At 36.7% G+C, this 72,089-nt stretch overlaps 1 long non-coding RNA gene across 1 annotated transcript; it reads left to right on the forward strand.

Annotated features, from left to right (window-relative positions):
* Positions 1 to 14,355: 14,355 nt before the first annotated feature.
* On the forward strand, positions 14,356 to 18,712 carry LOC135296024 (uncharacterized). The gene is made up of 2 exons (XR_010358072.1): positions 14,356 to 16,211; positions 17,168 to 18,712. It is a non-coding gene; the product is annotated as an uncharacterized LOC135296024 (long non-coding RNA).
* Positions 18,713 to 72,089: the final 53,377 nt, after the last annotated feature.

A 72,089-nucleotide genomic window follows, 5' to 3' on the forward strand; every position in this document is an offset into this window, starting at 1 on the left:
TTGGAGATTTAGTGACTACAAGGAAATGGTCTGGGAAGAAATGAGATGCAGCGCAAAAGACAAAAGGATGCCAAAACTAACCTGACAGATACTGCAAAAGCAGGGGAAAATATCAAGAACGAAGACATACCACTGAGGGGAAAATAGCAGAGCCATGGTCTGGATTCTGAAAAAATAAAAAAAAAAAAATTCATTGACAACAAGAAAATGGACCAGGATGGTATGCGGTGCAGTGCAAAGGGCCAAAACATGCCGAAACTGACCTGACAGATGTGGTAAAAACAGGAGAAAAAATCAGGAAGCAAGACAAAACATTGAAGGGAAGATATCAGTCCCATGGCATGGATACTGAAAATAAATGAAAAAAATTTCGCCCAAGTCAAAACTATCAAAAGTCATGGGATGCCGTCAAGTGCAGGGACATGGACCAAGGATAGCCCACTTGGTCCCCAGTGAAATCGCAAGATTTCGTTTCCCGTCCCGAAAGGAAATGGAATTTCCTTTCGGGACGGGAAACGAAATCTTGCGACCCAGCAAAGAAAGGCTTACAAAGGCTCTGGAAAGGAGATACGATCAAATGAAATGCGACTGAAAAAAAACCCAAAAAATCAGTAATTTTGGAGATTTAGTGACTACAAGGAAATGGTCTGGGAAGAAATGAGATGCAGCGCAAAAGACAAAAGGATGCCAAAACTAACCTGACAGATACTGCAAAAGCAGGGGAAAATATCAAGAACGAAGACATACCACTGAGGGGAAAATAGCAGAGCCATGGTCTGGATTCTGAAAAAATAAAAAAAAAAAAAATTCATTGACAACAAGAAAATGGACCAGGATGGTATGCGGTGCAGTGCAAAGGGCCAAAACATGCCGAAACTGACCTGACAGATGTGGTAAAAACAGGAGAAAAAATCAGGAAGCAAGACAAAACATTGAAGGGAAGATATCAGTCCCATGGCATGGATACTGAAAATAAATGAAAAAAATTTCGCCCAAGTCAAAACTATCAAAATCATGGGATGCCGTCAAGTGCAGGGACATGGACCAAGGATAGCCCACTTGGTCCCCAGTGAAATCGCAAGATTTCGTTTCCCGTCCCGAAAGGAAATTCCATTTCCTTTCGGGACGGGAAACGAAATCTTGCGACCCAGCAATAAAAGGCTTACAAAGGCTCTGGAAAGGAGATACGATCAAATGAAATGCGACTGAAAAAAAACCCAAAAAATCAGTAATTTTGGAGATTTAGCAACTACAAGGAAATGGTCTGGGAGGAAATGAGATGCAGCACAAAAGACAAAAGGATGCCAAAACTAACCTGACAGATACTGCAAAAGCAGGGGAAAATATCAAGAACGAAGACATATCACTGAGGGGAAAACAGCAGAGCCATGGTCTGGATTCTGAAAAAATAAAAAAATAAAAATTCATTGACAACAAGAAAATGGACCCGGATGATATGAGGTGCAGTGCAAAGGGCCAAAACATGCTGAAACTGACCTGACAGATGTGGTAAAAACAGGAGAAAAAATCAGGAAGCAAGACAAAACATTGAAGGGAAGATATCAGTCCCATGGCATGGATACTGAAAATAAATGAAAAAAATTTCGCCCAAGTCAAAACTATCAAAAGTCATGGGATGCCGTCAAGTGCAGGGACATGGACCAAGGATAGCCCACTTGGTCCCCAGTGAAATCGCAAGATTTCGTTTCCCGTCCCGAAAGGAAATTCCATTTCCTTTCGGGACGGGAAACGAAATCTTGCGACCCAGCAAAGAAAGGCTTACAAAGGCTCTGGAAAGGAGATACGATCAAATGAAATGCGACTGAAAAAAAACCCAAAAAATCAGTAATTTTGGAGATTTAGTGACTACAAGGAAATGGTCTGGGAAGAAATGAGATGCAGCGCAAAAGACAAAAGGATGCCAAAACTAACCTGACAGATACTGCAAAAGCAGGGGAAAATATCAAGAACGAAGACATACCACTGAGGGGAAAATAGCAGAGCCATGGTCTGGATTCTGAAAAAATAAAAAAAAAAAATTCATTGACAACAAGAAAATGGACCAGGATGGTATGCGGTGCAGTGCAAAGGGCCAAAACATGCCGAAACTGACCTGACAGATGTGGTAAAAACAGGAGAAAAAATCAGGAAGCAAGACAAAACATTGAAGGGAAGATATGAGTCCCATGGCATGGATACTGAAAATAAATGAAAAAAATTTCACCCAAGTCAAAACTATCAAAAGTCATGGGATGCCGTCAAGTGCAGGGACATGGACCAAGGATAGCCCACTTGGTCCCCAGTGAAATCGCAAGATTTCGTTTCCAGTCCCGAAAGGAAATGGAATTTCCTTTCAGGACAGGAAACGAAATCTTGCGACCCAGCAAAGAAAGGCTTACAAAGGCTCTGGAAAGGAGATACGATCAAATGAAATGCGACTGAAAAAAACCCCAAAAAATCAGTAATTTTGGAGATTTAGCAACTACAAGGAAATGGTCTGGGAGGAAATGAGATGCAGCGCAAAAGACAAAAGGATGCCAAAACTAACCTGACAGATACTGCAAAAGCAGGGGAAAATATCAAGAACGAAGACATATCACTGAGGGGAAAATAGCAGAGCCATGGTCTGGATTCTGAAAAAATAAAAAAAAAAAAATTCATTGACAACAAGAAAATGTACCCGCATGGTATGTGGTGCAGTGCAAAGGGCCAAAACATGCCGAAACTGACCTGACAGATGTGGTAAAAACAGAAGAAAAAATCAGGAAGCAAGACAGAACGTTGAAGGGAAGATATCAGTCCCATGGCATGGATACTGAAAATAAATGAAAAAAATTTTGCCCAAGTCAAAACTATCAAAAGTCATGGGATGCCGTCAAGTGCAGGGACATGGACCAAGGATAGCCCACTTGGTCCCCAGTGAAATCGCAAGATTTCGTTTCCCGTCCCGAAAGGAAATGGAATTTCCTTTCGGGACGGGAAACGAAATCTTGCGACCCAGCAAAGAAAGGCTTACAAAGGCTCTGGAAAGGAGATACGATCAAATGAAATGCAACTGAAAAAAAACCCAAAAAATCAGAAATTTTGGAGATTTAGTGACTACAAGGAAATGGTCTGGGAGGAAATGAGATGCAGCACAAAAGACAAAAGGATGCCAAAACTAACCTGACAGATACTGCAAAAGCAGGGGAAAATATCAAGAACGAAGACATATCACTGAGGGGAAAATAGCAGAGCCATGGTCTGGATTCTGAAAAAATAAAAAAAAAAAAATTCATTGACAACAAGAAAATGGACCAGGATGATATGAGGTGCAGTGCAAAGGGCCAAAACATGCTGAAACTGACCTGACAGATGTGGTAAAAACAGGAGAAAAAATCAGGAAGCAAGACAGAACGTTGAAGGGAAGATATCAGTCCCATGGCATGGATACTGAAAATAAATGAAAAAAATTTCGCCCAAGTCAAAACTATCAAAAGTCATGGGATGCCGTCAAGTGCCGGGACATGGACCAAGGATAGCCCACTTGGTCCCCAGTGAAATCGCAAGATTTCGTTTCCCGTCCCGAAAGGAAATTCCATTTCCTTTCGGGACGGGAAACGAAATCTTGCGACCCAGCAAAGAAAGGCTTACAAAGGCTCTGGAAAGGAGATACGATCAAATGAAATGCGACTGAAAAAAAACCCAAAAAATCACAAATTTTGGAGATTTAGCAACTACAAGGAAATGGTCTGGGAGGAAATGAGATGCAGCACAAAAGACAAAAGGATGCCAAAACTAACCTGACAGATACTGCAAAAGCAGGGGAAAATATCAAGAACGAAGACATAACACTGAGGGGAAAATAGCAGAGCCATGGTCTGGATTCTGAAAAAATAAAAAAAAAAAAATTCATTGACAACAAGAAAATGGACCAGGGTGGTATGAGGTGCAGTGCAAAGGGCCAAAACATGCCGAAACTGACCTGACAGATGTGGTAAAAACAGGAGAAAAAATCAGGAAGCAAGACAAAACATTGAAGGGAAGATATCAGTCCCATGGCATGGATACTGAAAATAAATGAAAAAAATTTCGCCCAAGTCAAAACTATCAAAAGTCATGGGATGCCGTCAAGGGCAGGGACATGGACCAAGGATAGCCCACTTGGTCCCCAGTGAAATCGCAAGATTTCGTTTCCCGTCCCGAAAGGAAATGGAATTTCCTTTCGGGACGGGAAACGAAATCTTGCGACCCAGCAAAGAAAGGCTTACAAAGGCTCTGGAAAGGAGATACGATCAAATGAAATGCAACTGAAAAAAACCCCAAAAAATCAGAAATTTTGGAGATTTAGCAACTACAAGGAAATGGTCTGGGAGGAAATGAGATGCAGCACAAAAGACAAAAGGATGCCAAAACTAACCTGACAGATACTGCAAAAGCAGGGGAAAATATCAAGAACGAAGACATATCACTGAGGGGAAAATAGCAGAGCCATGGTCTGGGTACTGAAAAAATAAAAAAAAAAAAAATTCATTGACAACAAGAAAATGGACCAGGGTGGTATGAGGTGCAGTGCAAAGGGCCAAAACATGCCGAAACTGACCTGACAGATGTGGTAAAAACAGGAGAAAAAATCAGGAAGCAAGACAGAACGTTGAAGGGAAGATATCAGTCCCATGGCATGGATACTGAAAATAAATGAAAAAAATTTCGCCCAAGTCAAAACTATCAAAAGTCATGGGATGCCGTCAAGTGCAGGGACATGGACCAAGGATAGCCCACTTGGTCCCCAGTGAAATCGCAAGATTTCGTTTCCCGTCCCGAAAGGACATTCCATTTCCTTTCGGGACGGGAAACGAAATCTTGCGACCCAGCAAAGAAAGGCTTACAAAGGCTCTGGAAAGGAGATACGATCAAATGAAATGCGACTGAAAAAAAACCCAAAAAATCAGAAATTTTGGAGATTTAGCAACTACAAGGAAATGGTCTGGGAGGAAATGAGATGCAGCACAAAAGACAAAAGGATGCCAAAACTAACCTGACAGATACTGCAAAAGCAGGGGAAAATATAAAGAACGAAGACATATCACTGAGGGGAAAATAGCAGAGCCATGGTCTGGATTCTGAAAAAATAAAAAAAAAAAAATTCATTGACAACAAGAAAATGGACCCGGATGATATGAGGTGCAGTGCAAAGGGCCAAAACATGCTGAAACTGACCTGACAGATGTGGTAAAAACAGGAGAAAAAATCAGGAAGCAAGACAAAACATTGAAGGGAAGATATCAGTCCCATGGCATGGATACTGAAAATAAATGAAAAAAATTTCGCCCAAGTCAAAACTATCAAAAGTCATGGGATGCCGTCAAGTGCAGGGACATGGACCAAGGATAGCCCACTTGGTCCCCAGTGAAATCGCAAGATTTCGTTTCCCGTCCCGAAAGGAAATGGAATTTCCTTTCGGGACGGGAAACGAAATCTTGCGACCCAGCAAAGAAAGGCTTACAAAGGCTCTGGAAAGGAGATACGATCAAATGAAATGCGACTGAAAAAAAACCCAAAAAATCAGAAATTTTGGAGATTTAGCAACTACAAGGAAATGGTCTGGGAGGAAATGAGATGCAGCACAAAAGACAAAAGGATGCCAAAACTAACCTGACAGATACTGCAAAAGCAGGGGAAAATATAAAGAACGAAGACATATCACTGAGGGGAAAATAGCAGAGCCATGGTCTGGGTACTGAAAAAGAAAAAAATAAAAATTCATTGACAACAAGAAAATGGACCAGGATGGTATGAGGTGCAGTGCAAAGGGCTAAAACATGCCAAAACTAACCTCAGAGATGTTGCCAAAGGAGGGGGAAAAAATAAGGAGCAAAGCAGATCTTTGAGAGCAAGACATGAAGGACCTGGGATGGATACTGAAAATAAAAAAAAAAAAATTCATCTCCAAATTTAAAGCCATCAAAGGGCACAGGTTTGCAGGAACTGAAGCGACATGGACCAAAAATTGGCCACTTGTTTCCCAGTGCAATCCTGTGACCCCAGAAAGAAATACTTACAAACACCCTGGAAAGGAGATACTCTGACGTATGAGTGTTTTGTTGTTATCATCCATAACTCTTTCAATTTATGGATTACCAATACTATGCATCTTATCCTTTTTGTCTGTGAATCTGTTCTTTCACTTGAGGACCTTATATTCTTCACTTGAAATACATAATTTGTTTTCTTGCAGGAAATTAAACATACAACATTCTTTACAGTTCACAGTCACTGTGAGATCACGCACAGATACCCCTTGTTCAATCTTTTATTAGAATATATATTCTTGCAATATTATAGTTCTGCATCTATGCACTTCTGCAGTGCCCATAAGGTGAAAGGCTCTCCTGATTTTATGCCGTCCCTTTAGACTTTGACAGTAGATAAATGTCAGTTCCAACAGCCAAGCACTCTAAAGAGAAGGTGGCTTTAGAGCATCATGTACTCAACGCTGTATCCGCTCATGCGAGATAGTGAGTTATCCATTTTAAACGGAGTCAAATGAAAGACTTATTTGCCACCAGAAAAATAAAAGCAAAGTACAATTCTGAATCCATAGGCTCATAAAAACCTCGTTGCTCTCTTTCTGCTTCTGCAACACCTGTTTAAAAATTCAGGTCATATTTAGGATTAGTTTTATTTTGCTTAAAGTGATAGTAATTTAAGGCTTTTTTAATGTTTTATATACACAAAATATTCACAGTGAGAATTCTAAGAGTTGCACCTTTTGCTGACTACAGAGAACTTGAAACTCAGCAAATATTTGCACTTAAACTGTATATCATTACTCTCTACATTGAAGATTGTGCCAAAGTGTTAACCGTTGTAATGTGACTTTGAAAAAGACATTAAATAGATGATTTTCAAAGCAAGAAATAAGCCCTAAAAATGTCAGACACTAAATCTGAAGAGCATCGACTGAAAAAAGGAATACACAATACAATTCTTTTATCAAAACTGAGAATGTTTTGCACTTTTGCAAAATGTCTTTTGTTAAAGAGTATACTACAGCTCACACAACATACTCCAAAGTATCTATTTTAAGAAGGAGTTTTGTTTCCAAAACTGTGAAGATATTAGGATCAGCAATGAGAAGGAACCAAGAAGTGTTCTGTCACCGTCATAAAAATGCACTATAAAACCAGTTTGTGTTCACTTGCTTCCTTCTGCAAGGAGAAAGAAATCCACTTTTCTAAAGCTTAAAAATGCCTGAAATGTGGTGTTGAGTTCTCCTTTTTTTTTCCCCCTTCTTTTTATTGAAACCACCTGTCTTTCATAAATCCTCGAAAGTCCTAAAAATTGAAAGAAATATACTAAGGATTCAGAAATTTTTCAGGAGGATGTTATTAGTTTTTGTTCAGTTTCTCTCACTATTAAAAAGAGCTGCTTAGTTCTCACATAGTAAAATTAGTTATTTTCTGGAAATCATTTACATTGTTTTAAATTAACCCTTATATAAATTTCTATAACTGTTATATGCCTTACTTATGTCAATGTCAGAGTATTTAAAAATCAAGCCTGAGAATGACTGTATCAATATCACAATATCACTAGAAAAATAACATACATTGGCGTTTTCCTTCATTTATATTTCATCATCCTTACATCATTATGTAATTACATGATCAAACGCAGTAAAACCAAAGTCGTTTTAACAATAGAAAATAACAGAAGAGATTATGTCCCGTTTTTTCAAATTTTAGAACTTTTTAAAATTAAATTTTAAAGAACATTTAAAAAAGAGAACGATCTATTTAGTATAAATAAATGCTTTCATCACCTACCAACTTGCAACTAAGTTTTAATGCTTCGATTTTGGCTAGGAAGAAAGATCTCAGCAATATTGTGTATGAAAGAGAACCAAAAACCTCAGCCTTTTGGTACCAAGTAGTAACTTTTGGTCACTAGAAAAGAGCTACTATTTATTATGATTTCTTACCAATGAATATAATTAGTATTGAAGCATTGAGATATTAGTACAAAGACTAGTTAACCAAGGCAAGAAATTGGTGAAAGTATAATATACTCAATTCATCTAGGCTTGGGAAGGTGTGGGTTTTTTCTTTAGCAAGCAAATAGGATAGAAATAAAACATAAAATTTAATTACTTGACATGCTTTCATTTCATGACTGAAAACAATAAAATAGCAAAGCAATGAACTGAATGAAGCAGCATTGCTTCTCCATCATGAATGGAATAAATCTTGAAGCCTGTGCTGCTAGAGGCTACATCAGAAAAAAAGATAATTTGATACTTCTTTCCAAAGCTGACATACCTGGCCTTTGGTCAGACACAGCTCAGTCATTTCTGTGTTCCAACATAGCAAATAAAAATGTATTAGTCATTCCATGTTATCTTGTACTTCCATATTAAAAATATATGGTAGCTTGAAAAATAACTTCTTCCTTCAAGCAATCGAATAAATGCAAACTCCATACTTGAAGAAGCAAAATATGATAATGCTGATAAATCGAGAAGAAAAACACAATTGAACTTTTATATAAAATGCTTCTCATTAATTTGTCTGTTTCCAAATAGTCTCTCTGACTTCACAGAATAAAATTTTGTGTTACCATAAGGTTTGTTTAAGATTGTTCACTTAGATGATTTTCTGAACTATTGATAAAAGTTTAATTCTCTGTTTCTTGAAATCAAGCCTTTCATCTTCAGTACTAAACACACTTTGAAAAATAATTTCTTATTTACCCTAACGAAAGAGCTTAATATAGAAAATACTGCTATATCTTAACTTTTAATAAATAAGTTACTTGAATATCAGTAGCTGAACAATTACTTTTCCTTAAGAGTTCTATTACTCACAGTTAAAATAGGTGTACTGCAGCGGCAGCTGACCTTGAAGGGCAAAAATTATTGCCCCTTCAGGACGTCCCTGCTAGCTGTGGCCAGCACCACCAGCAGCACTAGGCCACTCTCCCAATCCCTGCTCCGGTCAGGAGAGCGTCTAAGGCTTTCGCCTTAAGGGACGAGGACCTGCAATGAGAGGGCTGCTACCCAACAGGAGGGAAGGAGACAGACTCCAGGGGCAGTACAATACTGACCCATTGGCTCCAATGCAACCGATAGCTGAAAACCCCGAACTGGCGTCTGACACTAACTTATAAAGAGGGGAGGGTACAGAGGTGGAGTCTGGTCTTCAGCCAATTTATGAGAAGGTGGAAGTGAGGAGAGGGTGATGGACACAGTGGGACAATCAATAGGGAAAAGCCTGGGGAGGGGCCCTGGCCTCTGAACCAATCACTCGATGCCCTGACTGGAAGATTCTAGATGGAAGGGATGGGCCACCGAGTGATGGATAGGGCACCAGGGAGGGACTAAGGAACAGATCAATGTTGCCAATGCTAACAGGGAGGGGAAAACTGGATTGACAGGGCAAGCAAGGAGAGGGAGAACCAGGGCAGAACCATTACAAATAAAGGGGTACATAGAACAGACCAATTTACAACTTAACTGAGCTAAAGTATAAGAAACACACCACAACAGGTGTAGAGCTATATGTATAAAGTGAATTTTTCTAGTTCCTTCCACAAATTCCAATGCTGTGTCAGTGTTTTTCTCTGCACTTCAATTTATAAACCAACAAAGGTTAAAATGAAACCTACTAACAATGGTGACATGGGAATTTGAGCTTTCTAAACCTAATTAATTTAAGATAAAAAAACTCCTTCATACCAGGATAGTTTCATGTAGTCTTTTTTGAAGTCTGTATGTACAGACTGCAAGCAAACTATTTCTCAAGAAAACGACCAAAGCTTATTCTCAAGAAGTTGCTCCTCTACAAACACACAGCTTGACTTTCTAACCTTCACAGAGACTATTAAGGATCTAAAATCATAAAATTAGGTCACAAATCAGACATTCTCTTTGTAATAGTCTGAATTCAGCACACAAATCTCTTGTTGCAGATTGTCCAATGTAACACATGTTGAGCAAATGCCCTAACTCTAGCTATCTACAAAATGTTGTGTGAATTCCAGTTTCTTCTTCTCCAGGGCAGCAACTGGAGGCTGCCTCTATAATGTACTGCCAATCACAAGAATAATAGGAAGTTTATAAAAAATACACCAGTGCATAGACAACAATACAAGTCCTTCATTAAAGGCAAACATGGATGCAAGGTAAAAGATGAGTTCAAAATTTTCAAATTTGGCTAAGGACAAGAGAATATTATCTGAATACTTTATAGCTCTTTGATATCCATTCTACTCTCATAGAGCCAATGTTCTTCTTCATTCTGATTTTACTACTGCAAAGGTTACTGATTATTTGCATTAGGACAAATGGGGAATCTTAGTGTTATATTTTAATCAATTGCTTTTTTGCAGTATTGCTTAATTATTGACTTGAAAGGGAAGACAATATTTTATTTCTCTCATTCCCAACCTGCTTTTGTAGATTTTCTTCTTGCACCCTTTGATCTCCTTTAAATTGTTGCATACAAATTTATTTCCTTCACTAATCATATTTCTGACTGTTCGTGCCTTGCTAAGAATTTTTTTTTTACCTGAATAATCACATGAGGACAGAATCATTGCTTGCAGTTTGCCTAAAGCTTCACATCTCAATACAGAGTCTTTTCTGAGCCCTAGTTTCACTGAAGTAGGCATTCTTGCTGCAGAAATGATTACGAATTTGCTCAACCAGATTCCTCCATTCAGTCACTACAGTGTTCAGAAAACCAGAGGGCATTTCCTTTGCTTTCAGTCACTTTCTTTCCAATGTCTATGAGGGGTTTTTTCACACATTCTCTCATTTCAATTTGCTTTTGCAAAATGCCATGACCAAACCATCTAGGAGTTTATTAGATGTAAGTATTCATATTGTTTTAAATAATACTTTTTACTGTAGTTCAGCTCTGTTTAAAATGATGCAGCAAGGGCCTGTGCACTGCCCATTTTTTTTTTTGAGTCACAATAAAATATCTTTCAATGTTATCAGCTCTCTACTTGAAAAAAGAAATTCTTTGAGCTTCAAAATAGAATTTACAATCTGGCTAAATCTGGATTAAAAAATAAATGACCATTTACTGTGCATCTATTTTTTACTTATTTTATCTTTAACCTAAGAATTTACTTATGTGATCACTCCCCTTAACACTGTGAAAGAATAGAAATTAACTGGGACAAAAGCAGAAAACAAAAATACAGTCTTTCTTGCTCTCTGAATAAATTCAAACTTGATAAGTATCAAATTTTTCCTTAGAAATTTTTTCTATTTATTGAATTCCACTTAGATGATCCTTTAATTGTCAGATAGTTACAGAGATTTTTTTCATAAAGTAGTGTCAAATGCATATGAAAGTCAAATAGTAAATGTTTCACTGTGTGACTAGCATGAATAGTCAGAGTTGCACAAAATCTGTTGGTGCTACCAGTAAAATTGATTTTCTGCTGACGGCAGTGATGTTCTTTGTACAGTAGTTTTTTTCTCGTAGAAGCACTGTAAATTTGCCCACAACTTTGCATACAACTTCGCATACAACTTCATGGCTTTTTATCTCTGAAAAATTTCACTAAATTTAACTTTGATAACTTTTAACCTTATATCTCTCTCAAAGCAATTAACAAGATCATGAGTATACTCTGGACTGCAGAAAAAGAAAGTACTGTAATCTATGGAGATAATCTGTTGGTTGAAGTCTCAATCAAAGATGGGTTACATGATTCAAGTACAGTTAAGAGCAGAATACAGAAATGCCCTAGAACATACACTTATTTTAAGACAAGACACCAAAAAAAGAACTTTCTCTAAAATAGAGTCCATGCAATCTGGCAGCCAGCCTCCCTCCCTGGAGAGGAGGAGAGGCAGGAGTGTCATCCAAGGTTCTGTACTACTGCTGATATGAAGTTATTAAGAGAAAATTGTTCAAATGACAAAGAAAACTTAACTGAATCTTTCCATAACCATAAGCAACATAACCATTTGCAGGTAAAGGAAATACATTACTGAGGGACAAAAATAGATGTGTTTCCTGGCATGGCAAACATTCCTTCAAATTTGAAAGAAAAGGAACAAACCTAAGACCTAAATGCGAGGTTTTGATATTTTTAGGAAGTCTATCAGTTAGATTATCAAGAGAAAAAAGTATATTGCACACTTGAAGTAGGGAGGATTTAAATAAGGAGAGAGATGTGGTAGTTACTTTCTATGGCAAAGGGATAGGGGTGGTTATTTTCTATGACATTTTATAGCACAAAGCAAAGAGTAAGATGCAGAGCGTAAGATAGGATGAGAAAGTGTGAGAAAAAGATTACGGTATGTCACAAACCTGTAATTTTATCAAAGCCATGATAAAATTGGTATCCACAGGAGTGATGAGTTTGAGTTCCCAGGCTCACCTTCTCAAGGTTTTTGTAGCTCTCTCTGAGAGTGAGAGATCCAGGGTTGAGCAGTTATTTTTTGAATATGAATTTTCTGCTGAAAAATAACGGATCCTTTGTTTGAGATTGCTTGCATAAACATGTCTGGATAAGTCCAGACTGAAGCCCAAGTCCCAGAACCCTCACATTTTGGCAGTTGGGGCCACCCCCTTGGCTACACAGCTGTGCTTTGTCTTCAGCCCTCATCACCACACCTAGGCACAGCCTTTTCCTAGTAGAGCTTCCAGTAGAAAATATGTCTTTTTTTTTCTCCCCACCACAACAGATGCCTATGCAAATAATACCAGGTCCCTGGGCAGTACTTACCCTGTTTAAATTCCTAGATAATCAGGACCCTAACAGCAGGGGCAGATAACATAATTTCTTTAGATTTTATCTCATAGCTAGATCACATTACCAAGTTAGTGCTGCTGGATTTCTCTATCTTCCTTTTTTTATTAATCTTTAAACACCAGCCTTTCCCAGTCACTGCAGACAATGTTCTCCCACTGGAGAGTTGGAATCTAATCAGGTCCCTGTTCTTCCTTTCCCTGAACTCAGACTCTCAAGTCATTGTTCTCTTTTTGCTCCACTGAGCCAAAGGTGTCAGGAAAGGCCATCAAAGCCTAACCTGAGACATCTCCATGTCATTCCTAAGTCTGTGAAAATTTATCTGAATTTAACAGTCTCTAGACACCTGTTTCATTTTTGCCTGATTACTGATCCAATCACAAACTCCACCATAATGAACACCACCTGGACAAAGAACTTTGTCTTTAAAGAATACTTTTGGCCAATTTAATTCCCAGATCTACTTGCACTGAATTCAATATATGTTCTTGGGCTGAATTTCTTTCCATCACTCAGTGACTAATTAAGAAGACAATTTACAGCTCCCCTGAGATATTGTATGAAAAAAGGTGTCCAAGCATTCTCTTGGATGTAATTTCTACCCTTCAGTAGGAGTGATCGCTTAGACAGTGTATGGACTTGCAATCCAAAGTAATTATTTAACCATGACCTGCAACTACAATTCCGTTAAAACTGACATCCATAAAGCATATTTTACAAGACTAGCCAATTTCTGAAAACGTACTATTGGAAAGAAACCAAACAACTGGAAATAGCATATATCAGGAAAGAGAACAGAGCTCATAGGGAATGGATCATAAAATTGAAGATTTGAGACTTGATGTAAATACCCTGAAAATGTGCAGTGTACTTAAGTACATGAAAAAGTGGTCTGTGTCAGCAAGCATATTGTTTCAGAAATTGACAGAAGGGAGTCATAAAGCTTGCAAAGTACTTCCTGAAAAGGAAAGCAGCCCCTGGTGCCAAGCAGATAACTGGTTCTTAAACAGCCACTAAATGCTTATGTTCTAGACTTCAGCCCTAAGAGAGAATTTTCCAGCTAGAGATTATTAATAATAAAAAAAAATTTAGATGTTTATATATTCTTTCAGCTAAGGATCTCTGTTTTATGGACACTATGCAATGGACCTTAAAAATTCATTGGTAATACAGATGCATAATTGAATAATCATCATATAGACAGAGAAATTTCATAAAGAATACTCAAATTCAAGGTTACAGAGCAAATACTAAAAAAAAAAAAATCAAGATTGATTCTCTATATTTTATTCCAAAGCAACAAGAAAAATATCGCTGCAATATATTGTCCAAACAAGAACACCAGTATGATGGAAAGTGGTCGCAAACTTACCCTTGCAAGTGTGACATTTATCCACCGGGTGTAAGATTTTCAGCTTCAGATGTACTCATAATCCTGACATTTTTATAAAGCATCTTGTTTTCTTGTCTATCATCTCCATCAGGTTATTTTAATGTTGTGGTGTGTTGTTCAGTTCCATTAGAGTTGGTATGTTCTGTTACCCCTACCTGTTAAATGGTTTCATCCTGGGATTCCCCTTCCTCCCCTGGTAACCCCTCCCCATATGTGAGAGTTGTCAGTTTGTTGTCTCCTCCTCTGTTTCCCTGGATACCTTCTGTTAACCCCGCCCCAAGTTCCTATCCATCACCCACTGACCCTCCCCTTTTTCCAGAAAGTTCTCCCCTCAACAGTGGGTGATTGGACCAGGAGCAAGAGTCCCTCCCTACTACCTTACCTATTCGCTGGCCAGTGTGTCTATTATGATTTTGCTCCCTTCTAAGTTCCTCCTCATTGGTTACTGTATTGTCCCCACCCTTTAGTTCCACCCCCTTTATATACTATTGTATCCCCCTTGCTCCTGGTCTTCTCTTGCCTGGCTCCCCCGTGCAGAATAAGCCTTCAGACTTTGCCTGCGAGAGGAGTCCTTCTTTTCTTCATCTGCTTCGCCTGTTTGCTGCTTACTGCTGTCTCCTGCTGAGGTGCTCTCCGGATGCCCCTGGTGCATCTGGGAAGTGCCCCCCCCCCCGTTGTCAGCTGCTGTGCCCCAGCTCAGCCGGTGCAGTCTCCTCCCCTAGCTGGGGGATTAGAGGATTTAGGCAGCAGCGTGGCATTTTAATGGACAGTTCTTCTAGTTGTCTTTGTATATATTTGTTGTATTGTTTTCTTATGGTAGCAATAACAATAACTATAACAGTCGGGATAGATTTAAATAGTTCTTTTTCCCTTACTGAGCACTGTGCTCCATGAATGGCTTCCTAAATATAATTTAGCACCCTTTACTCTGTCTGGGATACTCTGTTAATTGCTTATGAGGGCAAGAAGACTGAGATGTCTTTTATATTACTGGTCCTTGAGTTACAAATTTTCTTTTCCCTTAGATGACATCCATCAGACAAGGTCTCGCCAGAAAATTAGTTAAGCTGGGCAGGTACTCTTCCTTGTCAAGAAAGAGAATAATGCCCTGCAGAAGTCATGCATCTACCTATACTTCCACCTCTTGGGCCCAAGTTTGTCTATGATTGCAGAGAAATTTTAAACAAACCATGTAAATAAATAAAACTTCTGGGTGATTATGGGAAGATGAATCCAGCATTATTTTTCAATTCATCTGTAGAAAATTGAAGGATGTTCTCACTTTTTTTTCTCTAAATGACATTACAAGAGGTGATAATATAAATAATGAGAAAATAATTTTAATGGAACTAAGAGCTGCAGAATTATATCATGGCTTGTAGAATTACTGTATCAGAAAATTTAGTTGGTTAAGATGTCACCTACAAAAATGAATTATTACAAATTCACTTTACAGTGATCACATTCCAAGGCACCACTGCTAAGATCTTGTTCTTTGGTTGTGTACAAGGAGAATTTTAAAATTCATGGAGTTGCCATGTAGATTTGTGCTCTGATTTTAACAGCTGCAGAAGTGATTTTGCTTCTTCCTCTATCATACGAGGGGTCACCTCTGATGACCTTTTCACTGCATCCTCCCATTTGGTAAAGAGATTGGTTTGTAAGGACTTTATTCAAGATCAAGCTCGCTCCTTCCCTTCCTTCAAATTATTCTGTTTTATTGTGGACAAAGAACTATCACCACAGGTGGCAGTGAAAACAAAAACATGCTTCCTTTATCAAAGTTCAAGAAAACCAACTGAACATTTCCCCTTTTTGTTATTAAAATAGATGCTTAACCAATTTTAAGGTCAGGAAATCTCCAGTGTTCTGGAATTTATCTTCTGATTTCTCTAGGCTTGTAGAACATAAAGTGTCTTGTCAAGTCCATGCATGCATAAAACATTATTTTTTGGAAAAAGAAAAACTTATAAATAATATAACATACAGCTACAAATACATGTTTATATTAGTGTATTGAGAGCGATCAATGCTAACAGAAAATCCACCTGAATGGAATATTAAGGTAGGTTCAGTACAGCTTTTTTCTAATTACATATGTTCTATATATTTACAGATAAATTTTGTAAATGGCTTGAACATAAAAAATATTGATGTTTTAATTATAATAAATAAAATTAATATTTTAAATAGTGAACCTTTAATATTAAATTCAATTTAATGGCAAAATGAAATAAATAAGAGACACTGGATCTTTCTTTGTGAAAAGTAAATGGAATATTATGTACTTTAAAAGTGCAAAATTAACAGTAGAATTCTAAAATCTGTCCAGAACATCAGAAGAAAACAAAATTTTTGAAAAAAAACAAAGCACAGTTTAATATGAATATTCACAGATGAAGATGTTATTTTTTAAAATCCTTTGAAGAAAATGTAATTGTTGCACTGAAATAACAATCTTACCCGAACTGGTCCAGAATTATCATTGTCTTAATTTGAAATAAAAATGTATAGAAGTTTTATTCCCTGTATTGCTTCTTGGCTTATTTCGTTCTTTTGCTTTCACTTTTTCTTTCAAATACTTTGCTTTTAGAATTAAATATGCACAGCAAGTTGACCTTTTTCTGACCTGATTATCTCATCACTGCAAATCCTGTGTTCAGGGAATTACAAAAAGTGTGGTTTCTACTGCATGTTTTCAAGCATATAATTTAAATATATATACTAATGTCATAGACCATTTCATATATATAGCAGTAGTGTTGAACTTTGGTTGTATAATCACTTCCACATAAAGGTCTGTTACAATATTAACTTTAAGCTACATATAACTCTGAAAAACTACAATTTTTTCCCGTTTTTAATTTTCCATGTATGATCTCATCTTGTCATGACCCTTTAACATTTTTTCCTTTTTTTTCTGTGTGCCCTGATTACTATTTTTTTTTTTTTTTTTTTTTTTTTTTTTTTTTTTTTTTTTTTTTTTTTTTTTTTTTTTTTTTTGTGGTTTGCTTGACTTAGTTTTTGGTAGCAGGGGGACCGCAGAGGTGGCTTCCAATCTTTCACCACATCTGGCAGAGCCAATCTCTGATGGCTCCATCAATGGATGTGCTGCTGGACCAATTGGCTGGACCAATTTGAAATGGTGGTAATGCCTCCGTGATAACATATTTAAGATAAAATCAAAACAAAACAGTGTGTTGCAGTGTTATTTCCAGTCAGAGAAGAGAGAGAACATGTGAGATGAATAACTCTGCAGACACAAAGGTCAGGGGAGAAGCAGGGGGAGGAGCTGCTCCAGGCACTGGAGCTGAGATTCCTCTGCAGGCCATGGTGAGACCATGGTGAAGCAGCTGTGCCCCTGCAGCCCTTGGGGATCCAGGAGGTTGCAGAAGTCCACCCTCAGCGCATGGGGATCCACAGGGGATGCAGAGATCCACCCTCAGCCTGTGGGGGAGTTTCCCATGCCAGAGCCGGATGCCTGGGGGAGGCTGTTATCCAATGGTGATCCCCTGGTGGAGAGAGGGGTCCCTGCTCCCAGGCTGGAGCAGCCTGTCCTTGGAGGACTGCACTCCATGGAGGAGTGACCCATGTTGCAGCAGTTTTGGGAGGACTGTGTGCCCATGAGAGGCACTCACATGTCAGCAATTTAGAGAGGACTGTTGCTCATGAGATGGACTCAAGTTACAAGTTCATGGAGAATTGTTTCCTGTGGGACTCTACACTATAGCATAGGAACAACGCCTCTCCCTGAGCAGCAGGAGAAGCCTGTGTGTTGAACTGATCATCACTCCCATTTCCTGTCCCCTTGCACTGCTGGGAAGGAGAGAGATGTGGGGGGAATGTGCTTTTAAAGGGCTTATTTTACTTCTCATTGTCATGCTCTGACTTTGTTAGTAAAAAACATCACTTTATATCTCTAAGTTAAGCCTGTTTTGCCTGTAATGGTGATGAGTGATCTTTCTCCTGGTCCTTAACTCAGAAATCCTCTGTTAATTTTTTTTTCTTCTTCTCCGGTTACAGAGGGGAGTGAATGAGCAGATTTCATGGCTGCCTGGCATCCTGCAAGCCATGATAGTTTTGAGCAGATTTTTACAATAGTTGTCTGAAGAGAAAATGAAGAATTAATTAATGCTGAAAGGTTTAAAGTGTTTTCTTCCTTTTTCTTTCTTCTTTTATTTTTTAAATGTTACTTTGGCTGATTAATTTCCCTCAGGAATGCATTTTCTAATCTGGGTAAAAGCTTTTCAACTTTTAAAATAATTTTGCCATGACTTTAGATCACGTAACTGTTGAAGGTGTACCTACAAAACAGAAGATATAATTGAAACTCAGCAAAGTATTTTGTTCAGGATCCTTCACAATTTCTTGGCTATGGTTCATTCCCATTTTGATTTCTTTAACAGTAAACTTCCTTTGTTTAAATAAAAATGGTCTCAAAAGTGGTAATAACCAGTTTTAAATCCAACAAAGATGAGGATTGTGAGGGTATGTAGCAAAATTGTGTCTTTATTTTCTGACAATAAAAGTGAAATTTTGATCCAATATATCCTGACAACTAGAAAAGTTGGTAGCTGCCCAGTGTTGATTGGTTTCTCTAGAAGTGCAGGGACCCATTATGTTAAGCCTCTCCAATGGGCCCTGGAATGATTTTCCAGGCACTAGTATTGGTACACATTTCTTCCATGCAGTGGATTTGTCCTGGGATTCATCCCAACTACATTTATCCCTCCTTGCCCTGCACCCATGGCCTCACATATCTCATATAAACTCAGGCACTCAGATTGAAAGGGAGCTATGACCCATATTCATGAGTGTCTGTCCTAGTCCAGATGACCACAACAGTGGAATAGATGTTGAAAATAAATTGTTCTACATATAGGAACAACAATAGAAATGAAAGAACTGCTGTACTTTTTGTGTATAAAGCTGTTTTCAAAACACAAGAAACCATGCAATGAATGAGATTTTAGATACAAGGCATTTATATAATTCTATAGAACTGCACCATGTGGACACATTGAATTCCAGAGTAGAGTTAAAAATGAGTTTAAATTCTCCAGGTGCATTCCCTCAGAATATATAAACAATCTCCTTTGCAATTCTGAAAATGCAATGTTCCCAAATGCATTGCAAATGTTGCTTGTTTGAGATTTTCTATGGGAGACATCTCACATTTATCTTCCTCCTCATTGTTACACCAGAGTCCACCAAATCCCTCAGAGGGAAAATTGCCAAAGTTTGCAAGCCACAAAGGGACAGGTTTTACTGATTAGAGAGCAAACTGTGTAAAGACCTCATTACCATCCATAATGACTATAGAGGGGCCATTCAATTAGTCATAGTTTTTAATAGTTTTTAATTACTCCAGCACTCAGATGAGCTGCAGCTTAGTGCTCCTCCCCTTATGTTCCGATGATGGGACACAGTAGAGAACCCCCAGCATCATTAGTCTGAGGCCTGGGAATTTGTAAGCAAAGGATGCCCTGTTGTGTGATGATCACTGAGCACAATGCCTGTAATTCTGAAATAGTGTGGGTTATTGGAAACAGTCTTCTGTCAACATGTTATGTAATTAATATTGAAACTATTTGTTTTTCTGTGTTTTAAATCTCCATCTCTTAAATTTAGCACAATTGCTATACAGTTTACGAATTGAAAAAAACCACTGGGAAGTATTTTCATTAACTGTATCACAAATATACAAACAACAAAAACCCTGGAACTTCTTTTTTTTTTTTTATATTAATTAATAGGCTCGGAATACCCAGTATCTGTTGCACTTTCCCATGATAATTTAGCAGAACTGAGGTAACATATCTGCACCCCTGTCCTCTTTGTTTACTAGTACAGGCAGTTTGTCGTTGGTGAGCTACAACTCACATTTCCCCATTAATATAAACGATAGTTTTAAACCAATAATCAAAAACCTTGGTTTTTTAAGAAAAAAGCTACTGCTGATTTCCCAAGAAGCTGAATCATTTTCCTAAGTATTTCTAACAGCACCATCCTGAAGGATTTCTGGCAATATCTAAGATATTTATATGAGGGATTCAATAAAAGTAAAATCAGCTGCTGCTGAATCTGCCCTTGAACTGATGTATAGTGCGGTTAAGTAAATTTATTAAAATGGAGAATGTGGGTTTTTGCCTAACACTGCTGAGCAAAATTTGGTGTTATTTTCTCAAATGTTCACAAAGGACTAAAAATAAAGAATATTAAGAATATTAAGAATAATTATATAATAATAAAGTTAATAAGTGTGTGATGGAGGAACTCTTGAATGACACTAATATAAACAGTTTTTATGATAAATTAAAGCTTAATTATTTTTAATAAGGTTAGTTACTTCTGTGGACTCTTAAAAGTTCAGGATTTCATTTACTAAGTAATAAGCTATCAATTAAATGCAATACAAGCATTACTTCACAGACCTGTGTAAACTGAGCTACAGTTTAGCAGTAGGTTAATAAAGCGGAGTATTATGTATCCTATATAGCAGTAGTATAGGGAAGAGAAAGAAGCACAGATATAATGGAAAAAAGTCCAGGAAATACATAGGGAAGGAAAATATATATATGAGGTAAGTATACAACAATGTAATTCTCAAATGCATATCCTGAACCAAAATCAAATCTTTTACCACCACATACCAGAGTTGTAGGGCACTTTGTATTTGTGCTGTTCTACACCAGGTGAGGCTAATTTGATGTGAAAGAAATGTTTTCCTTTTCCCTTGACTGTTTCCTAGAAACAGAGAATATATTTATTTTAAGCAAAAGAACAGTAATAAACTGCAAGTATGCCATATGGACATTTTAATTATTCTCTAATGTCAGAGCACCCTGTTGTACTACTTGTGTAGTTTTAAGTATGGCAAAGCAGTGAACTACAATGATACAGCACAAAACAATAACAAAACTCACTCAATTTGCAGGGTTTTTTGTTGGCTTCAGGACTCTAGATCCTATATTTTTTTAAGAGGTCTCTTTAAAAAATTTTGCATATTGCATATTGCTCCCAAATGCACCTTCAGAAATGTTCTAGTGAATGCAGTCCAGTGACAATATTATCTTATTGTTTGAAAATTGTAATTCTGAATTTCTTCAGGAGGCTTTACTGTGAATCATCCCAGCTCTTTCAGCAGTAGCTCAGAGGTCCCCCATGAAGAATTTTGTCCACAGACAGACTTGCACCTAAAATGGAAATGAGACAGAATGCTGATTTCTAAAGACAAAACATTCTTCCAGAAAATTATAGTCTAGTATTTATTCAGTGTCTGTGATGACATCCTCAGAAACTTTTAAGTTACTGCAAATTCCTAGTAACACATGTATTACTGCTGTATTCCAAAGATTAAGTAAAATTGTGTGTGAGCATTCAATGCATAGCCCTGGTAAAAGCCTTTTTGTGCTGACAGCTGCTTTTATCTGAGGCAGTGCTGATGCCCCTGTTCACTGCCTTAAAAAGTCCTGGTGGCAGAACTGAAAGCTGGAGGAAGGGGTTTGGTACCTTCCTCCTCACGTGAACTTTGGTCCATGGTGCCCATTGCAAAAAATTATTCTCCACTCATGGGGGAGAGCTTGGTCTGTGCCCATGCTGCCTCCTCCACTGCTCCTGATGACACTGGGCAAAACAGAGTGTAGATGTCTTTGCTATCTCCAGGGTAAAAAAAAAATAAATCTGTATTTTGTTGGTTAAAACTGCAAAAAATAACCAAAAAAATTCATATTTTTCTTGTGTGTAAGTTCTATGAAGTATATAAATTTGTCTTTTGCATTCTCCCTTTTTCAAGGGGAAAGGAGACAAAGAAGATGAAAATTAATTTAAATTCTTGTTTAAGTACAATGCTGTGGGTAGGGGATTGTACAAGACAACATAAAACATAAATATAGATAAGGACAATGCACTGTGATGCCACAACAAATAAGTTAAAAAGTAAATAAACCCCAATTTTTTCCGGTTTCTTTCACAATGACCTTTTTTTTTTTAACAACTTGGATGTGATTAATACCATAATTTGAGATCAAACTTCTGGTGAAAAGTGAGTTGCACCTTGCTTGTACTCCTTCTTGCTGCTGCATAAGGAAGAATCCACAGACCGTCATTCTGGTTACAGAGATCTTCATTCTGTTGCAACAGGAGACCTGTGCAGCAGTGTCGTGAGCAGGAAATACAACTTCTTATCTTTCAATTTATTCTGAAAATAAATCAATCACAGAAATCACTGAATGCTCTAACCAGCAGAGCTGATCAGAGGGTCACATGCCTGTTACCACTGGAATTTCTGGATTCTCTTTTATTGCTGATGGTCCATCTCTTTTATTGCTGATGGTCCATCAAAAATTGTTTTGTAGCTAAGTACCCTTCTATGAGGAAACACACCGGAATATATAGGAGCTTAAATTTACAACTTCTTTTTGTGTTCTTTCTTAGCTTCTTTTGAAGCTAATTGCTTTTGAATGCCCTGTGAAAACTTATTTAGAGATACTCAAGTAATAGGAAAGATAAGGCATTACTCTAAAACAAGCAATATAAACTGGTGTAAGGAAACTCAGTCATGATTTCTTACTTGCCTATAGACTAGGAGATGGCAATATTCTGTATGTGAAATGTCAGAGATGAGTCTCCTTTATTTATCCAGGGACTTAATGAACTGAGGGGTACCTTATTCCTGTAAAATTTATTGGTTAAAATTCTGTTCAAATATTTTAGAGTATATAAACCAATTCCAAGAATACGATGCTACTTATTACTTCCTAGAATAACTTCTTTAAACAGCACATATATCAAAATACATATTTTTAAATTTTGAAGCCAAATATGGAGAGATTCTAAAAGATTTTGAGGTATGCAGACATGTCTGAAATTTTGGAAGGGCTTCACAAGGATCATCAACATCCAACTCCTGGTGCTGCACTGGACAGCCCCAAGAATCAAACCATGTGCCTGAGAGCATTTTCAAAACACTTTACTGAACTCTAACAGAGTTAATGCCCTGGCCACTTCCCTGGGAACCCTGTCTAGTACCTAAATTCAGTTATGGGGTGAATCTTTCATTTCATAACAAACAGAGTTTGTGATCCTGAGTAAATCACCAAATTCAAGGCTGAGAAACTGAAGCAGAACTAGAATCTACTCATCCAATTGCAATTATAGAAATTATAGAAAGGTAGCACTCAATACAATGCATTATTTCAGTAATAGTTCACCACCACAGCTATACGAAAACATAGATAAATAAAAATTGTCCTTACAAGCTACCTCCCAGACTGAGAACTGCTCATTTATTAAAGTTTAGAAAAGCCCATATAAAATGCCTGAATATTTTATTATTTTTTCCACATTGAATTTTAGATGAAAAAAACCCCAACTATTAAAGAAGTAAATATATTCTCAACTTAGTTGCAAGGGTTGAAAAAGAAGAAGAAATGATGGCTTAGATCCTGATAAAATATGTTTCTGGCTCCACTTCACTTGCTAATACAATGGTGCTAATTCATTCTCAATCTCTACAAAATCTAGTGGGTTCTTTCAAGCTATAATGAAAATTACAGTATTTAATTGCTTGACAGTAAACCTGAAGATACACGTGGTATTACTCTGTTCAAGGCAAAATAGAAAATTCTGTAAACCTGGATTAGAATAACTGTGGTTTCAGAAAGAAATATAAAAATACAGTCCATATATTTGCAAGAGCACAGCAATTTAATTGTTGGCTTTCATAACTGATCAAATATGCTATGATAATCTACCATGTGATTATAGATTTTTTTCTATAGTGATAGAATGTATATTATGGAGCATGAAGACAGACCAGAACATGTAGCAAATGTCCTGTGACTTTATCCAAACACATTAAGCAGTGAAACAATAAGGTGTTCTGCAAGAAATCAACCTCACTGTGTCATTCTTCTCCAAAGTTGAGATTAGTGGTTAAATACAGCTCAAATCAGAAAGGTAAGTTTAAGTTTTTTCCTGGAGTAATTTTTTTAAATAACTCTTGGTTTATGCCAAAGAGTGAAAAGGATACGGCCTTTACCCAGTAGGTTTTGATGCGTTTTTTTTTGTTTTTAAACTGCAATGCTTATTCAACAACTGTGTAACAAAGTACTTGCCTCTACAGCTGAGCTTTTCTGATAAGAGTTCTTGGTTTTACTGTACAAAGTAAAAGTGTTGTGACTTTGGTTCAACAAGAATGTGCTTATGAGCATATATTTATGAATTATATTCTTTCCAATTACTTGCAAAGGTGACCTCACCAACAGATTTATCATCCTCTGCTTACGAAAATGGATCACCTGAGCAGTATATGAATCTAGCATTTAAATATTCTGAATTAACTTGCAGAGGTACAGTAATTTCTTCTGAAAGTTAAGTGATAAATGTAACATAAGGACTGCATATTTTTATGTGAAAACCCGTGTTATTTGAATATTCATGATCAAATACAATAGAATTTTATCTCCATCTTTGTTGCTCAATGCTGCCATATTGTGCTGCTTGTTTCTAATGAAATAATTAAAAGAAAAGTTTCAGCAGAAAGAAGCAGAAGCGTTTTTGTGTTCTTTTGGAAAATTAGTAAAAGTCTTTGTGGAGGAAACACCTGTAGCTCAGATATTACAGACTCCCATATGTGCTAAATACAGCTTTATCTTGACTAGAAGAGAAGCACAAAATACCGAAAGCTACATATGGGTAAATAGCTCATGATTTTGAGTACACCCAGTTCTAGTTATGAAAATATTCTGACAATGTCTTACTCATTAAAATGGTCACAGGTACTCACATGAGTTGGAATGTAAATGATGCCGCACTGCATTTGGGAAGTTCAAGATGCAGAACAGACTCTCAAAGCACGCAATGATTCTGTTAAACTGGGATAAATATATTGTCCTTAATATTCTATTTATTAATTTGCTTTTGCCTTCCATATTTCTGACAGAGATAACCTATCTATTAGTACTATTTGGCTTAATAATTTTTAGTAGAAGATGTCTCTCTGTGCTGTGTCCAGAAGCTGAGTAGGAAGAGATTTTAGACAATGATAGTTGCCCATTATAACCTAAACAAAAAATGCAAAAAAAAGTTTTAGTTAAAAACTGTAAACATTCCAAACAGTTTTTCTTTTCCCCGAAGCCTTCATTTTTACTTCCAAGGTGGTACAAAACAAGCCACTTTTACAGGTTTTCAGTAATGCAAAATTCTCTACACTTCCCACTCAATACTTTTTGAAATTGCTTCTGCAATGTGTTTGTTCATCAGCTCTCAAGTCAACACAGTGTTATGTAAATGAGAAAAAATTAAATGAATCAACTACAAAAACCCTTTGGATGCAATTATGGCATGCCATGGAGAAAGCCCTTAGAACGGAAGTTCTTGATATTTACAGACCTCTGCAAAGGGATAGGAGTTGATGCTCAAGTAAATGGTTTATAAGGAAGAAACCTAAAGGAATAAAAGACCCAGCAGCACATGTTTAGAGAGATTTTAAAGTACTATACAACCAATAGAGGAAACAAAAATGTATTTTAAAACAACTAAGAATAATTTTTTTATAAAATTAACTGATTCTTTGATGTTAAAGGAAGATTGAAAATACTACGTGTGCATAATTTCACTTCACTTGTTACAAAAATTTTACAAAAATCCATTCTTTCCCCTGTGCTCTTCCAGTCTGCAAGTAGGACTGAGCCCACTGCTTCCATTAACAGAGAAAATATGAGTTTGTCCCAGTAAAATAATTGTTAACATCAGTGTACAAGAGGTAGAAGTACTCTACATAAACAAAGGTAAGAGCAGAAATGTAGGTTGTTTTAATGGGTTACTTACCACTCCCAGAACACAATTTTATGCTCCTAAAACTCTATTGCCAGTTATGTATATAGTTGAAAGAACCTAAAAAGTAAAATAATTCTATCACTGGGTGTGAAAAATATTTAAATCCTCCATCATGAATAGTGCATAGATGTTTCTCTATTGACTGGTAACATAAATACTGCAATAATGACCCTGGATTTTAATTTATTTTTTTTTACAGTTTTTGTTCTAAATCAGTCTCTAGATATATTTTCTTATAATACAGACAAAAACCCCCAGAAATGCATTCATTTCACTACTATTTATATTCAACTATAACTAATTATAAAAGCGAGGTTAAAAAAACCAAGCCTTAGTTTGTTATGTTTGCATTTAATTTCATAAAATAAATAGCAAAATGTAAATGAAGTGTGTCTAGAAAATTGCAAAGGGACAAATGACATGAAGGATAAAGTAACTCAGAATTAAATGAATAAAGAACTAAGAATTGGATATAAACAGGGAGATATCAACAACCTGTAGAGAAAAAAAAGAATGAAAGAAAATTTGTATTTAAAAAACCCCAACAAATCAGAGTTTCAATAGAATAGTGAAAATCCTTTTAACTTGGCCTGAAGGTAAGACAATCTTTGACTTTTAAGTTGTCTTCTTCTATACTGGTGCACCTTAATAATATTTCATTTACCAAAACTGTTGAGCAACTACTATGCCATAAAAAACACTGATGCGTATAACCTTTAAAAGTGAGTCCATATTTTATTCAGGACCTTTAATAAAACTTATGGATTTTTGCCATTAGGCAATCCAGTTTGAAGGTTTGGGCACATGCAAGGCTTTATTTTCATATAAATCATTACTATTTACAAAGATTTATGGAAATATAAAAACTGAATTTTCAAACACTGAGAACTAACTGCATATATTCACAAAATATGCATGTCATAAATTTACTTTCCTTTCCAAAGAAGAATATATTTTAATTTCTTTAGGCATATTGACTATGTTAATACAGTTGTGATTTCCCACTCTTGCAAGAATTGATGTCTTTCAAACAGATACTGTGCAGTTGTGTTTTGTGAGTGGCTGAGACAGATGTTTCTGCAAATGAACAACTGCAGTTCTCACTGTAATTTTTGGAGAAAACACTATTTCACAAACTGAAAGCTTCAATTTTGTTTTCAATTTACACTGAGTAAAAGGCATCATACTAAAAGTTAATGTTTCCTGAAGTGGCTCTCATTGTTTAGATTGAAATAATGTAATGATTTGGACTATTGCCAAAATGCTTATGGGTCAGAGCTCCTCCACACAGCTGTGATGACACTGTAGTTATGGTAGCACACAAAACTTTACAGAGAGGAGTAGTGACATTCTACTTGACACAAAAAAAAGAGAAACATCCATGCTCAAAGTAAAAAGATAAGTAACTCAGAATTACTTTTGTTCTGTCTATTCTCTGGTGGAACTTGAACAAATCATGATCACCAGAGGTACTCCTCTGGTAAAGAAACACATATACATTTGCTACCACATACTCAAAGGCTAATTTGAAACTTCTGGGATCATTTAGGAGAAGTACTAATAAATCTTAGCTCAAACCTAGCTTAAACTGCCTCTGTACTCAATTTTAATCAATGGAGTCTAATTTAAAGGCTTGGTTTTTTTTTTCTGACTACTTCTTAAATTTATGAAAGATTTAATGGTGCATTTAGTGTAACTGTTTATAGAGAAAAATAGGTGTCTTCACAGGTTTAAGGGACACATCCATTTATCTAAAATGGGTGAGCTGCTTGCCTCAAGGCTGTCATGAATGAGAGAATTGCTGTCCCAGCACACAATAAGCCTGTGGAAGTGCCTGATTTGCCAGAGGCATTGGAGACAGCCAGCATATTCTGGCTGCACAAATTTGCCTGCTTTTAACCATTTTTAACCATTCCAGGTGTGTTTTGTAAGTAGGTGTTTCTTTCTAATGAGCGTAATGGAACACCAGCCTCACTGGACTAAATTTGTAAATACCTGTTTCAGTGTGTCTTTCTACTAGCACCAGTTCCTCTAGAATAAATCACAGTGTAGTATAAGTCTTTAGTGGCCCACTGTCTTCTCGTTCCCTGTCCCTTCTCTTTCTCTCTCTCTTATGCATAAGTTATTATTAAAAAATACAATTTTCAACAATTATCTGGACCCCCATGTGAACAGCTAATAAATGATAACAAAAGTGAAAAACAAAATGAGGAACATGAAATTAGAAGCATTCATTTCAGGAAAGTTCAAATATCTCACAACTTGACCTAATTGATAAAAAGTGCAGTAGACATCAAGGTTACTTTAGAATAGGGCAACAATAAATACCTGTAAAAACATAGAGTAACTAGAAGAAATAACATTATTCCCCTTGATATTTACCTTATGTTTATTAGTAAATATAAATTAATTTTACATTAACATTATGCCTCCTTAATAGAAGTTGAAAGATTATGAATCACGATTAAATGTCTTAGAAACACAAATCAAGGCTGGAGGGAGCACTGCCCTCTAGCGATGTCATCCAATGTTAACCAGATCATACATCAAAAAAATTCCTGGTGGTGTTATAGAGAAATAAACACAATTCTCAAGCAAGAGCTAGTGCATTAAACTTCAACAGACCCTTCCTTGGGAGGCTGATTTTCTGATCCATTAAAAAATAATCCTATCAATGATTTTGTGCTTCAGTAGGAGATAATCTGCTTATACAGAGGCAGACATATATCTCTAAGCAAATGTAATATTCTCTGAGAAAATGGCATTGTTGAACATAAATATAGTTATCTTTTCTACAGCAAAATCAGGCACATGTAAAACAAAATTAATCAGTCTAAACTAATAACAATTATACACAATTGCTTCACTGTTGGTTCTGAACGCTAGCATCTGTGCCACTGTGCTTTGCTGTTATGATATTATTACACACAAACAATGCTGAAACGCTCATTAGGATATACCTGTTAATCTGACTCCACTCCAGGGTAAATCTTCCCCACTACTCTATAAAAAGAAAACATGGATGAGCTGCTAGCCAGAGCGCTGTTTTACTTTTCACAAAAACAAACTATCAGGAATCTCAGGTAATGCCACATGGTGCAGGCAAATATTTCTTAATTAAAGAATGCAACTGGATGCATCAAGTACATTTATAATGAATTCAGTACCTATAAAATAATGACCTTTTTTTTGTTTGGATTGCTTCACTACTGGTGAATACAGTGGATACATACAATTGATACGTATTCACCAGGAGTAAAGCAATTAAAATGCAAAACACAATATATCATCTGATCACTCTCTGATGAAATAAGATAAGAATTTAGTTGGAATGTTGTACTAGATCAACTGAGAATTCATTCTATGAAAGTAATTCCACTACTGAAAGTGTTAACTACTATTTACCTGAGAAAGGGGAGGATTTAAGATTAAATTTAACTAGGGAAAAGCAAGGATGTCTAGAACAAAAACAAATATCCTGCACAATAGGATAGGTTTTAGATATTATTTTATTTCTAATAGAAAAAGAGGAACAAAAATAAAACAAGGCACAAGGAACAAGGGAATAAATATTGATATTGCTGCAGCAATTGACTTGACATCATAATCTCTTGTCAAGCTGCACAGTGTCTCTTGCTCTTTTATTGAAATACAGCAGCTCCAAATGTCATCCTAATTATACTGGTGGAGCAAATGTCCTTAGGGAGATGCAAAATGGAAATAAACAAACAGTTTTCTCATGCTGTGGGAATGGCACTACCACTTCCATATTAGTGTCAAGGAATATCATATTCTGCTTGGATTTAAAATATTAGCTATTGTTTATTTATTTGGCTGCTTTTGTCTTTATTATACTTTATAGATATTTACATCTGTGATGATGATGTTTCTATGAAAAAAAGATTTTCTATTTTTCAAATTCTATATTCTAAGCAAAATATTTGCCTTATTAAGCACCAGATGAATTATTTTAAAAAACCAAAAAACAAAGTACACATCATTGTAATTTTCTTTTTTCCCCCTGTATTGAATATGAAACCCTGTTTTCATAAGACCAGTAATTTTTTTCTAACATGATTCTTGTGAATCAATAACATATGATCAACTCCTTTAAACAGATGAAGAAAAGAGGCCCAGAAAGAAAAAAGCTGGAGTTTCAGAAAAGAGCCATTGATACTCTTAAAACAGGAGATAAACTCAATGCACTTCCTCCTGGAATGAGGATACACATAAACAGCGATAAATTTACTTACAGAGGTCTGGAAGGATGGGGCAGTGCTATAAAACCAAGATTCTTTTCACCTTTAGAGAAAAGAAAATGCATTAGCTATAAAAATAGAAGCAGCAGAAGTAGTAGAACTACTACTAGTAGTAGTAGTAGTAGCAGCAGCAGCTGTTGCAGTAGTAACTGTAGTGATAACAGCAGTAATGGTAAAGATTGTGACTTCAGATGTTCCCTGGAGTGCCACTTCCTTGACTGGAAAGAGTTGCAGTGCTAAAGCCCAGTCCACAGATCAGAAATTTGCTGGAAGGGACAGTGTGATGCTGACAAGCATGCAGAGCAGATTGTCATGTTTTTCTTTGCTAAATTCTTGCAGAGGGAGTTTCTACACCTGTGTGTCACAGATGCTTGTTTTCATACATACAGCCACCACAGAAGCTTTTATCCTTATTCTAGCAGGGCATTTATTTTTGGTTCTAGGGGAAGTTGCCCACAGAAAATTACTCTCCTCTCCATAGTATGCACAACCGATCATGTTTTGTAGAGTAGTTCACATTCACTTTCATAACAAAGATTTCAAATCACACAGGAAAGAAAGTTGTTTGCAGAAGTGGAACAAGAAGGTTATGACAAAAGATGCTATCTACATATTTCAAAATTATTTCTTTAGTGGAAAAGAGTGAGAACAATTTTTGTATTCTTTGTAATAAAAGATCTGAGTACATGATATAAGAAAGATTTTTTGCTTGCTTTGAACACTTCTCCCACTTCCTTCAAGAGTTCCCTAGTGCCTAAACCAGTTCAGGTAGTAAAAGGTCAACATGTTCAATGCCCCCATTAATTTTCTTTCCACTAATGAGTGACTCAGGTCCTTCTAACCCCTTCTAAAATGATGTAAATTTGAGACATTTCTTTCAGCTTCTTTCCTTTCCCAGCTGGCTGACGCGAGTATCCTTACATCATTTTCCCATTTGCTCAGCACTGGTGATGCCACACCAGGACTGTACCCCCCAGCAGAAGAGAGATATGGATGTACTGGAGAGAGTCTATCAGAAGGTGACAAGGAGAAGGCTCAGGGGAATTGCTTACAAACTGCAAAGACAAAGACAGCTTCTTTAAAGAAGTGTCCAGTCACAGAACCAGAGATACTGGGCACAAACTGAAACACAATAGGGCCCATCTGAACCCCAGGAAACAGCTGTGCACTATGAAGGTGACTTATCACAGGTCATCCAGAGAAGTGGTGGGTTTTCAGGCCATGGAGATATTCAAAAGCCATCAGGATACAGTTCTGAACATGTCACCCTGTTGAGGTGGTACAGTTTGACTAGATGACCACCAGAGACTAGATAACTTTTCAACCATAGGCATTCAATGATTCTGTGATTTCTGAATAGAAGTCTTAAAAATAACATTAAAAACTGTATGCCTTATTCCACTGGTAACTCAGTTAGAAATGTTATCTATGGTCTCAAATTCATTGGATTTTCATTTGGATATATCTAGTCTGTAAAGATGTAATATTATTTCCAGATGAAGGATTAAATATGATAAATTATATGCTCAGGAGAAAAAAAATATTTCTTCTGTTCTTTTATTTATAATAGGAAGAATTTCTTCTGCTTGCATTTTTTAAATACCTTATGATATCAATATTTTGAAAAATTAAAAAAAAAAGCATGTGGTATATGTTTGAAGACTTATACAGTATGTGCATTATCCCACAGTGAGCCATCTGATTCAGATAGCACATTCTTTTTTACTTTACTATTATGCACCTATATAATGATAAAAACTGTAATTTAATTATTTTCTATTCTTGTTCAGGAATTAAGTTCATTAGACCCTTTGAAACGAAGAAAGATTATTTTATTTTAGAGGTCATTTAATCTTCTTCTGTATGTTTGTAATGAACAGTACAGATCATTGATATGATGAATCTTGTATGCCCTAGTTTTATAAAGAAACAAAGACAATTTCAACAAGTCCAGCTCATTTTCAATGAAGCCTGTGTCTACAGAACAGTTATACATGAGGCGTTTTGTGTCTGGAAGCCCCACAGAGTTTTTTAAGAAACTGCAATGTCCAAAAGCATGAGAGCCATCATAAAAAAAGTGAAGATTCCATGTCAGGAGCTAGCTAACATATCTACTTCTTCTAGTTCTCCCACTGTGTATCTTTATTTTAAACATTTTCTGCCTTATGAACTAGACTAAAATAGCATGTGCCTGTTGCAGTAATGACTGGAGCCGACACTGTGTCCATCCTCACACTGTGTTCCTCACGACAGTAGCCTGTAATCCCATGATGTGAGTCAGGTTTATACCTTTATGCTCTTATACAGGTACAGCAGAGTAGCCCTTCTAGCTCCAGTAATGGACTTGTGCATTCACTGGGTAATTGAACTTCTGATCATTGGTACTTCACTTCATGCTAACTGGTGTTTGAAGCATGATCGAAAGTTGTGAACAGATACAATAAAGAGAATAACACTGTGATCTCCTCTTCTATTAATTTTTTTTGGGTATATATTTTCAGAGTGTTGTTTACAGTAAAAGTAGAGCAGAAGAGATGAAGTAGACATTTTTTCTTGAAATTGTTCCCTCTCAAACAATAACTTTTAGCCCCCAAAATGCTGTAAAGATTTTACACTCTACCTTTGAAAATCTGCAGGGGAAATACAAATGTTGGATTTGCAGATTTAAACCCTATTTATGGCAAACAAATCCTGCAACTTACTATTGTCAGAATGAGGACGTCATACCCTCATGTTCCATCCATTAGATGCACCCACTCCTTTTGCTAGGGAGCCAATTACACTTACATGACCCAAGAAAAATAAACCAGGAAAAATATAAAAATTTATATATTAAAAAATATATTTCTTATTGGTTACAATGGAACTGAATGGCTGCATGGCTGCATTATTTTAACTTAAAAATTAAGCATTTACTTAATTATATATATATATTACTGTCATGGTTTGATGCTGGTATAATGTCCGTGCCCCCATGCAAATACACTTTCCCTAGTGGCTCTTGTGAGATGTGATCAGAAACAGAGCAAAGAAGGCTACAACGTAGGAATAAAGAAAAAAAACTTTATTAACTACAATATCTAAAAAGGAACCGACACAGAACTAAGAATGAAAACCCTCCAAATACATTCTTCCTCTCCTCCTCCTCCCCCCATTTCCTCCACAGCATGAAATAGAACCTTAGATTTTCACCCAGTCACCATCTCTCAGATAATCAACTTTCAGTCCATCACCACCCCCAAATAATCAACTCTCAGTCCATCAGGGAGAGAGGAGTCCCCCCTTGCACCATAGGCCTCCCCTGGAAACACAGTTGTAACCTCTTGAGTTTCCATGCCACTGCTCGGAGAACATTTGCCCTTGTGACTTCTTCCTTCCTTGTCCAGTGCTCTCACCACTGTACATGGATCAGAACTGCTTTTAGGGTTCCCCTTTTAAGGATGCTTTGCCCAGTTCCAATCAGCTTCAGGACACCAGTCCCCACCATATTTACCCCCTGGGGCTGAGGGGCCTCGTGAACAGAGATCTTCCTCTCCACTGAAGACAGAGGGCATCCCACACCCTCCTCAGCCGTCTCTGTTCTCACATCTGCTTCACTGCACTCTCTTGGCTCCAAGGTATTGCCTCCCCCTAAATGCAGTCTCTGAGTCACAGGAAAAACATGGGTCTGTCCATGGCCATACAAGAAAAGAGTCCAGCCCAAGGCCACTCCATCATCTCCTCCCACCTAGGATTCTTCTCACCTCTCTGACATCTCTCACTTGCACCAGCTTTCATCACACTCGCCCATTTCCTCCTGCTTCATCTCTCGCTCTTTCTCCTCATTCTGATTCAGGAGGATCAGTATTTGTAAGGTTTCCATTATTCAAGAAAAGAGTTAAAATCTTTGCCTCCGTCTGCCCAGAACTCCCATGGAGGCCTCTTCTCAGTGCAGCATTCCCCGCTTCTCCTTCTGACCAGCCATGCTCCCAGTCCATTATATCAAATTCCAAGGTGGCACAGGCACTGGCTCTCTCTCTCTCTCTCTCTCTCTCTCTCTCTCTCTCTCTATCTCTCTATCTCTCTATCTCTATCTCTCTCCTGGGGGGTGGGTGTCCCGATGCCTCTCAGGGCTCCTCCACCCTTCCATCTTGCAAGGCCTTCACCCCCCTCCTCTGTCCAAGGCTCCGGCCTACCTCACCCAGCCACATGGCTTCCCTATGGGCAGGGGAGTCTGACCTCCTTCACTGACCGGGACCAAGAGAGTTCTCCTGGGAGCTCTCTGCTCTTTTAACCCCCTGTGTTCTCAGAGGTGGTCCATACCTTCAGCGGCCAAACCAGGTGCCAATATTCGAATCCAAGCATTGGTTTGACCACAACCTCCCAAAAAACTAATTTCCTTCTCACCATAGGACAATCACATGAATCATATCCATAAAAGTGTAACTGAAAGTGTATCCTTTCATACTCTCACATCTAAATGCCCAGTTTTGAGATGTTGAGACTTGCCTCATCCTATTCACGAGTCACAATCCTGAGTTTTTTCTGCCATTTATACCAAAAAACAAAATGCATCAACCATTTTGACAAAGTGTGTGCTGAAAGAGATATTTCTTTTCTGTAAAGTATCACTTAAAAAGCTGATGTCAAAATTTGTTTCTTTTGCTTCTTTTTGAGTTATCAGCCCAAATCTACTGGTAGCCAAATCTTCCTCCTGGGTTGTGGAGGAGTCCTTCATTCAGCTGAAGTCCTGTTACTTTATATAGCATAACCACATAACCACTTTATGTAGCATAACCACTTTATGTAGCATAACCTTTCTGGGCTGGGTCACACAACAGTCTCTATGCCTGGTTATTAGTATTCATTGTATGTGGATTTTAGTATTTTTTTCTATATGTTGTTGCTTTAAATGTTTCTATTATTTGACAATAGGTAAGTGTAGAGTCAGAGATCCAAAATGTGGCATAAAAATTATAGGCATCTTATATATAAGCATTGTTTATAATATGGAGATGTTTGATAAAATTTAAAAAGTAGAGAGAAATAATTTGGGATAAAAAGAGAAGTTTGAGGGATTTCAGATGGGACTGTTCCTTGTGGGGCTTTGGTAGCAATGACAAAGTGATAGCTGGGAAAAAGGCAGAAGAAAAAAATCACATAATTGTTTTCATATTTAACACAAAAATATTTTAGATATTTCTTCTCTTTGAAGATAATGTTTCCTCAAATTTTTCAAGAATTAAGAAATATGTATTGTTAGCAACATTGGAATAGGATAAATAAAAATTTATCTGCCATCCTTCAAAAAAGTCAAAATTTGTCTGAGCAAGAATTGAGCTAATGTCCGCTTTTTGTTTGGTACTTACAAGGCACTATGTTCCTGAACAGCAGCATTATTTAAAGAGAAAGCCAAGTATAGGATTTTTAGGCCAAATAATAATTGAAGAAACAGGCCAGCTTACAGGGTTTCACAACCTTCTTCAATCTTTTGTATTCTCAATGCGTCCTTGTAAAAGCCCTGCACATATTCACATGCTGCAACCTTAGACACATCAAAGATAGTGAACGGTGTCAGTCTTCGCATCCATAAGCATTTGTCTGACTAACAGATGAATTCAATATGACAAGGGTCAGTGTTTTTTTTCAGATCCTGTCAACAGCAATTTAAAATCAGTGAAGCTGGTTAACATTTTTATTTCCTGAGGTAGCCAAAATTATGTCTGTCATCTAGAGTGCCTTTAACCTTGAAGTCTGACAAGTGAACCCCTGTACTTTTGATGGCCTAATTAGCAACCTGTTCAAAATGCCCAAAGTGACTCTTAGGAGGAAAGGTTAACAGAGGGGTTGCTGTCTTTCAGCCTTTTTGGGAAAACTTAAGGAAATCTTTATCAGATATCTTTGCATAATCAATTAATCACATGATTTGACATTGTGATTTAAAATGTCACCCAAATGGTCTGAAAATTATATTTGGAAATACTAAACAGCAGTTGATTAAGGAATTAGATGAAAGGTCAGGAAGTATTGCCTGAATTTTTTTATTAATGAATTCCTTCACAGTGTTAAAACCATTGACAGGCAGCAGGCAAAGTACTTTGCAGAAACCAAATATAGCTAAACTAGAATCAGATAAATAGAAACTGGGCTGGGCATGCTTAGAAGTTCATCTATTTACTTACTGCTTATATGTCATGAAAAATGATAGAATAATTTGAGGGAAGGGACCTTAAAAATCATTTTAGTTCATCTCCTGTCATGGGCAGGGACACTAGAATAGGTTGCTCAGAGCTTCATCCAACACATGAACACTTTCAGCTGTGGGGCATCCCCAAGTCCTCTGGCCATCTTGTTCCAGTGCATCACCACCCTCCCAGTAAAGAATTTCTTCCTTATATCTAATTTAAAACTTCTTTCCGGTTTGAAGCCACTCCCCACTTTTTTGACCTACAAGGCAAAAAAGTTCCTTGCTACCTTTCTTGTAAGATCCTTTCAGGTACTGGAAGGCTGAAATTACATCACTCTGATATGTTATCTTTTCCAAGCTGAAAAATCCCAATCCTCTCAGCCTTTCCTCACAGGAGAGGTGGTCCATCCCTCAAACCATCTTGGTAATCTCCTCAGGCTTCACTCCAACAGTTCCATGTCTTTCCTGTGCTGGGGACCCAGAGCTGGGTACAGTATTGCAGGTGTGGTCTCACCAGGATAGAGCAGAGGAGCAGAAACCCCTCCCTCACCTGCTGCCCACACTGCTTTGGATGCAGCCCAGGACACATTTGTCTTTCTGGGCTGCAAGGGCACATGGCTGGGTCATGCCCAAGCTGTCACCAACAGCACCCCCAAGTCCTTCCCAGCCAGGCTGCTCTGGATCTGTTCGTCCCCCAGCCTGGATTGGTACTGGGGGTTTCTGTGCCCCAGCTGCAGACAGCACTTGGTCTTCTTGAATCTCATGAGATTCCCATGGGACCAATTCTCAAGCTTGTCCAGGTCCCTCTGGATGGCACCCCATCCTTCAGGTGTGTCAACAGAAACACTCAGCTTGGTGCCATCTTTAAATTTGCTGAGGGGTTACTCAATCCCTTCATCTACATCATCACTGAAGGTATCGAACAACACTGGTCTCAGTATGGATCCCTGAGGGACAGAATTTGTCGCTGATGTTACTGGGACTCTGAACTGTTGACCACTACCTTCTGGATCTGACCTTCCAACCACTTTTTATCCATGTAACCATCCACCCATACTATATCTAGTGGATAAGGTGATCTTCATGGGTTATGACCTAAAGACTGACAGTACAGCTCTAATATCTACTGCATATAATGTAAATAATGTGAATAGTAGGGAAAGAAACATGTAAGTATAAAATGCACAGAAGAGAATATACAAGACAATTAAAAATAAAAAGACAGAAAAGTAATTTCAAACAGCAGGATGGATTAAGGTCCCTTTGTCAACTTCCATTGAATATAACTTGTAAAACTAGACAGCTGCAGAGTTATATCTCTCTTTTAACTTCAGTTCTCCATATTCACTGTGATTTTGTCCATCTAGTGGACAGTTTAGTAGAAAGAGTAAAAATAATATTAAATGTATTTATATTACTAAATATAATTTACTAAAAAGAAAAAAAAATCAGTCAACAGAGTTGCTGTGCTATTTCTGAAGTCATATCAGTATAGAATTATACCCTCCTAATAAATTCCATAAGTATGACATGGAAAATAAGTTTAGGTTTTGAGATTAGTTTGTGATACCACATGTAAGAAATTATCCACATGAATGTAATGTGTCAGGCAGAAATGTCAGATGGAGAAGAGTCATGCTGAGAAAACTGAAGAGCGAGGGCAGCTCTGAAGACATATATAAAGGGGAAAAAAACCACATAAAAGGCATGGAGGAAATAAAACAATGTAACTATAACATAGGCAAATATTGGTCTGGGTTAGAGGCAGAATGGTCATGCTGTGTCTGGTGCTATTTCTCTTCCCTTTCTCTTCAGAAATTATGATTAATTTGCAGCAAAACTGAATAGAACTATTCCAGCAGCAAGCTGGATTAAGCAAGCATAAATTGCACAATTTCACTGAAATTAATGGACCTATCTGAGGCTTTTATCTGGACCAATGAATAGAAACATATGAAGACTTTGACAGCTGACAAGGGTGTTAGAATAAGTCTGGTTTCTTTTATAAAAGGAAAATATTAATGAGCTTGAACTCTGAATACCTATCTGATACAAAGAAGTGTGATATTTTCTAGTTTGTCGGTCTTCAAAAATAGACTGCAAGAACACAGAAAATGATGTGGAAAATTGAACACAGAAAATGATGTGTCTACATTATCAAGTTTCTGCTTTAGTGATTAGTTACTAAAAATCTTTTAAAAATCTGAAAGCAGCACCTGTCAATTCCCGGTCTCCCTCTCCCTATCAGCATTAAAAATTGTGTGTACATTTGACATTTTCAAATGACAAAGGCAACTATAGCATGAACTGCATAAAAGTTATTTTAAATTTAATTTATATGGAATTGTCCAATTACTGCTGTTTATATTAATATAGCTCTTTATTTTTTCCCTGTATGCTAAAGATTGTAATTTCATAAGTTAAGTATTCTCAATGGAATTTCCTTCACATCTTAATGACAGGGACAATCCTAGACACATATGAATGTGATTTAATCAAAAACACATCTAATTTCTGCATAGCTTGATATCTGTTCTTCCACCTATTCTCATGGAACTGGATGACCAACTTCACCAAAGTGCTTTCCTCTTCTTCCCTTCCTAGAATGAATACTTGGACACAGAATTCCAGTTCCTCCATGAAGGTGGGAAAAACCATTTCTTCTTCTAGAGTGGTTTTGAACATCAGACTGCTGCAGCCGTGCTTCCAAATTGCCCAAGTTTTCCTGGATCAACTGCCGTTCAAATGGTAGAACACTGAGAAAAAAAAAAAAGAGTTTTTAATCTCACTTAATAAAGCAATCAAATATAGCCCTTCTTGAATGAAAGAAGAAATGAAAGAAAGAAGAAAAGGTTATGATTTCAAAGTGAAAACAGCTCAAACATTAAACTGCATGAGCCAAACCCACTCCCATAAGAATTTCAATTATGAGAGCTCAGTTCATCTTCATATGTGGAATTTCTAGGCCATAGAAAATGTGATTATATTTAGTAATGTATTTACATGAATACTGCCTATAGTAATACATTTCAAGTGAATTCTGTCTGCAGATTTTTAAGAGATGGATGCTTATAGAAATAATTTTATGGTCACAATTTTCATTATCCATATTTAGTGTAAATTTTCCACTTATTCTGCAAAATGCTTGCTAAAACTGTATATCATAGAAATAGGTCATCCATTTTGTTTCCCCACACTATCTTCACAAATCATGCACACAGGAAAAAAAAGCTGGTTGCTAAATAAACAACTCACAAATAAATGTTAATGCTTCCAGTCCCTTTACTTATAACCCTTGCTTCCAGCATAATTTTTTCCAGCTTTGCAGGGAAAAATATCGAGATACTGTTTGGAATAGATTATATATAGTTTCATGTGACTCAGGTTGGCTTTTCTGTGCTGTACATAGTCCCACACTTTTTAATTCATGTACAACTCAATTTGTCATTAATCTTACATGGTGAGATAAGACGTATGTGCATTAGGAATGCTGGTTGAGTAAGATGCCTTAGAAGGAAACATAGATGTGCTAATGTGCATACAAAACCATCTGCAAGGCAAAAGTTTATAGGATACAGCAGTGATGAAATGTCAAGATAAAGAAAGACAAGTAACATTAGAACAGAATGGTTAGTGAAACACTATTCCATAAGATCATGCAATACCAGCGTCACACGAAAAATCATATAAAACATTTGAGGTAGAAAGGAAGGGCATTTGATGATGTCATTGGTTTGGCAATATAGACACTCAACACAAAAAAAATTATCCGCAGTATAGGTAGGTTAAATAGATATTTAGTAGACATTAACCAAGCTAGAAAGATCTTTGTTCCTTATCAGAGTTAGATTTTCCCTAGTTTCTGTAGAGAGTTTCTGCCTGGATATTAATAATTCTAGAGTGTGATGAACTGATTTTATTGCATGAACTATTTTCTTCTGCAGTGGAATGAAGAAGATAAACTTTTCAAAATGCAATAGGAAGGTCACTTCTCTTTATTCAGGATCAGATAAAACTGCCTTAGCACCCAGCTCTGAATAATAATTTCAAAACCATTCCTTACATCAATTACTGAACTGCTTTCAAGAAAATTCTGGGTTCTAAGTATAAATCCTTGCAAATGTTAAATATATGCCAAATGAATCTGTAGCAAAATGTGTGGCTTTTTAGCAAAATAGTATGCCCTTGGTTATCCAGACCAAAGCAGTTTTGGCCCATCCCCTGAAGGCAAGAGTAACTGACGTTCTTGTTAATAGATCCCTTAGGGCAGAAAAGAGTGAAACAACACTGAGTGACAGGTGGATAGATAGATAGATAGATAGATAGATAGATAGATAGATAGATATGATAGATAGATAAAGTTCATTAAAAACAATTTTCTGGCAATGGAAAGAGGCATGTAGTCTTTTTGGATATCATTATTGATAGCAATATAACAACATAAAAGTAGAAAGATATCACCACCCATGGGCCCAGTGACAAGACTTGATTGTTGAAGTGATGGTGGCCTCTTGATCCCTCAGGGGTGGGGTAAGTCCATGAAGCACAAAGTTCATGTGCTCAGGGTCGGGTTGAATGCCCAGGTGTGGGAGGGATCTTTTATGGTTTATGACACCTTCTGGACATGACAGCTCCTTCTCACACAGAGTAGTTTAGCTGGATATGAACCCATCAGAAGGAATTAATATCTTCAGGCCCATGTGTGAATGTTGAGAGGCCTTCCCTGAAGGGGACTTTTACACCTGAGTCAGTTGTGTAAGAGACAATGTTAGTATGATAAACAGCATTACTGCACCTTGACAGGATCTGCCTCTTCACTTATCTGGCTCAAATCCCAGCAACAAACCTCCAGTGGTGGTTGCAGGTTCCTTTTGCACCTGGGCCTTTACCTTGCACATAGTCAGCAAAACAGCCTCTGGTTTTGCAAATGGCCAATTATTTGAATCATTAACCCTTACTATTTCAGTCTCTCACACTGTCAGTGCATCAAATGAAAAAGCTGTATCTCATCTATCACAATGTCAGATTGTGTCTCTGAGCTAGAACTGTGGTCAGCACAAAAGTTAGCCTGACTAATTCTCCTACCGATGCTCTTATAAATTACTACTTCCTTGTGAGGGGTGGGATACAAAAGGCACCAAGGGATCTTAAGGCATGAAAAATCTATTATGATTCCAAATCATAGTCAAAAATCCATATAATGTCAAAATATTCTTCTAAATTAGAGGCCACTGATGGAGGACCTTGTAATTTATTGTCTGTCAGAGTTGAAATTAAGATACAGTTTAATTACATTCTTATAGCAAATATGAAGACAAGAAATGTTGCAAAAATCTATAATTTTGAAGAAAAGGTTGTGAGTGTCTGTCCGAAACTTCCCTCATTTTTTGCCTCTCGATCGTCATGAAAGCCAAGACCACCAGGGAAAGGAAAAGATCCTGTTCTGAAAATCCAGGTCTGACTGGTCCACCAAGTCAAATTATTGTCTATGGGTATGTTTGCTCAACTCATGGAACACTGCGCCCAAGAAGGGCCAGTGTGCTCTCCTTCGCCTGCATCACCTAGCAATGCTAGTGCTGGAATTTCTCCAACCTTCTGACTTGGCTGGACTTTCTCTCTGGAATGACCTTCTCGGAGGTCACCATTAAAAGACCCTCCATTCACCGTACACCAACCACTGTGACAGATGGACTGAAATGGGAGAAGATTCTCCCTCAAGGACTGAGACATACGACCCCTACATGGAAAAGCCCCCTCTTCTTCCCAAAAGGACTGAGACTGAAATCCCTACCGTAGGGTGAGGGAAGGCGTGCATGGGGACCAAAGCAAGTTTTGCAAGCGACCACTGGACCGAGAAGACCATGGTTCTTACCTACAATGTCTGCTGCTGACGACGCCTGCTGCTGATGGACTACTGATGGACTCTTTGTACCCTTTCTCAATAGACTATTTTGAAATGTGTCCCCTTCCCCCATTTCAAAAGGACTATAAAAGAGGTTAGAGCTGACTGATACCTTGGAGATCTCACCTGACATGAAGACGACAGGCTCTTTGTCAACCGGACTTCGAGGGACTTTGTCATCTGCACGTCTGGTAGCTATACACCTCCTTGCCTTTCTTCTCTTCTTTTCTTTTCCTTATTCTTTCCCTTTTCTTCATTCCCCTTCTCTCTAACGCATCTTTGCTGTGGCTATTCAATAAAAATACATCTATTTTGATTTTACTGAAAAATCCCCTTGTCGTGTCAGTTTTTTGCACCCTGAGATCAGTGAAAAAGAACCTTCATGAATCACGTCCTTAGGATGGATCGTGTCAAAGGTTGCTAGCCAAAAACATATTAATAAAAATTGGAGGTACTTATTGCTCTGTTAGTGATGATCATTTCAGTTATGTAGGTAGACATAAAGACATTTGCCCAGTCTGCAGTGCAATTTTCAGGGGGCAGTTTTGGGGCTTGCTAACAGCTTCTGCCAAAGGGTGCCAACAGAGCTGATAGGCACTAAAAATTGCTAAGATTAAAAAGGACTAGACCTTACAGCAATTTTAAAAAGGAGTCTTATGTGAACAAAAGTGAACAAATAACACTTGGCTTCAAATACACTATTTTTGTCTTAACAAATTTTAATAATTGTAAGTAACTCCTCATTGCTTTAACGTCATTAATGCTGCCTTCATCATGGATAGGTGCCTATATTTCAAGGAAATTAGCTGAACAGCTTGAGATATTAAATTCATGGGTTTTCAGTCTTTAACTCCAAGACAAACAGATAGGTTTTAGCACTGAAAGCAAAGTAAATGCAGTGGCATCCAGGAGATTGCTTCAGTGTTCTCTGTCTTGTTTTGGAAATATTTTCACCCCCTCTTAACAATGGTCCTTTAAGATTTTGAAATTTTGTGTTCAAATAAAAAATCCATTGAAGTCAAAAGAGGAACCCTTGGAAGTTCCTCCATCACCAAAGAGGAGAGGACCTGAAAAGGCAGTAGGGTGGGGCCCAGGACCCTTCTTTTATTGTCTGTCGGCAGCATTGACTGCAGTCCAGATATAACTCTGGCTTTGTGTGTCCTGTGAACACTGGAGCTCAGAATCAAGAAATCAATTATATCTCAGAATTTCTTTGCTAAAACCATATCAGAAAATAACAGAGATTCCAAGTACAGCATGATAAGTGCAAATGCAGCTAAATTCCCCACTCTTCTGTGAAACCATGCTGTCTTGTTAAAGCTGGCTGTTGTTGGTTAACGGCAGTTTTGGAGGCATTTAAAATGATTAACATGTGTTAATGGTGCTGAGGAACATGATTTGGTGGTGGTGGGCTTGGTAGTGCAGGGTTATTGGCTGCACTTGATGATTTTTCAAATCTTTTCCAACCAAAGCGATTCTGTTATTCTGTGATTCTGTGATTCTGTGATCAGGCATAGGGTGAGAGGGAGTTTGTTTATCCAAGCTAAAACCCAGCCATTTTTTGATTAGCAGCTCAGTAAGAAGGAAAATGACATACCACTCTTTATCCCTGCATCTTGCTTTTTTCATAACCAGTGTAGATGAAGTCAAAGGCCCTGAACATACTCTGGAATACAGTCAGAAGAAATGTTTTAATGTGAATTTGGATAATTAGAATGTGGATGTTAGGAAAGTTTTGCTATTGAGAGAAGTCTTGGACTCCAGTTTAACAGATGGTGTATCCCACTGTATTCAGCAGGAGGTTAAACAAACCTGTGGAGAAGTAAAAAATAAATGAATTCACATGAAGTTGAATGTAACTTGCACTGCAAAGGTTTGATCCAGCTCTTTGCAAAAGCCTTTAATGAAATGATTTAAAATTACTGATTTGTGATAAAACAGTAAATGTCTTTTAGTTTCTAGGTCCCACATATATATCTCTGCCTACATAGAGATATATATGTGCGAACTAGAAATTATACACACACACACACACACATATATATATTTAAAATATTTAGTAGGAACAATAGTATCAGAAAAGAGTTAACATGCTGACGTTTATATTTCCAATCATAAAATTTTGTCTAATTACAGAATTTGGCACTTAACCAAGTGAAAAATCTTTTTTTCCAGAGGTACCCTGTCATGGTTTAAAATGTGAGAAACTAACATAGCTGTGAAGTTGAATACTAATCCTGTATCAAATCTCCTGGAATACCTGCTGTTTCTTTCCAGACATGTTATTGTATCACAGTTATTCAAATTTTTAAAACAGTAGTATTTTCAATGTAGAAATCAATTCATGTGTATTTATTTGAAAGAGAAAATCTACAGGCACTTTGAAAGACAGGTGATATTACAAATTGATTTTTTTTGGTTGAGAATACAAAAGCCACAACAACCATTATGTACGTTAAAATCATAAAGCAATTGAAACAACAGCTACTAGGGCTAATTAATCTTGGAAAAGTCTATTTAATAGTTTGGTTTTAGATTCCAAAATACTTGAGATTGGAATTAATTCTAAAAATAAATAATAAAAAAGGTCTTTTACTATTGTAACTTAAGGAATGCAGACTTTCTTGGGGACAAAGAAGTGCAGTTAACTTGTGAGGACAGATCTTTTTCCATTAATGTAACTGCATCCATAGTATAGTTACAGATATTTCTGCATCTTCTCATGTGAAGAATTCATTATGAAATTCTATAGAAACATGTGACAATGTGCAGATAAAAAGTCCAGAAACTGTACACTGGGAATGCATTTACTCAAAGAAATGACAATTTTATAATTACCTGTAATGCAAATTAAAAGCTGATATTATATCAGTAGTTCATAGAAATTATAGCAGTAGTTAATATTTGACAATTTGTCCAACTAGCCAAACAATGGATAAGGCATTTCAATAGATAGATAAATTACAGCTACAGATGGAGTAGCAAGATCAAAATTTTATTTTTCTATTTAAGGTTTGGTGTTTAATTTAAAGGAATGATAATGGATCATTTTGGTACCAAAGATACATTTCCTCTTTTCCATCAGTATCTTTTGAGCTGTTTTATCAGCCTGATGCAAGTGAAAACTTAATATCCTTCTTAAGGTTTTAGCAGCAACACAGTTTGGACATTTGGCTTCTTTAAATGACTCCTGTAAAGTGTCAGTTTTTCCTGCCTCGAGATATGACCATAATAAGGAGGACACAATTTGATCTCTTATCTAGGTTATCAACACTTTGGGGAGGGATGATTTTTTCACTAAAAGAGTTATGAAAAAGCAAACTGCCTGTTTGCTTTTAACAGGCTGTTAAAACTGATAATAAACATTGATCTGTTGCTAAAATGAATTTAGAAAAGATTACAAATGAAGGAGTGGGAAAGGGGTTTAAGAATATAACTAATATTCAAATATATTAAAGATATTCCTACAAAACAGTTAAAATATGTATTTATATCCACCAATGATAGACGTGCATAATAATAGTAATAAAAAAATCTAAAGCAATTAAAAATATTTGATATATATTAGAAAATCGTCATTATACATATTACCTATGGATATTGTGCAATTTTTGTTATTTTGAACAGGCATCTTCAGTCAATAACAGACAAAAGCATTTGGTCTAGACACATTTGGTTATGTCCCTGACCAGGGATACAGACCAAATCATCTCCTGAAGGCACTTTCAAGCCTGTGCTTCTATGCCTTCTTTGTGCAATTCATTGTTTATATTCCAAAAAATTACAGTTTGTGTAAAAATTGTCAAGTGTACTGGAACATCTATTAATATTTTCTGAAGAAATCTTTTGAGAAAGAAATATTATCTTAAGTTCTGTCTACTTTTATATGACAAAAAAAAGGGAAGATGATTCTGAATGCTATTAATTATCTGTGTTGGTGGCTCTCACTTTAGTAATATTCAGTATTGCTTTGAGACTATTTTTTCCCTTGCACAAATAGTTGTTCTTCTGCTGGGTTATGGATTTTTCACTTGTTTTTAAATTCTTTTTTATAATAAGCCTTAAATTACTTTTTCCTTAGTATTTCTGTCCATTATTACTGATTGCATTTGTAGAGGAAATAAAGAATTCTAAGCCTTTTCTTTTCATATTTCTCTATAACATGCTTGTCATATTCCTCTGTAACATGCTGTATTGAGTGTTTTATGGTTTACATACAAAAAATAATGATGGAACTGACTTGGTATTAGCAATACAAAAAGAAAAAAAGTTGTTAATCATTTTAGAAACAAGGTGATTTTCCTTTGGTCTGAGTAACAGTAATTATTTCTGCTTGGAATACATTCAAGGCAGCTGTGTAGGAGTTGAATTGTTTAGACTTCACAGTTTGTTTGGGTTTTTTTGTTTTTTTCTCTTCTACTTTTGGAATTTTTGATTTTTTTGTATTTAAATCAGTTGCAGACAACCAAACCATAAGCTTATGGCTATCCCTTAAAGATACCCAGTTATGATGAAATTAAAATAACACCCTTTAGCAGAATGGAAGACATAGTGTGAGCAGAACTAGCTCACAAATACATTTTATAGCTCTAGAGGGTTCTCTAAAACAAAAAAAAAAAGATTTAAAAAATGTCATCAGTGAGGAAGAGAGAAAAGCCTGGATTCCTCTTGTTAGTAATTAGAAAATGGCTAACAAAACTACTATCTCTGCATAACCATAGCTCAGTTTTTTCAAGAAGTATTCTTAATATCTGAATTAGTAATAGCCTGACTGATCTAAATAAACTTGAGCTTTTTGCAAGATATGCCAGTGTGCTGTACCATTCTAATAATTAGTCCTTCTCTTAGAAAATGAAATGTTAAAATATTTTGCATCATTATGGCTTCGTCTAATATTTCTGTCATCCCACTGCTGTGTTTTAGCAATGCGTTGCTGTGCAGTGAGAACTGCCCATAATTAAGTGAGCTTTGGTACTGAAAACTGTGATGCTGAATTGAGCTGCCTTCTTGCAAGAGCCAGTATGTGCATCAGGAGGAGACATCTGACCCTCAGGCCAACAGCCAAAGCAGGAAAAATGCTCTCTGTTCAAGGGAAGGCCCTCTAGTCCAAAATAAAGCACAGAGAAATGGATGCTCAATTAAGTCAGTTTTTATGGAATGAAGCTGAGGATATCAAAGCTATGGCATATATTGTGAGAGTGTGCAAGGGCAGGTGAAGATTCAGAGCCTCCTAGGGTGGGATAGAGACCAGCAAGTGTAGAGAGGAGCGCTGAGAATGACTGAGAATAAATTCTACTTTACTGCTTCTGTGCAAGTTCAAGAAATTCCACATAGCTCTGAATTCTGTCAAAAAAATCAGCCCCTTTTTTTGTCTGAAGAATTCTACTTTTCCAAAGTAGAGTGTTTTCCAAAGGAGTGTTAGGCCTACAGATGGATGTGTATGGATTTGCAAGGAAAAAAAAAAGTGTTTGAGTTCTGATATCTGTTTTTCCTTATCCTTGGGGAATGAAGATGGATTCTTTTGGGAAGGAAAAGTAAGTGACAAGTGTAACTTTGAACTGATAGCTTTAACAGAAAAATAATAGTAAAACGTCATATAGTCTATTTTTCTACTGAAAATCAATTGTTTATTTCATAAAATTACTAAGTCCTGAAAATTTGTTTCCAGATATATGTTCTCTTGTTTACTATTAGATTATCTTAAAAAAATAAAAGTAGCTTTAGAATCAACATTCTCAATTTGAAAATCTAATTTATGCTACTTTGTTTAAATTAAAGTCTATATATCTTTCTGAACATGCTCATTAGTCTCCCCACATCCCTAGTTCTTTGAACTAATTTAATGTAGTTTTTTCTCAATGTTTTCATTTGGATTCCAGTAAGATAATATTGTCTGTTTTCCTCAACAATCACTGAATTAAAAAAAAACCTTGAGTCTAACCTATCTGTTTTTACATAATTCCCTGGATCATGGTCTAAGCATGGTCTAAGTGTCTCACAAATTTGATGGCAATTACCTCCTTAACATCTTGCCAGAAGGCACTCTTTCACCTTAAACATTTTGTAAAAACTTATGGTCCATGTTTTAGAAATAATTAAGATAAATTTAAAAATAGCAGTATCTACTTAGAAGTGTGTTGATCTCTGGCTTATCTAGTATAGAAACCCAGTGCAGTTACTCAGAATACAGATGGCATTTTCTGTTTCTCTATAAATTTAGTAGATGCAATCACCTCTGTGAAAAACTGCTGTCCACATTTTGCTGATTGGGAAGAGTTATAAAAAACAAATAGGAATAGATCACAGAAGAATCCTGCTATGAAGCCAAACCACTTGTCTTAACCTTAGGCTATGGATTTAATCAGGGGATTTATTTGTTTCTAACAAAGACTTTTACGCTGCAGGCTGTTTTTTCTGGAACTGATGGGCAATCTATGGTCACAGTCACTTATATGCATAAGTTACCTCTGCAGAAATATTTCTTGTTAAAAAAAATTAAAATAAAAGCAAAACCCAAGATAAATGTAATAATATAGGGTTTCATAATCTGTGGAAATAAGAATTTATCTGCTTTTGCAAAATTGTAAAATGATAATGAGAACTTCAAGAGGTTTTCTATTAATATATGATGGTCTTCACTTTCAACATATTGCATATTTTTCATTTACTTAGTTTTTAAACCTTTAATTTTATTCAGTCTTCTAGATTAAATAGTTAACTCACACTTCAGAGAACAATTGAGCCTCTATTTCATATTGATTTTGAGAAATCACTTAGAACGGCATTACTAGTTCCAGATATAACACAGGACCTATATAACACAGATGCACATAAATGTGATTGCAGAAGTGCACACCTGAGTGGTTAGGCAGCATGAATCAGTGGCAAGTTACACAGCTCTAATGACTCCAACAGTATTTGGATGCAAGTCAAAAAGGATTCAAAGGACTATTTTTTCACAAGTACTTTCTACAGATAATTTTGTAATATTTGGCCATCCCAGAGGAATGGTTAGCAGCTGTTCTGCTCTGAAATATATACTGGAGATAGTCACCAGAACTTTAAATTAAAATTTCAGTAGACTTTTTGCTTTCTGTCACCTATGTTTTTAGTTCCATCTCTCAACTACTGACATTTTTGTACTTTGGTCACCCTCAATAATACTCTTATGATATGATTATGTCCATCTTATCTTTCTTAATTGTTATGGAATAGGTGGGGATACACAGAAAACTACCTGCCACTCTATTGATAAAAATCATCTTGGTGCCAGAAATACACTAGAGAAGTTTCAGTAACATTTTTAGAAATTTGGGCACATATTTCATAATTTTAAATAAATGTTGAAATTTTTGATGTATCATGTTAATTGTATTTCCTATTTTAACTCTTTTTTGTTATATTTTATTATATATGTTTTCTATCTCCTCTCTCATTTATTTCTTAATTAAAATGGAGAATAGCAATGATACACTGTTCTTTCATGTGTCAGATGAGAAATAAAAGAAAATACATAACTACATGTCATGGTTTAATCACAGTCAGCAACTAAGCACCACAGAGCTGTTCACTCACTTTCTCCCCTCCCCTGTGAGACTGTGCAGAATCAGAATTGCAAAAGTGAGGAAGCTCATGGGCTGACATAAAAAGAGTTTAATAGCTCGGGGTTGGGTGGGAGTGGTGGCGGGGGGAATTAAAATAATAATACATTGTAAAGAAAAGGGAAATAGCAAAAGGAGAGAAATAAATCTTAAGAAAGACAAGGAATGCAAATGACAATAATTGCTCACCATCAAGAAAATCATGATCAGCCAGTCCCTAAGCAGTGGCCTCCCTGGCAAGCCCCCATCTATCTTTTGTGCTGGGCATGATGCCATACATTACGGAAAGTTCATTTGGTTACTGGGGGTCAGGTGTCCTGACTGTGCCACCTCCCAGCCTTCTGTGCACACCCAGCACGCTCACTTGGTTGAGCAGTGGGATGAGCAGAAAAGGCCTTGGCTCTGCATAAGCACTGTGCTATCAACACAGTTTACAGCACAAAACCAAAACGTAGCTATGAAGCAAATTAATTCTATCCCATCAAAAACCCAAAGAAAGAATAAAAAGAATAAATGAATTGACAGATGACAACACAAAAATATTTAAACATTGAACTTATCAGCACATATATTAGATGTAAGAATCTTTGTCTTCAGTGCAGATCCTGAGTAGTACGTGTTGAAGATTGCAATCTAATCCTGATATTAGGTCTTTAATATTTTTTAAGAACATTTTCTACTGATACTGAATTTCTTCAGACTTTTCATAAGGATCCTCTCTAACAGCTAATAACTCCAGTGAAGGAACCTCCCTGAAGACACTTATCATGAGAATACTAATGCAAAAATTTATCTTAAATAATGTTGCCTATGATATATTTATATATATTTTGTGCTGATTCAAAACTTTTTACAGTAAAATAACTTAATGCTTCCAATGGGACATATTTTTTCACAATATCAAAAATATGATGTGTTATATGCTGTTGAACTTTTCCATTTATGCCCATTAAACTAATTGGAATAACCGTAACAAGTTTTGTGGTTTGTCTAGTAAGGAACCATTTCTAGAATTATAATTAATTCAGTTGCAAGAGGTCTTTTTTATCCAGGACAGCTGACATAACATATTGGAAAGTAATCAAAGTAGAGTTTGATATGAGCATTGCAGCTTGAAAGTATGTTGTACTTTTTGCATCTTATCTTTTTAGATCTTAGGGAAACTGCATAAATATCCTGGAAAGAGAGACAAGATAATAAGCCAAAGACACCTGTCAAAAATATGAACTCCAGACTTTCTTCAGACTGTAATCTGATATTTTGTATTCTATAAATTGTAAATATTTCTTCTGTGCACTTATGTTTACGAGAACATAACAAGCCAAGTTTGCAACTACTGCTCATTACAAAATTACAAAGAGCAATTGATAGAATTCATGCTTTAATTCAAGAATTCAGGCTCTAACTATGGATTTGTGAGCTGTATTAAAATCACCTGGTTAGACTTCCTATTTTAATATCACAGTTCTTTCAAAGGACTTTATAGGAAGTTTTGTCTGGATATAAAGTTTCTCATATTACTCATAAGTTTTTGAGCTCATATGCTTTTGCAGTTGTAGCATTAACTTAGTAGAATTTAGAAAACTCTTTGAAAGCCATCCTCTATTACTACTTAAATGTTGGTGTAATATTTCATAATAGAGCTTTGTAAATCAAGTTTTCAAAATTAAATAATATTATTAATTCATCAAGGTGTTGCAATATAGGAGAGTCCATATTTCACCTGTTCTCCCAGCATGCACCATTTTGGAAGTGTTATAAAAATATTAAAAATTTTTAATTCTCTTGAAGTAAGGTACTAAAAATTTCTTCTGATGTTCAATGTTGACTAAGACAAATGCCAAAAGGGTTGGTATCTCATATTCTAAAATTTGTCAGCAATGTTACTGGCATTTGGATTTTTATATAATCTAATTAAGTAAATTTAATCTGTATTGGCATATATAAATAAATTCATTTATGTGAATGTGCATGTATAAACACAATAGAGAAGAGAATGCATATGGAAATTACATACTTTTCTTCTGTATTATCTGTATCTCAGAGATGGCAGGGATTCATGTTATTTTTCTAATGGAACAAGCATAAAAGCCTGCATGATTTTCCTGGGAATATCATATTTTAAAGAATTATTAAGTGCTAGCATAAGATTAGTGTGGGGTTTTTGTTTTGGTTTGGGGCTTCTTTGTGTGTGTGGGGTTTTTTTTAATGTGCTGGATATGAAGAGATGGGGGGGAAAAAGAAGTAGGAGTAGCTCCCAGAGGGTGTCAGAGAAAATACTCTAGAATTCATTAATGAATGTTATTTTTTATCTTTAAATCATTCTTATGCAAATTTTATGTAAATTTTATGAAATGCTTGTCCATGCATGAAAAGAATTGGTATCTGTAGAAGAACATAATATCTACAAAAAACCTGAAATTAAATCCTTGTTGTTTTCAATTCCTAACAACACAGAGTTACTGAATTTTGCTCCTCTATACCCTGTTTTATATAAATGCAAATTATTTGTAAAATTCACAGTCTTATTATTTTTGGTTACTCAGAAGTTAGTATAATCTCTAACCTGGTTTTCTTTTACTACTTATACAACAACCATCTCATACAACCTCATGAGGTTCCAGTAGGGCTAAATTTGACTTGGTTGTTCATAGTGAGAGTTTGCTGCCAACAATATTTGACATGGTTTGAAAGCATTTTTTAGTGCCCCAATTAAGTTATATATAATATTTTATACTGGAGTTTGGCAATGTACATGAGCTTTAAGCAGGATCAATTTCATTAGTATATGTACCCAGATACTTCATTTTTATGCTCTTTATATGTATCAAGCCACAGGAAAATTATGTTCTTGACATGTTCAAAATTCTCTTTAAACTCATGTGCCTGAAAAAACATTTTAAAAAATCCCTAAACATGTTTTCTTTGGTCATTAAAAATATGCATATTGTTAATGTAAGTTTCACTAGTGGTAAAGTTCTATAAGGAGAATTAAATTCTTCTGTAGGTAACAAAAATGAATATTCATTATTAGAAATTGTATTTTCTATACAAATGATGGAAAAAAAATGTAATAGCTTTAAAGATCAGACATCAAATAAAAAAAATATCATAATAAAATACGTTTTAAAACAGCACAATGTTTGTGAACTAAGGAATGTATACTCAATCCCAGAAATAACCTAGGGAATTTTGTATTCAATATATTTTTCTACAGCTTGTAATTTTTCAGTGCCTGAATCTTCCACACTCCCTTCTTCCAGAGAAGTTTAAGGAAGACATTCTAACTGCTACAGTCCAATAGTGCAAATACTTCAGAATACAGGGAAAAAAACCCACCAAACAAATACTACATCACTACAAAGACAAATGCAGTTATGACTTGACATTTCTTACATACTGTTTACATGTGGCTCAATAGCTAAAGGTAAAAGACATCAGTAATCTCTGCTACCTGAAAGCACATGCAAGCAGTAGATAGATTTTCTCATCAAGGAAGTGCCGCTGTTGCAAAATTGATGCTTGACCTCACTGATGTCATATCAAGCTGTCCAGCCACACTGGCAACTTTCCACATCTTTGCATTGTTTCCTCACTTTCAGGTTTGTAGTTTGGTGTTACCGGATTAACCGTATTGTAGCCTATATATCACAGAATGCATGGTTTCTTTGTCAGTGTCTGCATTTTTACCTTTATTCTTTGGGTTTTCTCCTTGATTTAGTTTTCTTTGGTTTTTGACAGAGTAAAATGGTCTTATTGTGATCACAGTCCTAGGCAGAGAGATAGAATAAGTACTTCAGAATTTGTCAAGCACACATACCATGGTTTATGCATGTTCTGTGAAGCTGTGGCCATCTGCATCAGAAATGGAGCACACGGCATTGCCTACGAATGTCCCACTGCACATACTCCCACAAGAGACTAAACTCTGCTTTAACTGAAAGGGCACCCATACTCTGGCTGTGACATTATGGTCAATAGACCATGGATCAGCAAAAGCCGCTGCTTCCCATTCCTGCAGGCTTGTGAGAATATACAGAAAATATATTTATGAACTGGAATGGGAATGGGAAGGAGAAGTGGCCATCAAGACGATGACAGAGGTTCAGGATTTCTTTGACTAATTTATGTTCCATAACAAATTTAATAGAACTTACAGTGGTGACAGCTAGTGTTAAAGAAAATGTCTGTGTAGAGGAGAAAACAAATACTAGCAAGGTCGTGAGGACTGCACGCAGATCTGTGAAATGGGATCACAAAAGATTGGTTGTTAGGCTTTTGGAAAGGAACCGTAAATTGCTATTAAGAAGCTTGTCCCTTCAATACGCTACTCTTAAGGGAAAGAGATGAGTTTGAAAAACTATTGCAAGTATAGATAACTGGTAAAAATAGGTATGTGGAACATGAATGCATATCTTAGTCATACAGGGGTGCAGCTACACATGAAAAGTCAGATTGTAAAAGTAAGTGTGCCTAGGGAGTTAGGGCACATACAGCAAAATAAGTAGTGGGAAAACACTGCTGTTGGGAAAGGAAAGCAGTTTCTATTTTTTACTGAGAAAAAGGGAAAACTGACTCTTTGAAGAAAGCATGCATAAATTAAAAAAAAATCTTTCTTATGTTTAATTTTACATTTTTCTCTGACATCTAAAAATTTTTGTGTTGACTAGCGTAAGTATTGAGATGACTTTGTGTCTGAGGAGAAAAAAAAAGGACAAAACAGCTGTACCTGCTAACAAATACAGATTTGTGCTTTCTTTCAGTCCTGTTCAAGTGGCTCAGAGAAAAAAGATTGGTGTTGCACAGCAATTGCAGTAGATGAGCAAAGGGAATGAAGCTGAAGGACCTCTCAGCAGATGAGAATAAATAATGTTGGTTATTTATTGTTGGTTATAATGATCTCTGCCAACAAAATAAGTAAAGGTAAAGCCAAGGTTCAGGTACACATTCAAAGAAATGTTTTATAAATTGAATGTGGGCAAAATTGCAAAAGTTTTAATAACCTGATATTAAAAAACATCCTATTCTTCTCTGTGATATTCTTTTGTATTCTTCAGCTACAGGAAGGTACTTGCTTCTAAATAGCTAAAATTAAGCAATTGATTAATCAGTGCCTCATTATTACACATCTAATACAAAAAGTGTAAATATGTTTTCCTTCATTGTACTTTGTTGTGATTATTAAACAGGCAATATCAACACATACCTGAGTAATTTCAAGAAAGGCAATGCTTTTTAAATGGCATTAGGTCATGAAATAGGAAGAAAATAGTATTCAAAATAAAGGTAACATTAAAATGTTCATGTGGATCATTCATCTTGCATGTTTTGTGGATTTTAAGGTTATATTTGTTTCGTTCTGGCCACAAAAATCATCAGTACAAAATGTTCTAACAGGTTAATTGCTTCAAAATGCACTTAAGTCTAGTTTCCATGGCTCTCCCACTCACAGTCCAGAAAATACTAGATGTGACAGTACTTGGAGCATTTTGGGGAAAAAAAAAATAAATCAGATAACTGCATTACAGAGGAGGAGGTGGAAAAAACTCCCTGCCAGCTATTTTTTCTTTCTAAATATACCTTGCTTTTTAATTGCTCTTTCATGGTGGTTTGGACTTCTTTTTAGTATTATAAAATCAGATAATAATTTAGGTTAGAAAATACCTCAGGATGTCTCCAGCTCAAACTCCTGCTTAAAGCAGGGTTATTTATGAGATTAGACAAGGATGTTCAGGGCTTTATCTTGCTGGGTCTTGAAACTTTCAAGGCAGAAGACTGAAAATCATGTCAGGACAAGATCATACTGTGGTAGATCATTGAATCATAGAATGGTTTTTGTTGGGAAAAACAAATTAAATTTCTCCTAGTTCCAAATCCCCTGCCATTGGCAAGGACACTTTTCGCTAGACCAAATTGCTCAAAGCTCCATTGAATCTTGTCTTGAACATTTCCAGGGATTGGGCATTCACAGCTTCTATGGGCAAGCTGATTGAGTGCCTCACTACCCTGACTGTAAATAATTTCTTCCTTATATATAATGAAAACCTGTCCTCTTTTCAGATTGATGCCATAACCCCTCATCCTCTTGCTGCACTACTACTAATGTTTTGTGAAAAGTCCCTCTCCAGCTCTCCTCTAGACTCCCTTAAGCTACTGGAAGGTGCCATAAGGCCTCCTCTGGCCCTTCTCTTCTCCAGGCTGAACAGCCCCAACTCTCTCAGCCTGTCTCCACAGGAGAGATGCTCCAACCCTTTGATCATCTTCAAAGCTCTTCCTGGGACTTGCCCCAATGGATCTGTGTCCTTCTAGTGTTCAGGTGCCCCAGACCTGGATGCAGAACTCCAGGTGGGGTCTCACCAGAGAAGAGGGGTAGAATCACCTACCTCAGCCTGCTGGCCATGCTTCTTTTGATACAGCCAAAGGTTGGACTGTCTTTCTGGGCTGTGAGTACCCGTTGCCAGCTCAGGTAGAATTTCTTTCCCACCAACAGCTCCATATCCTTCTCCTCAGGGGCTGCTCTCAATCTGTTCTTCACCCAACCTGCATTTGTACTTAGAATTGTCCTAATCCAGGAGGAGGACCTTACATGTGGCCTTGTTGAACTTCATGAGGTTGTCATGAGCCCAATTTTTCAGCTTGTCCAGGTCTCTCTAGATGGCATCCTTCCTCAGTGTGTTACTGCATCACACAGCTTGGTGGTATTTGTGCACTTGCTGAGGGTGCCCTCAGTCCCACTGTCCAAGTTCCTGTCTAAGATGTTAAATAGATTTTAAGTAATGTCTTGGCACACTGCTATAAAATCTTCCTTGGGTCTTGTGTTGATGAGAGCTGCTCCTTTTTAACTCTTTCGGAATATTTAACATAGTGTGATGCAGTCAGAGAACAGCTAAAGATTCTCTTTTTGCATTTTTTTCACTGACAGATAAACATGCAATAGGTGTTAAAGTTGCATTACCAATTATTCACTCCATTTATTTTGCTGAGATTAAAAGTTTGACAGGCCAAAATATTATCTATTCAGCCCAAAAAGCATGGGTAGAATTAAGTAACACTAGCAAGAAGACATTGGGAAACAGAAGCTTCCTCAGAAGCAAATCCTCCAGTACTTCTTTGTACCTGAATTAGCTTTTATTATATTTTTGTGCCCTTTTTGAGTATACAGTCTATGAATTAAAAGTCTGATAGGTAGACATGATAAGAATCCATAGCTTCATATTAAAAGGAAGCATACTTTGAAACTATGAAATAGTGCAGATGTGAAGATTCGTGTTTAGATGTGATGTCAGGGATATGGTTTAGTAATGGACTTAACAGTGTTAGATTACTCTTTAGACTTAATGATCTCAAAAGATCTTTTCCAACCTAAATGATTACATGATTCTATGTAGTCCTAAGTTCTTTGAAAAATCAAGTTGCAATAATTTCATAGTAGACGTCAGGAGATAACGTTTTTGTTCAAAGTTAAAATTTTAATTATTGAGCATTGTATAAAGAAAAGTTTTTCTGAAGCCTTCTAGAGGTTTTTCTTCCTGAACCCTTGAGAAAAAGTCTTCCTACACCCTTCTTCCTTCATAACAGTGCCATAGAAGCATATATGTTCACATGCATGAGTGTTATGTTGATATTTCAGTATAACTTGGGATTTATAATTCTATATTACAGGCATAATAAGATGCATGAAAAAGATACAAAAATAAGCATTGAAACCAACTTCATTTAAAGGGAGCAGCAGGAGCATGACTGGTCCATGAGGGAGATGCACAAGGAGCAAAGGGTGACAGGCAGGGCAGGGTCCTGGGCACAGTTCTGTGTGATCTGAGCTGTACCAGGTTGGTGATGGTGACAAGTTCTACCTATATTCACAGAGGGCAAGGAAATGAACCATGTGTTGGGGCCATGCATCAGGCAGGTCCAGAGACTGAAAACAGTGTGACCTATAGCCCTGATCCAAGATCCGTTTTGGAAGATCAGCTCGGACAGCAGAAAGCAGGACTGGGCACAGTCCAGATTACAGCATATGCTTGCTATGTTCAAACCTATCCATTCATTAAAGAAAAATAAAAGTCCCAGGGAGATGATCAGGGCCAGTAAGCTTTGGAAAGGCGCTCAGGTTCCTGCCAAATGGTTGTCTTGTGAGTGCATATTATATTGGCTGACTTCTGACTTGAAAATAACTGCTATATTTGGCCAGGCAAGAAAGTGGTCTTATTAAAATTTATCCATATTACTACAGAGTTTTCCAAAATTTATGAAAACACTGAATTAAGAATTTAGATGAAGATGAATAGTGATGCTAATTATGATATTTGCTAACTTCAGAATACCAAACCTGTGATTTTTTTTTTCCTGGCATTGATTTCTTAAGATTATATTTAAATTAAGTCAAGTTTCTTTTTCTTCTTTTATTCTTTTTTTTTGTCCCCTCATTTTTTTCTGCAGCCTTCTCTTCCCCACCCCCTCACCCAGCCTTGTGTTCTGTAGGCAATTAAGTTTTGAAACTGAAAAGAACAAGCGAAAGGAAATTATAGTCTCCAGGAACCAGCTGTGATCTTCACATCAACTGAAAATACAAGATCAGAAATGTGTCCAAGAAGGAGGTATTTGATTTTGTAAAATCTCTGATTCTTGTTTTTAAAGAAACAGCTAAAACTTCTAAGAACTTCACACCTTTATTCTGTTTTATGTGTCCCTTTATATGGGGCTGAGGAGTGTCAGAGGAGAGGAAAGGAACTTCTTTAATCTTCAGTATAGGAAAGAAGAGAGGGAGGGTCGCAGACAGGGAGGGTTGTGGATTGACCTTCACTGACCTCCAGGTGTCCATCATCCCACCCTATCACATCCTCTCCTCAACAGAATGGAGGAGAAAAATGATGAAATATTTGTGGGTCAAGGTAAGGACAGGGAGAGCCCTTAGCAATTACCATCATAGGCAAAATTGGCTTGGGGAAATAAATTTCTTACCAGTCAAACAGAATAATCTATGGAGAAATAAGAACAAATTTTTTTTTAAAATTGCACCCTGCCTTCTTCATAGGTTCAACTTCCTTCTTGAGTTTTCTACCTCCTTCCTCTAAGCAGCAGTAGGAACAGGTTGGCCATTGCAGTTAGTTCATCACATGTTTTTGCTGCTCCATTCTTCTCATATTCTTCCCCTGTTCCAATATGGAGTCTCTCCCATGTGAGACAGTCCTTCATGGCTTTCTCCAACATGAATCCTTTCCATGGGCTTCAGTTCTTTGGGAACTGCTCCAGTGTGGGTTCTTTCCATGGTGTACAGTTCTTCAGGAACTGACTGCTCCAGTGCAGGTTATGGAGACCCTGAGAGGCATTCCCTGGGTTAGAGAGACACAAGAAGCTTCCCTCAAAATCTGTCAGATCCCATTGGCTCCTTCTCTTGTTCCTATGTCCCTCAGCCACTCCCTCCCTATTCCCCCACCGGCCCTCATCTTTGTTCTGCCCCTGTTCAGCCCCTACCTCTCGATACGCAGAAACCTGGACTCTCCCCAAGACTCCTCCTGCTTTTTGGACCTGAAAATCTTACCACACAGCTGAATGGAACATCTGTGGTTACCATGCAAAGGCTCTTTTTGCTTCCTTACCCTGGACTTTACTAGGAACTATCTCAGCTGCAACAGTGGGTCCTGTCAGGAAACCTGCCCTGGCATGGACTCCTCTCCATGGGACCACAGGTCCTGTCAGAAGCCAGTTCCTATGCAAGCTTTCCATGGGGTAACACGTTCCTTCAGGATACAACCTGCTTCAGCATGGAGTCCTTCATGGTCAGCAGCAGGGCAACCTGTGCTATCATGGGCTGCAGTGTCTGCTCTGGTACCTGGAGCTGTCCCTCCCCCTCTTTCTACACTGATCTTGGTGTCTTAAGTGTTTTTTTATCTAACATATTCTCTCTTTCTCTCTCAGTTGCTGCAGAGCTATTTAATACTTTCTTAAATCATACAGACACTATGAATGCTTCTGACTGGCTCAGCTCTGGTCAGCATCAGCATCAGGTTCATCTTGTCCCTGGCTGGAACTGTCTCTGTCCAACATGGAGACAAGTTATGGCATCTTCTCACTGAAGTTACCTCTGCAGTTTCCCACATGGAAAAGCTTTCCATGAAAAACAGTAAGAGATATTGTCCCAGTAAAAGTATTAAGGCTGGATGACTCATATTATTTCTGGAGAAGCTTTCATAATTCTAAATAGTGGCAATCAACAAATATTTCACATTCTTAAACCTCCTCCTAACACTTATGATTTGCTATATATCTTATTCTCCTGAAGTATCTAGTTTTGTAGTGGAACTAATTTATAAACCTTGTTTCCCTGTCCTTTTTTTACAGCTTTTCCTGTTTCAAGCTTTTCTCAAATAAAACATCCTAAGTGGCGAAACAAATTCTGTTAGACAAAGAGCAATACCACAGATCATTCTCTACACAGAGCATAAATTGATTAAAAAAAGATGGAGCTGTATTCTAGAAAGCATTAATACGTTTTTGAATTAGTGATGGAGGAGATCTATTTGGGTGTGCATGAACTGTATCACTTCATTTTGACTGATGTCGTGTATATGGATGAAATAAACAGATGAAGTTTCCTAGAAGAAAAGAGCAAGATGACAAGAGAAAATAGAAAAAGAACAAGAGACCAAATGTAACATACAGGAACATTAACAGAGTAGTCAAAATTAAAATCTTAATGTTTGTGATATATTTGCAGAAACACCTCAGGAATAACACATCATTCTTCACTACTGGCTAGCCTATGGTCAGTACCCAGAATGGTAACACTAAAACAAAATCAGATTTTTCCAAGCTTTCCTTAGCCCTACTCTTAAACATCAAGCAGGGCATTCTGTTACAGAACAGATCCTGTAACTGTCTCAACTTACAGCAGGCAAAGAAGGAAGATAAAACTTGCACGGCAAGTGCATTCAGATTGTCTTTCTCTAGAAATGTGCTCTTTTTTAGCCAGCTCCAAAGCAGTGGATTTCCTGATACTGCCATTCCATATCCCACACAGACATGTACACTTACAGAAACATACTACATTAAAATGAAAGGTTGCATATATCATCTCAAACTTCTCAGGATGAAGACTTGCTTTTGTTCATTCCTCTTCTGTAGGATTTCTAAGGCTGTGGCTATAACTTTGTTGGCGTGTTTCAAAACTGATAAATTTGATTATATTTTTTACCATTTAAAAATGTTTTTGATACCAAATGGCATTCCTATAGAGTGTAAAAATATATGAATTAATCTTCCTCTTTTCCCTGCAATTTATGAAATATTGCTCATCACCAAATGTTATTATTTTCCACATAGTTAGCATGCCAAATTAACCTAGTTTGGAATTTATTTTCATATTAATTTTGAAGGGAGCATAAAGAATATCAGCCTGGAGAGTTAAATTATTGAAAAACCTATAAGCAACTGATAATGGAACCTTTTATTGCTAAATACCAAGAAGGTCTCATAGGCAGTGTGTGATAAATATGAAACCTTCAGGATATACAAAGCAAACCTGAGAAACAGATTGGCAAGAGTGAGCTTGATAAAGAATAAGTAATAAAACTGATAAAGAATGAATCAAGCTAAAATAATTTGATACCATTTTCCTAACTGCCTTACAACAATAAGTATCAAAAATGGAAGTAGAAATAAGGATTTTTAATATAATGCTTTAAGAAAAACACAGTAATATCTGCTAAAATACATGAAATAAAATTTATATACTGAAAAGCAATTATCTGTATATATATAATGAAAGATTTAAAAAATCTGAGAGAATTTATGGGTTTAAGCACAACAGAATTTTAGGATTACTTTGAAGAAAGTAATGGAGACATGACATAAAAAATACAAGTTGCACAAAACAAGATCATTGGTTACAACCTTTGACTGATCACCTCCACTTAGTGTCACATCCAGTCATTTCTTGAACACCTCCAGGGATAGTGATCCCTGGGCAGTTTGTTCCAATTGTTGGCAAGCCTTTCAGTGAAGGAATTCTTCCTAGTGACTAAGCTGAACCTCCCTTAGCACAGCTTGAGGACATTTAATCTTGTGCCATCACTTGTTACCTGGGAGAAGACACTGCCTCCACCCAGTTACAACCTCCTTTCAGAGAGTTGCAGAGTGATAAGGTCTCCCCTGAGCCTCCTTTTCTCCAGGCTAAGCATCCCCAGCTCCCTCAGCTGCTCCTCATATGACCCGTGCTCCAGACCTTTCACCACCTCTGTTGGTGGACTTTCTCCAGCACCTCAATGTCTTTCTTGTCATGAGGGCCCCAAAACTGGGCACAGGACTTGAGGTGTGGCCTCTAAATGCCAAGTACAGGCACTGTGTCTTGCCCTGGTCCTGCTGGACACACTATTGCTGGTACAGGCCAGGATGCCATTGGCCTTCTTGGCAACCTGGGCACACACTGGCTTGTGTTCAACTGCTGTGGACCAGCACCCCCAGGTCCTTTTCCACTGTGCCACATTGCAGACACTCTTCCCCAAAGCTGTAGCACTGCAGGGGTTGTTGAGAGTAATATTCATAGGGGGCTTTGTTAAATTAAACAAGGACTCTCCGATCTGGTTAAGTACTAGGTATACAAGGATTTTGTCAGTGTGTTACATTCAAAATACAATGTATAGTCTAAAATATAAAAAGCTAATTCCCAGTCTGAAATACAAATTATGCATCCGAAATGATTCTCGAAATCATGCCAATGGAGGCTGCTTTTTTCTTTTTAATTTTCTTTTATTTTTTAACCTACAAAACTAATTAAATTTTAATATGAAAACCCTTGTAGATTTTACTTGGCTCATAAATTTCTGTTTCATCAGTTGGCTAAAGGTGAAAATATTGTATTTCTCCTACACATCAAAAGTTTACAAGTAAAGCATTTTAAAGAAAATTTGTATTTTAAAATGTCATTAAGGACTGCAGAAATTAAACCTGAGGAAGGCCTGTCTCAGAACTTTTAGTGTTATCTTTCCCCACTTTGAATAAAATTACTACGATTTTTCTGTCCTCAGAAGTAAAATAGAGAAATATTTCTTCTCTCAGGCCCACCTAAGCATGCAACTTTTGCTTATTTTATCTCAGCTAAGTCTCTGTTCTTTACTTCAGCTACTGAAATAAATGTGCTGCTGTGGCATAACTGTTCCCTATTTTAAGTTGTGTTATAATATTTTAATGTTTGATTTTTCAGACCCTAGAAAAAGTTCTTGTTTTTGAGGCCAAAAATGAGCATGTCCATATTTTAATGATTTAATTTAAATGTTAATGAAAATTTTGAGTATAAATGTTTTTACTTCTTCGGCCTGATCAGGTCCAACTGAAATAAAAAGTGAAAGGGAGTATGTTTATCCTTGGGTAAAGAAATCTGCAAAACTGAAAATTAAAATTTCTAAAAATTTGTATATTTCTTTAAAATTATTTAAGAAAATGGTTAATAAAATAGGTCATAAGGACAAACCTGTTACCAGTTATTATTTCAGTCAAAGTTAGAAATATTTCCAGTTCAGACCATTTGAAATCGGAAGTATTTCTTTAATTTTACAAATGTAAGTATATTATACTTGTAGTGAACCATTCAAACCACACAGAAGTGGTGGAGGGTAAGGACTAAGGCCTACTTTTGTTATTGTGAATTGATACATTGTATCTCAAACTGGGCTTCTCAGGCTTTATACTTATGTCAGAAAGCATAATGCTTTGTCCAGAAAGACCTTTGAATTTGTGATAAGTTATAGAATGAAAAAATGACAATCATCTAAACACTTTGACCACTATAATCAAAACCATTCACTAGATAATGTGAAAATAGACAGAAATGCAAAATTCACACTTTACAACCCTTTTACTGTATACTGATAAAAAGGAATATATCTTTATGTAAAGTGCTGAAGCACAAACAAAGCATCTGAAGGAATGTTGTCCTTGATACCAATTTTCAATAGAGCTAGAAGGCTATTTTTTAAAGCTTTGCATATCTGATATTACCAGATGACTAAATATTGATTAGAATGCATTCTTTTTTAAATCCTTTTCATATCTGAAATAGATTTTCCTAGATGTTTCTGTTTCCTTAGAATCTCCTTTGGAAATCAGTATTGCAATACTGACTAGAATGACATTATAATCTGGAAAGTGACTGTCACCTTCTTAATCAATAAATCTGCTCTTCAACTGTTATCTGCTTGGTGAGAAGAATGAATTTTTAAAACTTCTTTAGCCATGGTGTGCTAACAGACTTTATGTGTGATGGATTGGATTTTTGTCTCGTGGTATCTATCAGCTGAATTATTTCCTAAGTTTTGCCTCCAAAAACAAGCTCCAGCTGACTGGAGCTTGTTTACCTCCAGCTTACCTTTGCAAGTCCAACTACTTCAAATAATAAGTTTGTCGATGAACTCTGACCCAATTCTTAAAAATGCACTTACCAGAGAGTACACAACATTTTCTAATGGAAAAATTTGTGCTGGTTTTACATTACCAAAAGATGTATTATGTACATACAAATTTCACTTTGTTCTTAGCTTATTATCCTTGTAGCATCAGGAGCTTTCCTGTCAACCAGAGAAAAAGCCTGCTAATACCCAGTGGAAAAAAAAAATGCAATTGTAATTTCTAACTTAATTTTAAGGTTCAAAAGGGAGTAAATGTCCACTTAAGTAGTTTAAAAGTCTGAATGGTTACTTAAACCACTATATTATTATTGTTGCTGCTGCTGTTGTTATTATTATTATTATCATAATCGTATGTATGTATGTATGTATGTATGTATTTATTTACTTATTTATTATTATAATATATTTTTTTTTTACTTTTTTGCAAAAATACCCATTCCACTTCAGGTGAGAGTTAATACAGGGAAATTCTAAAATCTCTGACATAAAATCATAGAATCATAGAATAGCTTGTGTTGCAAGGTATCTTTGAGGGTCACCTAGTCCAGCAATCCTTCAGTGAGCCAGGAGTTCTTCAGCTATATCAGGTTGCTCAGAGTCCTATCAAACCCGACCTTAAATGTTTCCAGAGATGGAGACTACCACCTTTTGGGGTAACATCCTCATTGTGAAATTTGTTTATTCTATCCAGTCTAAATCTATCTTTTTTTTTTTTTTTTAGTCTAAAACATTGCCCCTTGTCTATTGCAACATGCCTGGTTAAAAAGTCTGTCTGCCTCTTTCTTGTAGGTCCCCTTTAAGTACTGAAAACCAGAATAAGGTCTCCCCACTGCCTTCTCTTCTCCAGGCTGTACAACCCCAATTCTCTAGCCTCCTTTAAAAGTTGATATTCTCCAGCCCTCTAACAATTTTTGTGGCCCTCCTTTGGACCAGCTCTAACAGGTCCATGCCCTTCCTGTGCTAGGGACACCAGAGCTGGCAGAGCAGAGGGCCAGAATCCCCTTCCTCACCTGCTGCCCATGGAGCTTTGGATGCAGCCCAGGGCATGTTTAATTACCAAGTTGCAAGGGCACATGGCTGGGTCATGTCCAGCAGCTCATTCCCCAGCACACCTCGATTCTTCTTAGGAGGGCTGCTCTCATTCCCTTCATACCGCAGTCTGGGCTGATGCCAGGCCTTGCTTTGATCCTGCAGAGAGCTTTGTTGAATCACATGAAATTCCCATGGTCTCACCTGTTGAGCTTGTCCAGGCCCTTCTGCATGGCATCCTGTCTCTCAGGAATGTCAACCCCACAAGTCACCTTGGTGTCACCTGCAAGTTTGCTGAAGGTGCATTTAATCCCACTGTGTATGTTACAGATGAGGACATTGAATGGCACTGGTCCCCCTGAAGGACACCACTTTTCACTGATCTCCATGAGGACATTAGGTCATGGACCACTATGTCTTGATTTGTCTATCCAACCAATTCCTAATCCTCCAAACAGTCCATCTACCAAATTTATTTCTATCCAATTTGGAGAGAAGGATATGGTAGGGGGAACATGTCAAAAGCTTTATAGAAGTCCAGATAAATCACATCTGATAAATCACACCCTTTTTCTACTGGGTAGTCACCCGATTGTAGAAGGCCACTGGCTTGGCCAGGCAAAACTTGCCCTTAATGAAGCTGTGCTGCCTGCCCCAAATCATCTTGCTGCCTTCTATATGCCTTAGAGTAGCTTCTAGGAAAATCTAGAAGCTACTCCATGGGAAGCAACATCTTTAAAATATCCAGACTCTTGTGCTAAAACTGAACCTAATCATTTTTTTGTTTGACTGTTTACTGCCCTTTTCTTATAAAGTCAGATGCTAGAGGACCAATAACTATGCATCAATTTATCAATTTTCACCCACTGGCCTTTGTGAATTCTAATCCTATATATTGTGGGTTCAGTATAAGACTACCATTCATTTCGAGGAAAGATTTTAATCTTCCCTTCCCTTCCCTTCCCTTCCCTTCCCTTCCCTTCCCTTCCCTTCCCTTCCCTTCCCTTCCCTTCCCTTCCCTTCCCTTCCCTTCCCTTCCCTTCCCTTCCCTTCCCTTCCCTTCCCTTCCCTTCCCTTCCCTTCCCTTCCCTTCCCTTCCCTTCCCTTCCCTTCCCTTCCCTTCCCTTCCCTTCCCTTCCCTTCCCTTCCCTTCTTGTCTGGAATAAACACTCAGCCTTGCTACTGGTTAAAAGTGCAAACAAAAACATAAGCCAGGAGAACGGCCATGACCACATGTGCTCCAGCACACAGGCAGAAGGAATTGCCAGGTCCAGGTGTCTAGGGAATTTGGTAGCTACCCATAACGTTCTTCATGGTGTAAGGTTCTCTCTGCCACAGTGATAAGAATTTGAGAGAAGTGTAGTTCTTTCATAGAATCAGAAGTATGGAGAAAGGTTATGTGTGTGTGGCTCACACTCAGAAGCTCCTATACATAAGCTTATGACTAAAAAAAAGTAACTTTCAAAAGAAAGAGTTTTTTAAAATCCATTTTTCTTTTTAGTTGTTTTCCGAGGTTTTAAAAGTGATCTGTTACTGTGTTTTTACAGAACTGTTTTATAGTTTTTATTGCAAGTTGTCAAGAGTATAAGAGGTCTACTTTAAGACCATCAATTCCAGTGTTAAGAGAGACTTACAGCAGCGTTTTTTAACAGGATAAAACTGTAGTTTCTAAATGAAGGGGTCTAAATTCTCTGTTTGAAAATCAGTGCCTTGGTTTTGGTGATCAAAAACCCATTAATTTCCTTTCTAATTCAAGTTTTAGTCTACAAAGTATTTTAAATTTCCTTTCAAAATCTTCTCCAAATGTTCATATGAAAAGAGAAGAAGAGGAAAGCAAAACAGACATAAAGATATGCAGTAACATCAGGGAAGTGGTCTAAAAATAATTTGACAATTGTGCTCCATTTTCAGCTTGCAATTGTCAGTGGGAATTGTTTTCACCTAGAAAAGCACATGGATCTTGGAGATACTGAGCAGGATGTTAAAACTGAGTCCAGTGTTTGGCAGGTAACTAAAGAGAAAAAAACCCCAACTTAATTAAAAATACTCCATAGAACAGAATTAAAATAAATATATTTCAATTAAAATATAATTAAATATTATATAATATTATATTTATTGTAAATATTATATAATATTATAATTAATTAATATAATTAAAATAATTATAATTAAAAAGACTCCATATATTATGGAGTCTTTCAGACTAATGCGATGGCTGAACCAGCTGGTTCTGTTACCAGGTCATTGGAGAATAAGAATGGGACAATGGAATGCACTGTTCAGATGAATGACAAAACATTTGCATTGAAAACACCTTCAGCCTGAGAATTATAAAATGGCGGGCTTGCCATAGATGAAAAACCATCATCCAAGAATTATGTTGAACCTCGGTTGCCTTGGGGGAAACACATTCTAATACAGACAGCAGTGTCTTCAGGACAAAGCTCTTAATCTGATACAATTTTATTAATTGAATTGTTTGTGTGTGTGCTTGTTTGTGTGTTTGTTTATTTAATTAACAGTAGTTAGTAGAATAAATTTCTGTTTGTCTTTCACTGTAATGTTTGTTTCAAAATCTGGTACAAAACACTGAGACAAATATGGGAGTTGCTACAAACCCACCTGTGAACTATAGCTAACAGCAAAACCTTTGCAGTCCTCGCAATAATGTAGGCACAACAGAGTTTCTTGGTATGATATCATATGGAAAAACAGCTATCTAAGACTCACATCTTCTGGCAACTGAAACCACATCTTTATATGTGTCTAGGAGGACCTTTGCCTTCTTTGAAATGAACACAAAATATTATGGGCTGTTCTTAGAGTGAGATTAGCTGAAATAGCAGTGAGGTCACAATAATTATATATAAATATCTAAGAAATTCTGATTTATGTCATTCTTTTCTCAACAAAATGTGTGTATGTGTGTGAGCAGAAGCACCAAATAAATGTTAGTTCAACACCTGGTAAAAATGTAAATGGATGAAAGAGGTACTAAATTTATAAATGTATATAACACCTTTATTCAACATTTTACCTTTTATCCTTTAATCTCTTCATTAAAAATCAAACTAACAATTAATATATTATTTTAGGATTTCTGCAGGCCTGTAGTCTCTCCCATTTTCCCATGACAGTGCATTTTCAATGCATTAACTTAGAGACTTATGTTTTTGCAAAAGGAAAACAGGATTACAGGAAATATCAATGCTTCTCAGAAGCTGGAATAGCAAAGCCAAACTATTATTTCCTGCTCTGCTGGGAGTGTCTTTGAACCCAGCATAGACTAACACAATAATGACTAATTTTCAGTAGATTTGTTTCAGCTGCTACAGTTTGGATTCCACTTAATATAAGACTTCTAGTTTTTGACATCAGTCATTGGCCCTGAATGGCAGGAATTGATTTTATAGTAAGCAGAATTCCTTTTTCCAAAACGGGAAGAGTTCAGAATTTAAAGGACAGATGAGGCATGGATACATTTATTCTTTTCTCCTGGCTAATACATCCTGCAAAGATAATTTATCACAAACAGTTATCAAGTTATGGCTTATCTACAGAATGAAGAGCATTTTGTTATTCCTTCTTGTCAGAATCCATGAAAAGTAGGCTGCAACACTAACAGCAACCATGTTTACTACGACAGACTCAAGTAATTTACTTTACTTATTTCCCCATGCCCAAGACTGCATGAGTTACTGTCCATAGTATATGTCCCTCTCCTTGGAAGAGAAAGGCAGTATGTATTAAATATCTTATTTTTTAGAGTTAAATTTAGGTATGATTAATCACCATTCAACACTTTTGACAAAATCCATATGGCAAAATTGTTTTAGAAACCAAAACAGAGTCTTAAAGGTCCTGTTCTACAGTCCTTTGTTGAAGTTGAGAATTCTAATTATTTGCACAACCCTTCTGTAAACTCTAACAATTATTTCAGGTACACTGCTGTGATGCACTATTTTATATTGTCTATTTAACCTTAGGAAAGTAAAAAAAATGGATACACATTTTTGGGACTAATATCCAAACCTGAATATACATGATGGGGTTTTGTCTTGATATACCATATTTAAATTTAGACAGACATGTACAGTAGTGTTGATATAAATATAAACTATTTATAACTGCTGTAGTATGCTTTTAATGTAGTCAGAACACTTGCTCCATCAGAGAGAATAAGAAAATCTATTTCTTTCATAGAGGGAATACATCTTGAATCTGAAAATGCTAACCCAGGCAGCTGTCTTGCAGTTTTACAGCTGAAATTAGAAAATAAATCAATATATCATCCTTCAACTGGCAAGTGTATTGTAGACATTTATAATGACCATCTCCTCAAAAGTACAATATTATTCTACTTCATTTCTATTAATGACATTTACTTTGGCAATAAGACTTGCAAAGCTTTTGTCAAACAAAGAAATAAAAGATTGTGGTCTACATTGAAAACATATTAGACAAAGACCAGGAAATGCACATTTGACCTTACAGATTAACATACCTGCAACCCTCAAAGTCCAAAAAGAGTCTTGAAATCCATCGTTACCAGACTAGCTGCCAAGAACAAAAATCAATCCACCCAAGAGATGAACATTTATTTTTGCAAGTGATGCTGTGCCACTTTGAGCCATGACATATCATGAAGGTCTCACAACTTAGAGAAAATAGATCAGTACAGAAGCACAGGTGGGGTTATCCTGGAAGAAAACACTTTCCCTAAATAAATAGATAAATAAATAAATAAATACATCTAGTAATAGACTTTTACCAATGTATTTTTTCACTAATTTTACATTTGTTTTCTTTGGGGTTTGGGCGTTGTGTTTTTAGTGTAGTTTGGTTTGGTTTTAGTTTTAAGGTTTCTTTTTGGTATAGTACTTCGGATAAGAAGATGGCAGGTAATTTAAAGGTGGAAAACTTACCCAGGACTGATCTATTAAATGCCCTATAAAATGTATGTACACGTAGGGCATGCAAATATAATGCAAAGGAAAGAGGCAGTTGGGTGCCTTTTTAAGAGGTGAGAGCTGATTTAGCTGTATCCATGATAAAATTCCACATGTGTATGCTGTGTTTTAACCTGGCAGGCAGCTGAAAAACACAAGGCCATTCATTCACACCCTCATGGTGGGATAGGGGAGGGAACTGGATAAAAATAAAAACAAGCAATTGAGATAAATACAATTGAACAGGACAGAAAATGAAGAAAAAAATGATGATAAAAGAATCTGAAAAACAGAGATGCACAATGCAATTACATGCCACAGGCTGCCAGATGCTCAGTCCTTGAGCAGTGGTTGCCATACCCTGGCCAACTGCTCAGAGATGTTTTTGCTCAGCTTGACAGCACATAGAATGGAACATCTCTTTAGTCAGTCTGGGTCAGCTGTCACAACTGCATCCTCTCCCACCTGCTTGTGGATGTCTGTCAGACAATTGGCAGCATGAGAAGCTGAAAACACCTTTACAACGTGTAAGATAAACATCAGTATTCTATCAGTATATTCACATCCTAAATCCAAAGCACAGCACTATACCAGATACTAGGAATAAATTTAACTTTACCCCAGTCAAATGCAATACAGTATACAGTATACTTACAAATTTCTGTTCATAGAAAAGAGTTAAGTGGCCTTCATAGTCCCTCTAGCTCAAATGCTTCAGATCCTTAGGAAGCTGGACAGAAAGGAAGCAGGGATTGTGTAAACAGTTATACAGAATATCTCTGAACAAGGAAGAAACTGTTGTGGATTTTGGTTTGGGTGGAATTTTTTTTCTCATTGAGTGTTTCTTTATTCTGATTGTCATTAAAAGCACTAGTTTTCTACAAGAATCATCCAAAGGAGGATCCTACAGTACTTATTTTGCTAGAGGTCTGCCAGAATTTCTTCTGCAAATGGTGTAACTAGAAATAGCAAAGAAGCTCTTGGATCCTGTTTACACCTTTGTTCTGACGGAGGATTGCTCCTTCACCACTTTGTCACTGAGGCAAATACTGTCAAGTTGGCATGCCAACCAATGTATTTCTTTGCTGAAGTAACCAAATCCGTAGAAATCTCTGTTCTGGATCAAGAGTTGTGTTGTTCTCTGAAATTTCCTAGATCTGTCAGTATAAAAGGAAAAAATATGCAGAATGCTCAAGAGGGTTTCATCTCTCTTCAGGTTTCAGTGTCACGTCCTCATCTGTCAGTTATTCTCTGTTGCATATAGGTAAAGCCTTATAAAACACAGGCATTGTTACCCTTGTAAAACCATGGCTCAGGCCTGATACTTGGGCTAAGCAGAAATGGACTATGGGAAAGTGACTCAGCTGAATTGGAGGTAGAAAAACCAGTTCTATAACCATTATGTGCTCACATCATGGTTTATGGTTTAATTATATTTGTTATACTTAAATGAAGTGTACCTGATAATGGGCTAACTGCTTAAAAAGGCCTGGTTTTGCAGTAAAGAGCTCTCCTTTGCACCTGCCTGGGGACTCTGCTTCGTACAATTCTCCTTAGGCATGTGTGTTAAACACAAATTTGAGTGGTTTGTTTTATGCATCACAGGCAGGTGAGTGGCTGTGTTTTGAAGAAATTGACACCACTGGTGAAAAACAAAGTACTTGAAATCCATGAAGTGTATTGAAGACAGCACACAATAGAAGAAAAAAATATTTAGAGGGAAAAACCTAAAAAAAGCCCTAAAAAAATCCACGCCAGAAATCCAAATGAAAAACCAACAGCACCAAAACC

The sequence above is a fragment of the Passer domesticus genome, chromosome 3 (genome assembly GCF_036417665.1).
Source record: "Passer domesticus isolate bPasDom1 chromosome 3, bPasDom1.hap1, whole genome shotgun sequence".
Lineage (NCBI taxonomy): Eukaryota > Metazoa > Chordata > Aves > Passeriformes > Passeridae > Passer > Passer domesticus.